Source organism: Ranitomeya variabilis, chromosome 2, assembly GCF_051348905.1.
Source record: "Ranitomeya variabilis isolate aRanVar5 chromosome 2, aRanVar5.hap1, whole genome shotgun sequence".
NCBI lineage: Eukaryota > Metazoa > Chordata > Amphibia > Anura > Dendrobatidae > Ranitomeya > Ranitomeya variabilis.
This window is the reverse complement of record NC_135233.1, coordinates 934,451,828-934,523,916: the sequence shown is the minus strand read 5'-3', so window position 1 is coordinate 934,523,916 and position 72,089 is coordinate 934,451,828. Positions and strand designations below refer to the sequence as shown.

Genomic DNA, 72,089 nt, shown 5'->3' with positions numbered 1-72,089 from the left:
GTTGCTTCTGCTGCTGTGAAACACCTGAAGGGTTAATAAACTTCTTGAATGTGGTTTTGAGCACCTTGAGGGGTGCAGTTTTTAGAATGGTTTCACTTTTGGGTATTTTCAGCCATATAGAACCCTCAAAATGACTTCAAATGTGAGGTGGTCCCTAAAAAAAATGGTTTTGTAAATTTTGTTGTAAAAATGAGAAATCACTGGTCAAATTTTAACCCTTATAACTTCCTAGCAAAAAAAAAATTTGTTTCCAAAATTGTGCTGATGTAAAGTAGACATGTGGGAAACGTTATTTATTAACTATTTTGTGTCAGATAACTCTCTGGTTTAACAGAATAAAAATTCAAAATGTGAAAATTGCAAAATTTTCAAAATTTTCGCCAAATTTCCGTTTTTTTCACAAATAAACTCAGAAATTATCGACCTAAATTTACCACTAACATGAAGCCCAATATGTCACGAAAAAACAATCTCAGAATCGCTAGGATCCGTTGAAGCGTTCCTGAGTTATTACCTCATAAAGGGACACTGGTCAGAATTGCAAAAAACTGCAAGGTCATTAAGGCCAAAATAGGCTGGGTCATGAAGGGGTTAAACATATTGTTTAATGGTTTAATGGAACATTTTAATGTGATTTCAACAAACCATAATTTTCTTTTTTTATAAAATTTTAATTCCTTATTAATAATAAATAATATATATACAGCTCTGGCAAAAATTAGGAGACCACTGTAAAATGTTCAGTTTGTCTGATTTTTCTCTTTATAGGTATATTTTTGAGTAAAATGTAAATTATTCTTTTAGTCTATAAACTTTTGACAACATGTCTCAGAATTTCCAAGCAATAAATTTAGTTTTTTTTCTGAAAAGGAGAAATGGTCAAAATTTAAAAAACAGGGCTTTCAGACCTCAAATAATGCAAAGAAAACAAGTTCATAATGCTGCATATTTCTGTCCAGCCGCTTCACCGATGCCTCCATCTTGTGCCAGTCATTACACTGGCTACCCATTCGCTACAGGGTCCAGTATAAACTCATCTCTCTCACCCACAAAGCTCTCCACAGTTCTGCACCACCTTATATCTCCTCTCTCATCTCTGTCTATCGCCCTACACGTGCCCTCCGTTCTACAAATGACCTAAGTTTAACATCCCCCGTAATCCGAACCTCACACCTCCGTCTCCAAGACTTCTCTCGTGCTGCGCCAGCTCTCTGGAATGCACTTCCTCAGACGATCAGGCTGATACCTAGCCCCGACCTATTCAAGTGCCCTTTGAAAACCCATCTCTTCAAACAAGCCTACCACATCAACTACTCAGAAAACTATCTTTGCCCTGTTCCCTCGTTCCAAATATTGCTCTGAATCTGCACCCTACTATTCATCTGTCTCCACACCCTCCATACACATGATAACTGCACTTGATACTTGACTATTGCACTTAAACACACGGGCTGATGACCGGATCATGCAGCTTTGTATGAAAAGCCCTATTTATTATAATTGCTAGACCTGAAATAACAATCACTTTTCACCTATTGTGTCCCCCCATTTCCTTGTAGATTGTAAGCTTGCGAGCAGGGACCTGACTCCTAATGTCACTGTTTAAATTGTCTTAACTTGTACCGAATTTATTGTTTGTACAAGTCCCCGCTTAATTGTAAAGTGCTGCGGAATATGTTGGCGCTATATAAATAAAAATTATTATTATTCTAATTATTATTTAGAAACAACAATACTATTGTTTTAACTCAGGAAAAGTTTAGAAATCAATATTTTGTGGAATAACCATGATTTTTAATCACAGCTCTCATGCATCTTGGCATGCTTTCCACCAGTCTTTCACATTGCTTCTGGGGCAAAAATGTAAGCTATTCTTCTGTGTGTGATGGTGTGACTATCCATCATTCTCTTGATTACATTCCAGAGATTTTCAATGGGGCTCAGTTCTGGAGATTGGGCTGCCTATGACTGGGTTTTGATATGGTGGTCTCTTAATTTTTGCCATAGCTATTTATATATATTCATCAGCAGCATGCCCAGGCATTGTAGGGAGGTCATACAGGCACCTGGAGGCCACACACAATACTGAGCATTAGAGTTAAGCGACTTTTACTTTTTTCGGATCGAGTCGGGTTTCACGAAACCCGACTTTGTCAAAAGTCGGGTCGTGTGAAATCGGCCGATTATTGCGAAAAGTCGGGGTCTGACTGAAACACGAAACCCAATGCAAGTCAATGGGGAATCAAAGTCGGCAGTGAGTGGAGGACAGGAAAACACCTACAGTGCCCATTTTAATGCCAAAAACATCAATTCTTATTATTTAAGCTTGTCAATCTTAATTTACTTTATAATAATAGTTAGGCATTGAAAACTGGGGGTCATTTGGCTAAAGCTGTGGGGGGGTAGGGCTGGCTCAAGATTTTCGTGGGCCCAGGAAACGCGTAATACGTCATGGCGGTGGAGCAGGGAGAGGTAAGTATTTCAACTTTGCAAGTGCTGTGATCCTGAGCAAGCAGGGAAGGCTCACTCGTTGGCACTGGCACAGGGCCCCTCATAGTACGGCGGTGTGTTTGACGGCGGGTGGCGCCTCCCACTGGCAGAGACACTTTTGCGTACTATGAGGGGCCCTGTGCCAGTGACGTCACCAACGAGTATGCCCCCCACCTGATGAAGGAACCTGCACTTTCATCTGCACCTTCCTCTTTGTCCCCGTGTAAGGTGGTATAGTATGCGGGAAGGGGAACCTGACTTTCAGCAGGGTCAGATTCTGGCTGTGTAGAGTGCAAGGGGAATGTAGTGGTCTGGGTCAATGTACCAGCAGACTCATCTAGCAGTTGCTGGGCAATGGGCATGATGAGGAGGAAACACAGATATAGGCCCAAATAATAAAGTAGGCTAAATGCAGTTCAAAATTGGTAACAGGACTAAACAGGCGGCATTGCTTTGTTTGGTGGAGGAAAACTGTAATGAGTGGCAGACACAGTTAGTAGGCCCAAATAATAAAGTAGGCTAAATGCAGTTCAAATGTGGTAACAGGACTAAACAGGCGGCATTGCTTTGTTCAGTGGAGGAAAGCTGTAATGAGTGGCAGACACAGTTAGTAGGCCCAAATAATAAAGTGGGCTAAATGTCTGCCAAAAATTGTTCATAAATAAACAGGCAACATTGCTTTGCTCAGTGTCGGAAAATTGTAATGAGTAGCAGACTAAGTTAGTAGGCCCAAATAATAAAGTGGGCTAAATGTCTGCCAAAAAATTGTTCATAAATAAACAGGTGGCATAGCTTGGTACAGGGGTCGGCTCTTCTGCTGAGTAGCAGACAGTGGAAGTAGGCGCAAAGTATTAACTGGTCTAAATGGAGGCCAGGGCCCCTGTATATTTTAACTATCATCTATCATTTCAACAAATTTGTATTGGCAGTGCCATTGAAGGATTTAACAGCACAGACTACACAGTGGTGGAGCAGGGAGAGGTAAGTATTGCAAGTGGTAGAGCACTGTTCAAGCTGGGGGGGAACACTCTCTCGTGGGCGGCGGTACTGGCCCAGGGCCCCTCATATTACGACAGTGTGTCTGACGTTAGTTGTGCACCACCACCGTCAGAGACACTTCATTGTACTATGAGGGACCATGTGCCAGTGCCATCGCCCAAGAGTGGGCCCACCCACCTGTCCAGGCAAACGGCACTCGCATGGGTGCTTGCGCCAGGTGGTGTCCACGGCCCTATGGGGGGAGTCAGCCCATTTAGGGAGGTAGAAAAATGGCCTATGGTGGACATTCAGCAGCTGCAAATGGAGGAATTGGAGAAGTCAGTAAGAGGAGGCCAAAAGCAAGACATTTTTCAGGCAAGCTACGTGTCAGCAGGGGAAGGTGGGGCAAAATAATTTGAAATCCATGATTGGTTCATTTTAATGAAGGCTAGATCATCAACATTTGTGAACCAGCAGCACTGAAGACTCTTTCTGATAGCACACTAGCAGCAGGGCAAGCGAGCTCCTGTAATGCATATTCTGCCAATTCAGGCCAGGTGTCTATTTTAGATGCCCAGTAATCAAAGGGGAATGACGTGTGAGGGAGAACATCGATAAGGGAGGAAAAGTAGTTCGTAACCATACTGGACAAATGCTGTCTCCTGTCACTTTGAATCGATGCAGCAGTACCTGTCGTGTCAGCAGTCATTGCGAAATCACTCCACAACCTGGTCATAAAACCCCTCTGTCCAACGCCACTTTGGATTTGTGCACCTCTAACACCTCTGCCATGTTGCCCCCTACGGCTTGTGTGAGAACCATCACCGCCGCTGTGTGCTGGGAATGCCTGAACCAAACGGTCTACAAGAGTTGCTTGTTTGGTAGCCAATATTTGCTCAAGGTTCTCATGTGGCATGATATTTTGTAATTTTCCTTTATATCGTGGATCCAGGAGGCAGGCCAACCAGTAATCATCATCGGTCATCATTTTGATAATGCGGGGGTCCCTTTTTAGGATACGAGGATACGCAAGGCATACTCAGCCATGTGGGCCAATGTTCCAGGTGTCAATTCACTGCTTGTGCTGGGTTGAGGAGCACTTTCTTGCAAATCAACATCACTTGTGTCCCGCAAAAACTCTGTACCTCACCTTGCAACGCCACCAGTGTCTATTGCCCCCTGAGAAACATCCTCCTCCCATAAATATTCATCCCCATCATCCTCCTCCTCCTCCTCTTCGTCCGCCACCTCGTCTAGGAGAGTTCCCTGAGCAGACAATGGCTGACTGTCATGAAGCTTCTCTCCTCCTCGGCTGCAGACGCCTGCTCCTTAATGTGCGTCAAACTTTGCATCAGCAGACGCATTAGTGGGATGCTCATACTTATGATGGCGTCGTCTGCACTTACCAGCCGTGTGCATTCCTCAAAACACTGAAGGACTTGACAGAGGTCTCGTAGCTTCGACCACTGCACACCAGACAACTCCATGTCTGCCATCCAAGTGCCTGCCTGTGTATCCTCCCACAAATTAATTACAGCTCGCCTCTGTTCGCACAGCCTCTGAACCATGTGCAGTGTGGAGTTCCATCTTGTTGCAACGTCGATTATTAGGCGGTGCTGGGGAAGATTCAGCAATCGCTGATGGTTCAGCATACGGCTGGAGTGTACGGGCGACCAGCGGATGTGCGAGCAAAGTCTTCGCACCTTCAGGAGCAGGGCTGGTAACTCCGGATAATTTTTAAGGAAGCACTGCACTACCAGGTTCAAGGTGTGAGCCAGGCAAGGTATGTGTTTCAGTTCTGAAAGGGCTATGGCAGCCATAAAATTCCTTCCGTTATCACTGACTACCTTGCCTGCCTCAAGATGTACACTGCCCAGCCATGACTGAGTTTGTTGCTGCAAGTACTCGGCCAGTACTTCCGCGGTGTGTCTGTTGTTACCCAAACACTTAATTTGTAACGCAGCCTGCTGACGCTTACCACTAGCTGTTCGATAATGGGACACCTCGTGTGCAACACTGGCAGCTGCGGATGGAGTGGTCGTGCGACTGTGCTCTGTGGACGAGCTTTCGCTTCTGAAGGAGGAGGAGGAGGAGGGGTGGCGAACGCCTACAGCCAACTGTTTCCTAGACCGTGGGCTAGGCAGAACTGTCCCACTATGGCTGTCCCCTGTCGACCCTGCATCCACCACATTAACCCAGTGCGCCATGATGGACACGTAACGTCCCTGGCCATGCCTACTGGTCCATGCATCTGTTGTGAGGTGCACCTTTCCACTGACTGATTGCCTCAGTGCATGGACAATGCGATCTTTGACATGCTGGTGGAGGGCTGGGATGGCTTTTCTCGCAAAAAAGTGCCGACTGGGTAGGTCATAGCATGGTACTGCATAGGCCATCGCTTTCAACCAACCGGTAGGGCATCATCTCTAACGAGATTAGTATAGCAATGTGGGCGTTCAAACCCTGTGTATGCAGATGAGAGGATGAGTACTTTCTTTTCTTAACAAGAGTCTCTTGTAAGGTGAGCTGGACTGGAGAGCTGCATATGGGGGAACTAGCGGGGGTGGTGGTGGTGGACATGGCGGATTGAGACAGGGTTGGTGATGGTATTCTTGATGTTGGCCTACATACAGTGTTTCCTACCAATAACCTTGTGATTCCCTGACTGCTTTGGCCTTGCGACGATACCTCCACATTTGCTGCTGGTGGTGTCCTAATCGGTGGGCTTACAGAGAGGGAAGCAATGTAGCATTGCTGACTACCTTCATTCTGAGCAGGTGCACCAACGGTACGGGACATTTGCTAGTTAGTCCAGGCTTGCAAGTGCATGCTGGTTAAATGTCTAACCATGCACGATGTATTTCAATTTTGAAGATTCTTCCCTCTGCTAAAGGTCTTTGAGCATTTCTTACAGATAACTTTTGACTGATCATTCGGATCTTGGTTAAAAAATTGCCACACTACACTCTTCCTACTATGGAATACCTTTTCAGGCATTGCACGCTGTGCTACTTTCACCGGATGGCCACGCTGTCCTAAAACTGTTTTTGTTTTTGACAAACGTTTTTGGCCTGATACGGGCCTGCCAGATAACAGCTGTTGCGATGTAGATGGCTGCTGCGGATCATCCTCCTCCGCTTCTGAGCTACTGGCAGTGGCACCCTCTTTCCCCAATGGCTGCCAATCTGGGTCAACAACTGGGTCATCTATCACCTCCTCTTCAATGTCATGTGCACCTTCCTCTGTGTCACCGTGTAAGGTGCTATAGCGTTCAGGACGGGGCACCATAGTCGCATCAGGGTCAGATTCTGGCTCAGTACACTGCAATGGCAATGTAGTGATCTGAGTCAATGGAACAGCATAATAATCTAGCTGTGGCTGTGCATCAGTGCACTCCATGTCCGATTCATCTTGTAATGGGCAGTTAACAATTTCCCTTTCTAACCCAGGCACGTTATGTGTAAAGAGCTCCATGGAGTAACCTGTAGTGTCGCCTGACGCAGCCTTCACTTTTGGTTTGGGTGAAGGACACAAGGAAACGTCTGACGACTGACGGACGGAGCATCCACTGACGACTCGCTGCTTTTATATTTGGAACTTTCTGAAGAGGAGGTGAAAGAGCTAGAGGCTGAGTCAGCAAGGAAAGCCAAAACTTTTTCCTGCTGCTCCGGCTTTAAAAGCTGTTTTCCTACTCCCAGATAAGGGAGCCTTCGAGGCCTTGTGTAGCCAGACGATGACGCTGGCTCAACACCTCCAGCCTTAGGTGCTATTGTGCTTTTGCCACTACCACCAGATGCACCACCACCACCACCACCATCACTACCAGCTGGCAACCACCGCCCACGGGCTCTTCCACCAGACCTCCTCATTTTTTGGAAAATCTAACCAAAATAACAACCGTTATATGGTACTGTAAAACAAGGTAGAAGGTGTATATAAACTTGTTGAGAATTTAAATATCCCTTTTTTTGGGGAGACTGAAACAAAACTCAGGCCCTGTCTGGACTCTGAACATTTTTCATTACCTTTTGTGCATTACTGCCCTTTTCCAAGATGGCGTCTTTGGTCTCATGTGCACTGTGTCTTCCTGCTATAAAACTCCACCCCAGCCTTCAGTCTGTGCTAGAGTATTCTGCCTTGCATCCAGCTCCAGACCCTGATTACTCCCTGGCTATACACCTGCTCCTGTGAACCTGTGTGGTGATCCTGCTACTCTGCTCTGAGTTCCTGCTGCATACACCAGTTTCCAGTAATCCTCCTTCATCTGCTACTCGTGTTTACTTCCATCTCATTTGCTGGACATGTAAGCTGTTTCTGCTCTGCAAAAACCTGAGACTATTACCCAGGCCTCCCTGGTTGAGCTAAGATATTATTTGAACTGCCTTATAAGCATATCTATCTGTGTTTGGACTAAAACAAGAACTTATTCGTGTCAAGTATCCTTAAGAATAATAGTGCTTCATAGACTTTCTGCGTGATTGCATTTTCCTCTGAAGTTTCCTATAGACTGCTAAGCTGCGTTTAATATTTACACCAAGTGTTGTGGACTTGAGTTTCTCTCTGCACCTGTTTGAATCACCGTGTGATAATATAGACTTTACCACTTATAAAACTGTGTCCTGTAGTTGTCTTGTTCCACGCAAAGAGTCTCCTGAGTTATCCCCTATAATTATTACAGGCCCTGTGCATAAAACAACACAATGTAAGTGGCAGAAAGTGGCTGGCTGATATACGACAAGCTAACAGGACTGAAGTATATCCACTTTGTGAGAATTTGAATCTCACTTTTTTTTTGGGAGACTGAACCAAAACTCAGGCCCAGTGCATATAACAATGCAATCTAAGTGGCAGAAGGTGGCTGGAAGATATATGAAAAAATACAAGGACTGTAGTACAATTTCAATCTCCCTACAATGATCTCAGGACAAGTATGGCAGCAATAAAAAGGACTGCTGCACACAAAAGTGTGGACAAATAAACAAGATAACTGTGCAGAAAGGAGCAACAGGATTTTTGCTTTTAAAAAAGCAGTTGGTTTGCACAGCAGCGTGCAAACAGCAATGCAGCTATCAGGGAGCCTTATAAGGCAGCCTAATAAGCTACAGATCTGATACACAAAAATATAGCCTCCACTGTCCCTGCAAAAAAAAGGTGGTGTTGGACAGTGGAAATCGCTACAGCACAAGCAGTTTGGGGGTTAATCTTCCCTCCCTAACTATATCCCTTCTTCTGATGAAGTGCAGCAACCTCTCCCTATGCTAAGATGGCGGTCGGCGTGCACGCCCCTTTATAGCCCCTGTGACGCCGCAGAAAGCAAGCCAATCACTGTCATGTCCTTCTCTAAGATGGTGGGGACTGAGACCTATGTCATCACGCTGCCCACACTCTGCGTCCTCCTTCATTGGCTGAAAAATGGCGCTGAAAGCGTCATATGAAACGCGAATTTTGCGCGCAGATCGGCGACCTCATGGCCAATCCCACACTAGGATCGGGTTGGGTTTCATGAAACCCGACTTTGCCGAAAGTCGGCGATTTTTGAATTTGTCCGATCCGTTTCGCTCAACCCTACTGAGCATCATTTCCTTGTCTTGAGGCATTTCCACTGAAGTTGGATCAGCGTGTAACTTAATTTTACACTTAGATTTTGAGCATCATTCCAACTCCAGACCTCAATGGGATATTAGTTTTGATTTACGTTGATAATTTTCAGATTTTATTGTTCTCAAAACATTCCACTATGCAATGAATAAAGATTTAGAACTGGAATATTTCATTCAGTGATATCTAGGATGTGGGATTTTAGTATTCCCTTAATTTTTTTGAGCAGTGTAAATATATATACAGTATATATATATATATATATATATATATATATATATATATATATATATATATATATCACCCAATTTTCTAAGTAAGTATATTTCTAGAGAAAATAAAACCACAGATGTCCATAAATTAAGTTATGTGTAATAATGAGAAATGACACAGGGACAAAGTATTGACATGAAGAAAGAGGGGTGCAAAAAACCATGACACCAGTTGAAATCTATCAGTAATTAGAATGCAATCCTGCCACTTAATGAAAAATAATATCAGCTGGTTCAACTAATGGCCTATAAAAAGGTGTTTAATTACCAAGATGCCACACAAGAAACATCTCATAGTGGGTAAAATCAGTGAGCTGTCTCAAGACCTTCACAACCTTATTGTTTCAAAACATACTGATGGCATTGGTTACATAAGAATTTCTCACCTATTGTTGGCTTCAGTGAGCACTGTTGGGGCCATAATCAGGAAGTGTAAAGAAGATCATTTTAGGGAAAACTGGCCACAACCTTGTGCTCTCCACAAGATTATGACAGAGGAGTGAAAATAATTATTATTTGTCCAAGAGCCAAGGACCACTTGTGGAGAGCTACAGAAAGACCTTGAATCAGCAGGTACAATTGTTTCAAAGAAAATAATAAGTAATGCACTCACCCTCCATAGCCTATATGCACGCTCATCATGCAAAACTCCATTGCTGAGCAAAAAAGCATGTTAAAGTGTGTTTAAAGTTTGCTCAGTAACATTTAGACAAGCCTATGAAATGCAGGGAGAGTATACTGTAGTCTAGTCTGATGATACCAAAACTGAACTTTTTAGATGCCATAATGCACACCATGTTTGGACGTTATTAAAAGGCACTGTATATCACCCCAAAAACACCATACTAACAGGAAGTTTGAAGGTGGAAATATCACAGTGTGCTGCGTTTTTTCAGCATACTGCACTAGCAACCTTCACATGATTGAAGGAAGGATGAATGGACAAAGGTACATTCTTGATAAAAATCTGCTTACATCTACCAAGATGATGAAGATGAAAAGCGGGACATTTCAGCAAGGCAATGATCCCAAACACACAGCCGAGGAAATGCTAAATTGGTTTCAGAGAAAGAAAATGAAGCTACTAGAATGGACCAGCCAGTCACCTGACTGGAATCCAATAGAAAATGTATGGAATGAACTAAAGCCCAGAATTCATTGACGGATTCCACAGAACCTTCTGAATTTAAACAGTGTTTGCGTGGAAGAATGGGCCAAAATCGCATCTGAGTAATGCAAGCAACTAGTTTCTCCATACAGGAGGCGTCTTGAAGCTGTCATCATCACCCGCAAAGGCTTTTGTATGAAGTATTAATTAAATTTCAGTAAGCATTTTCAATACTTTTTCCCTGTATCATTTCAACATCTTGTGAGAATTTCATGTCGATGTCGCCTTTAAAAATATATTTAACTAGAAAATTGGTGACATATTCAATGCTTACACTGATAAGCAAAAGGGTAGCAATGTTTTAAACTTTTGACTTTCAGGCTCCATATCTCACAATCCACTACTGCTTCGATAGTGAGACTAGCATAATTTTATAGACAATCATCTTAGCTATCTCATACATAAATTTGACTTGCAACTATTTAGCATATGATTAGATATGTAGATTCTTGTCATGGCACTGTATTGTTACTGTTTTCTCCTAAAATTCTAAATTTAGATTTTTATTATTTGGTTAGCATTTTTGTACATCCACCTTTGGCTTTTAACACTGCCTGAATCCTTCAGGGCATGCTCTCGATCTGATTCAATCATGTTCTATACGTTCCCAAAGTTGGTGAATACTGGTTGGCTTACTTGGGTATGTATACAGCTTTTTCTTCAACTCTACCCACAAATGTTCGATTGGGTTGAGGTCTGTGGGGGCCAGCCCAGCACCTCTACTTCATTGTCATTGAACCATTTCTTCTCCAGTCTCGACGTATGCTTCGGGTCATTGTTCTGCTTTAAAACTATGTCATCCTTTTCATACCCGTAGTACTCGAGTGTACTCAACTTGTAAGATACTCACACATACAGTAGCTCAGCAATGAGACCATCATCGACCCTGGTCAAGTATACAGCACCTTTGGCTGTGAAACAACCCTATATCATCAGGCTTCCTACATGGAACTTGACAGTTCCGTCAATTTCTCGATCATTAGCCCCTTTTTCCCTTATTTCTTCCAGACCCATTTGCACCCATCAGAGCTTAGTCTAATGACTGTCATTTCATCAACAAATCACCCATTTACAGCCTTCTACTGTCCACTTTTTGTACTTTTTTTGCAATCTCGAGCCGACTAGTGGTGAGCAAGAGTTCTCTGCAACGCTCGGGCATAATTCTTGATTGAGCATCGGGGTGCTAGGGCATGTTCGTTACTCGATCAAGTATCACGGGTGCTCAAGCACCTTGCTTGAGTTCCTGACGCACATGTTTCGCGTCTGTTAGACAGACAATAACCATCCGGGGATTGCCTGCCACAGACAGTATTGCCGTAGCCATATTGGCTACTGGCATTACTGTGATTGGCCAGCCGCACCTTACCATCTGGTTTTATATAAGACCCGATGATGTGATGCTCAACACACTCTCCTATGAAAGCAGTTCAGGGAGTGTTGTTGAAGGAGGGAGAGCATATTTTAGAGCAGGGATATAGGAATTTTTCAATATTGCTATTGCAGTACTTGTATACCGCTGCTGCTCCATTAAAACAAAAGTCCTTTTCAGGGCTATATACTGTCCTTTCTTTAGTAAAACCACTGTTACCTGCGTTTAGTGTAGGGCTAGCTGGTGGAGGAGGGATAATTTTGGATTACAGGCATATAGCCAGGGTTTATTACCTTACAGTCCTTTTATAGGTATATTGCAACTGCAAGTTAAAACACAAAAGTCATTTTCAGGGCTACATAATATATTTTTTATATTAATACTGGAAAGTTTGCAGGCATACTATACATACCTAATTTAAAATGTGCAAGGTGTGTAGTAAAGGAAGAGGAAGTGGAAGTGCTAATGATTTTGCACACAGAGGCCAAGGCCGTGGCCTTGGTGAAACTGTGCCTGCTGCGGGAGCACAGCAAATACGCTTATCCATGAGACCTAGCTTCCTGTCCCACATTGCAGGGGGATGTGGGACATCACTCTTGAAGACTGAACAGTGTGAATAGGTGGTTGGCTGGAAAGCAGATAATGCTTCCAGTATGTTCCCCAGCACTTCCCTGTCTTTCATACGGTCCTGTTTTATTAGCCAAGAATCTGGACCACATAATTCTCACCCTGATCCTCCTTCTCCACACCATGGGGAGTCCCAGAAGTCAAGTGATTTCACACTAGACACTCCGAGAAGCTCTTTACATTTATATATAATTATTCCGTACATTCCTCAACCAAGAATCTGCAAAAACCCTAGTCCATGCCCTTATCATCTCTCGCCTTGACTACTGCAACCTCCTGCTCTGTGGCCTCCCCTCTAACACTCTCGCACCCCTCCAATCTATTCTAAACTCTGCTGCCCGACTCATCCACCTGTCCCCCCACTATTCCCCGGCCTCTCCCCTCTGTCAATCCCTTCACTGGCTCCTTATTGCCCAGAGACTCCACTACAAAACCCTAACCATGACGTACAAAGCCATCCACAACCTGTCTCCTCCATACATCTGTGACCTCGTCTCCCAGTACTTACCTACACGCAACCTCCGATCCTCACAAGATCTCCTTCTCTACTCCCCTCTTATCTCCTCTTCCCACAGTCGTATACAAGATTTCTCTCGCTTATCACCTCTACTCTGGAACCCTCTACCACAACACATCAGACTCTCGCCTACCATCGAAACCTTCAAAAAGAGCCTGAAGACCCACCTCTTCCGACAAGCCTACAACCTGCAGTAACCACCGATCGACCAAACCGCTGCATGACCAGCTCTATCCTCACCTACTGTATTCTCACCCATCCCTTGTAGATTGTGAGCCTTCGCGGGCAGGGTCCTCTCTCCTCCGGTACCAGTTATGACTTGTATTGTTTAAGATTATTGTACTTGTTTTTATTATGTATACCCCTCCTCACATGTAAAGCGCCAAGGAATAAATGGCGCTATAACAATAAATAATAATAATAATAATAATAATAATTCTGGTCTCTCGCCCTGCATATTTCAAGAAGGACATGAGGAGCTTGTGTGTAGTGATGACCAAATATTAAAACAGCCATGTTCAGAAGAAGACTAAGTAGGGGAATGGCAGTTAGTGTTTCTAGAGGTAGATTATGATGAGACACAGTTGCCAACAAGTGATGTTGTTAAGTCAAAAAGTCATAAGGACCAGAGTGTGGAAGTGGAAGACAAGGTGGTGGACGATGAAGTCACTGACCCAACCTAGGAAGGTGCCTTGCAAAGCAAGGACAGCAGTGCAGCCGCAGAACTGCGACAGGCAGCAAGAGTCAATGGGGTGGCCAAAGGGAGAAGGCAGGCAACTGGATGGCAGACGTTCTACCGACGACAAAGATTCCAGGCCTTAGTTCGCTCAGGGTTTCCTCCATCTTCAACGCCAGTTCCTGCACCTTCTCATCCTCCATCTCCAAACTGTCATCTCTGAGCTCCTCATCCATATCAGTCGCAAGCTGAAAGCACTGCAGCACTGCCTCTGTGAAGGGGCAACAGGCTTTACTGAAACTAATTTGCTTAGGTGACTAACAGCACACCGAAAGTTGTTGAAAAAACAGGCCAGACAGATCTGTGGCTCTAGCTGCTGAACTTACAACCAGGCATTTTCGTGTGTGATAATGGCCATAACTTGGTGGTGGCTATGAAGCTTGGCAAGCTTACATACATATTGTGCCTGGCCCACGTGCTCAATTTAGTGGTTAAGTGGTTTCTGAAAATCTGCCTAGATTTGCCTGAGCTACTTGTGAAGGTATGCTGGGTGTGTGTCCATTTCTGCAAGTCAGGTACAGGTGCCGCCGGTCTGGCAGTGTTGCAACATTTCTTGCAAGTGCTAGCTCCCCAACTGGTGTGTGACGGGACCACTCGCTGAATCTTCCACATTACACATATAGGCAAGGCTGTGTGAGCAGCAGAGGGAAGTAGTTGAATACCAGCTCCAAAATGCACGTAACAACCGACGAGAGGGCATGGATGTCTGACATCTGTGAGGTTCTACAAAACTTTGAGGAATCAACCAAGATGGTGATTGGCAATCACACCATAATCAGTGCAACAATCCCGCCTCTGTGTCTACTCAAATGCTCACTGCTCACAATTAAAGAGGAAGCTTTGCATGTTGACCAAGTGGAAATGGAGGAAAAAAGTACAAAAGTTGAAACTACCCAGCCCAGCCTCATCTGATCTTCTCAGTGCGGATTGGGTGATAATAAGGGGGAAGAAGAGGCTGAGGAGGAGGAACAGGAGATGGTTGTCTGCACTACAGAGGGTACTACCGACACCAGCTTCCTTCCATCTGTTCAGTGTGGATGGGCTGAAGAGGGGGAGGAGGAGATGGAGAGCCATCCTCATGGTGGGGACAGGAAAGTTTTGTCTGTTGTGAATCCGGCAGACATAGTTGACTTTATGGTTCGCTGCCTTTCTTGTGACCCTCGCGTTATGCGCATTTTGGCCAGTACTGATTACTGGTTGTTCACTCTTCTCAACACACCATACAAAGAGAACTTTACATCTCTCCTTCCTGAAGGGGAGAGGGCTAGTAAAATGGTGCAATACTAGGAGGCCCTATTCAAACAATTAGAACAAAATTCCCATATGACAATGCTGGCTGCAGAGGTTATAGTTCCTAGGGAAACCAAGGAGGAGAGACAAGGGAGACACACACCAGATCCACCAGAGACAGGGAGACATTATCATAGGTGTGGAACAATTTCATTAGACCCTTCTAGCACCCAGGTCCTGATGCGAGGAATAGTCTGACAAGGAAGGAAAGGTTTGGGAAGATGGTGAATTAGTACCTAATTGACCATCAAGCATCCTCCCTGATTCCTCTGTGCCATAGATATAGGGTATCCAAGCTGGACAGGTGGCAGCACTGGAGGTGCTAGCCTGCCCTGCTGCTAGAGTTTTGCCAGAGCGGGTTTTTAATGCTGCTCAGTGTAATGACCCAGTCGGCAGGATCCATCTCCAGGATACTGGGAGATCGGGCCCCGTCTGGCCACAGGCATTCCCCTGTTCCCTGCAATCTTACTTACCCTGTCTGCACTCCTGCTATATTCCCTCGGGCTGCGGTGTCTTCCGGAAGTGTCGCCTCCACCTCCTCTCTTCCGGGTCACGGGGGAGCAAACATAGCGCCCGCGCTGCTGTCAAATTATTTAAAGGGCAAGTGCACCCTTTTCCTGTAATCACTGAGAGGCCTGCCTATACTTAAGGTCCTCACTTCCTTTGGGAGGTGCCTGGGCAACTTTGTGCATTGTTCTAAGTTGCTGTTCTCAGGTACCAGACCGGTGCCTGCTTGTTCAGCCTTGTCTTGCCTTGTTCTAATTCCCAGTGTTTTTCTGTAGTGCTGGTACCCTGCCTGCCTACCTACCATCTACCCGCGGACTGTGGCGGTACCTTCTGGACCTTTCGGTTCACCTTCTCCGATTCTCAGGACCTCTCACTCTGATCCCCTCGGTTACACTGTTCCTCTTGGGTCTGATCCTCTGGTCTTGGAGCTGTTGCATTTGAGCCTCCTTGGTTGTTCCTGGTCAATCCCTGTTAAGGGGTTTGCTCGCTGGAGCTCCTTCGGGGGAATTCGGTGTTTCAGTCCAGGGGGGGTCCTCTTCTCCTGGTTAAGTGTCTAAATAAAGCCTTGCAATTCATCTGATGTCCTTGTCCGGCTGATTCATAGGGTTCAGCGTTCACAGTGACCTCTGTTGTCAAGTGGATTCACTAACCTCACTCTGCCTGCCTTGGCGTGACACTCAGTGCATAATAACTGATAGGCGCATCTGCCTGTCAACTGAAAATGCTGACAGGCTGACTCTTATCAAAATGAACAAGCCCTGGATTGGCCCATAAGTCTCAACCCCTTCGGATGACAACATAGGAACATAAAGTCAATTCAAATGTTCCTGTCACGCCGTTCTGTCTGTATCTGGTTTTTGGCGTGACAATGCATATGTTTGCTTTAACCCTTTACTCTTTTTTCCCCCTAATTTGAGCTGGGATACTGTTGGCTGTTACCTGGATGGAGCCTTCTCAGTTCACTGCTCTGCTGCGCAGCCGTACATGGTGGTTAGGTCTTTTCTCCTGTAGGACCATCCGCATGTGCGGTCCCTGGATGCTGCTGTGAAGCTGTCTGCAGGTTGTGAGGTCATTTGCAGCTGGTGCATGACTTTCCACGTGGGTCAGTGCATGCAGTTTCAGTCAGGTGCCTGAGCCTCAGATCCTGCACTTATGGTGCTGTAATGGTTTCTGTTTGTGCTTAGGGCGTGCGCGGCCACACCTCCCCTGCTTTTATCAGGGTTAGGGTGTGTACTTGAAATGCTGTCCCCTGCCAATTGGTGAGGGGCAGCTCCTATATAAAGTTCCCCTGCCCTATTGGTGGGGCCTGAGCTACTCACAAAGCTCCTGAACTTTGCTATGTGTGTTTATGTTCCTGCACCTCTCCTGTCTATGTTTTGGTACCAAAGTCCTTGCCTTGATTCCTGTTTTGTCCTGTTCTGGTGCCTGTCCTGGAGGCGGTATATCCAGGCCCGAATCCTTGATCCTGTACCTGTCCTGTACCTGAACCTGTCTGAACTGTGTCTGCTGTGATTATGTTCCTGGAATCCCTCTGCATCTGGAGTCTCACTCCCAGTGACTTTGAGTCTCTTGAAACCGGTGTTTTTGCTGAGCATCTACTACTTTGTGCTCTGACTACCATGCGGTGTTAACCCCGTCTGGCTCACGTCCAGTATGGCAGTGCTTGCACCATCATGCTTGAGTTTCTTCCTAGGTCCGATGCCTGGAGCCTGACGACCGCAGTCTGGAACCTGATGACCGCTGCCTGGAGCTTGGAGCCTGATGACTGGTGGTGCCTGTAGGTCGTGTCAGGTGTCTGGAACTGAACGACTCCTGTCTGATGTCTGCCGGTGACCCTGCGTCCAGATGTCCTGATGTCCTGTCTGTACCCTGATGTCCTGCCTGTGTCCTGATGACCTCATGGACCCTGATGTCCTGATGTTCTCGTGTGTCCTGATGTCTTACCTGCATCCCGATGACTTCGTGTTCCCTGATGTCCTGATGTCTTTCCTGTGTTCGATGTCCTGATGTAACTGATGACCTGGGCTGCCACGCCAGTGTCCCAGCTGGTGACCTGGGCTGCCACGCCAGTGTCCCAGATGTCTATACAGTATTCCTGTGTCCTGATGCCCTGCCTATGTCCTGATATCCTGAGGTCTTTCCTGAGTCCAGATGTTCTGATGTCCTGTCTGTATCCTGATGTCTTGCCTGTACCCTGATGCCCTCGTGTATCCTGATGTCCTGCCTGGGTCCCGATGTCCCGTCTATGTGTGCCTCGGTGATTCGTTGGTGCCTTGGGGTCCACTGGGTGGTAACCTTCTGGAGGTGTGGAATCGGGAGCCTGACATCGTCATGTTTCGTTTATGTACTGTGTGACTTTACTTTAGTAAACTTTACTTTCTCTATACCTGAAGTTGTGCGGTGTAATCAAGTCCTACGTGTCTCTTTCTTTGTCCACATGCTCAGCTGCCACAGAACCTCGGTCTCTGCCCCCCCCCCTTGTTCGGGTAGGCACGGGTCCCCCTCTGTGGTTTAAAGGGTCTGTATTTTGTCCCCGGGGGACACACGCCCTATGCCTTCTGAGGTTGGTCGTCTTGGGGGCGTCTATGGGCTGGGCCGTATTGGTGGCCGCAGCTGACCGTGACAGATGTCACGCCGTTCTGTCTGTATCTGGTTTTCGGCGTGATAGTTCTGTTTTTTTCTGGTATATTCCCATGTACCCCTTACCACCCAAAAAAGGGTATATGGGTCATGGTTTCTTCTTTTTCTTGTCCTCTTCCTCCACCATATCAATAGGGTCATCAAGTGGCACTCGCTCCAAATTTTTAGACTATCAACATGCGGCCCTCACTCCAAAGTTTCAGAGGGTCATTATTTGGCACTCTCTCTAAATTTTTAGAGGGTCATTGTGCAGCACTTGCTCCAAATATTTAGAAGTTTATAATGCAACACTCGGTCCAAATTTTTAGAAGGTTACTATGTGGCAAACTCTCCCAATTTTTTCAGGGTGTGTAAAATGCCCCCCTTCATAATTTTTACAGGATGTGTATGAGGCCTACCTCTACAATTCTCTTACATACTGTATATATATGTATACCTGCAAGGGGTAAATATTTTTCAGCTCTGGCACTTAGCGCATAGGCTTTACCAGTCTAGGAGTCCCACTCCTTAATAATGTGAAAAAAAAACATTTTTTGGGCCCTCCTCTATGTGTCTTCCAGGGAATATTGCAGTCCCTGCATCTAGTTTTTGACATCGTTGCACTTAGTGAATCGAGTTTATGAGTCTAGGGCTCATACTCACTTGTGAGCAAAACGGACGAGTGCAATCCTATAAAAAATCGTATTGCACTCGGACCAATGTTATTCAATAGGTGACATCTCATTTGCGATTTTTTTCTCAGCCAAAATCGGACTGAGAAAAAAATCGCAGCATGCGGCAATTTGCTGCAAGTCTCGGACAAGACTCGCCAATGCAAGTCAATGGGTGCGAGAGAAAAATGGACGGAATACGGACCATCCGTTTTCCATCCGTTTTTTACAGATACCTTACCATTCTGTGGCATAGAACACTGTAAATGGTCCTGTAAATGATTGCATAAAAATTGTTGCAGAGAGAAGAAACACATTACATACGGATGTAAAACGGATGGTGCGATTAAAAATCGCATTGAATTCGCATGACAATCGCATGACAATCGCATAGTTTGCATCCAATTTTTTCGGTCCAGATTACAGACCATTTTTTTTCTAGCAAGTGAGTATGAGTCCTAGGAGTCCCACTACCTAACAATTTTAACAGAATGTGTATGAGGCCCTCCTTTATGATTAATACAGGGTGTATCAGACTCCCTCTTCCTTCAAATTGTTTTCAGTTCTTGCATTGTCCACATAGGCTTTGTGAGTTTCAGGGTCGCTTTGTCATTCATTAAACAGGATGTGTCTGACGATATCACACTTAGCACATGGCCAGATAAGGTAGTAAAATATTAAAATTACATTTACCGGTGACTACCGGTGAGTGTAGTTTTATTTCCCCCTCTACTATTTCATCTACTAAACACCACAAAAAAGCAGTTAGTAGATCCCATAAAATATCACTTTTATTTAATTACATAATTAAAACAAAATACATGGAAACAGGTGCAGTGGAAACGATGGGGACAGTGGAGCACTATGTGGCAGTACACATAACACACATAGGGCTAAAAGGTACCACCCACTGCATAAACATACCGTAAAATAGTATACTTGGCTGACAAACCATAAGTATCATGAAATAAGTATGCAGATATAAGTAGAGTCACTAGGAACTAGCCATTACCAAAACAATGTACTAGAGTAACCGAATAGTACCTGGTATGTGCAGCGGTGAGGGACCCAGAGCCCACCCCGACGCGCGTTTCGGAGCACAGAATGGCTCCTTCCTCAGGGGGCGTCAATGGGGAAAAAATGCTGCTCAAATGGTGCGGAAAATTCCGCACGGAATCTGCAGCGGATTAATAAAAGGACCATGTCAATTCTTTGTTCGTTTCTGCATCCATTCCATTATAGAAAAATACAGGGGTAAAAACGCATGAAATCTGCAAATAATCCGCAGTAAATACACAGGAAAAATGCACAAAATCCGCATAAAAAAGCGCAGATTTTGACCTGCGTTTTCTGCCAAGAGATGCAGAATCCACACAGAAAATTCCACAGGCAAATCCGCAATGTGTGCACATAGCCTAAAGGTCTTCTAGAAAAATGCTTGAGTTTCCCATTGACATTATATTCAGTATTTGAGTTGAGCCCATACGAGCATCCAACATGCTTGATTCGAGTACAGAGCACTCAAGCATTTTAGTGCTCAATTATCACTAGAGCCTACGCTTCTTATGACAATATTGAAGTTGAGGCTTCATTACAATTTTTCGGGCCACCATTCCAGACTTGAGTAATGTGGTTCGCACAGTGCTTGCATGGATGTCTGTGATTTCACTATTACAAAGCATACAAGCCACTTCCACTGACATGTTTATCGTATCAGAGATGATAGACCTTGTGATGAGCCAACTTGTTGACTCCGATATTTTGCCTGGATGTCCTTCTCTTGGCTTTTGAATAGCTGGACAGAATTTATTCCGTATTTTTCGAACTGTTAAGGCACTCACATGATGCAATTTGGCAATTTTCTTGGCCAAAAGACCGCTGTCCATAAGCTGCATGAGGTAGTTTCTCTTTTCTTGGGAAATTTTCTTTATGGCTGCTCCTTGATTTGAACGAGTGACTTTTTGCTTGGGAATCAACCTGATAATACACTGAGCTTTTAGGGAATGTGAGAGCAGGTTGTATTTTGTAGTACACAGGAAGAAAAAGATTTTTCAATCACCAGGAGCAAAACAGTAACAATGCGGTGACATGACAAGAATCTGCATAAGTAATCATATGCTAAATAATTGCAAGTCAAGTTTAAGTGTGAGATAGCCAAGATGATTGTCAGTAAAATGATGGTAGTCTCATGTTCGAAGCTGTAGTGGATGGTGAGATATGGAACCTGAAAGTCAAAAGTTCAAAACATTGTTACTCTTTTTCTCGTCAGTGTATTTCACCTGCTGTGTGTGTGTATATGCAGTGCTCAAAAAAATAAAGGGAACACTTAAACAACAGAATATAACTCCAAGTAAATCAAACTTCTGTGAAATCAAACTGTCCACTTAAGAAACAACACTATTTGCCAATCAATTTCACATGCTGTTGTGCAAATGGAACAGACAACAGATGGAAATTATTGGCAATTATCGAGACACACTCAATAAAGGAGTGGTTCTGCAGGTGGGGACCACAGACCACATCTCAGTACCAGTGCATTCTGGCTGATGTGTTGGTCACTTTTGAATGTTGGTTGTGCTTTCACACTCGTGGTAGCATGAGATGAACTCTACAACCCACCCAAGTGGCTCAGGTAGTGCAGCTCATCCAGGATAGCACATGAATGCGAGTTGTGGCAAGGTTTGCTGTGTCTGTCAGCGTAGTGTCCAGAGGCTGGAGGCGCTACCAGGAGACAGGCCAGTACACCAGGAGTCGTGGAGGGGGCTGAAGGAGGGCATTAACCCAGCAGCAGGACTGCTACCTCAGCCTTTGTGCAAGGAGGAACAGGAGGAGCATTGCCAGAGCCCTGCAAAATGACCTCCAGCAGGCCACAAATGTACATGTGTCTGCACAAACGGTTAGAAACCGACCCCATGAGGATGGTCTGAGTGCCTGACGTCCACAGATGGGGGTTGTGCTCACAGCCCAACACCGTCTAGGGAGCTTGGCATTTGCCACAGAACACCAGGATTGGCAAATTTGCCACTGGCGCCCTGTGCTCTTCACAGATGAAAGCAGGTTCACACTGAGCACATGTGACAGGCGTGACAGAGTCTGGAGACGCCATAGAGAGCGATCTGCTGCCTGCAACATCCTTCAGCATGGCCAGTTTGGCAGTGGGTCAGTAATGGTGTGGGGTAGCATTTCTTTGGAGGGCTGCACAGCCCTCCATGTGCTCGCCAGAGGTAGCCTGACTGCCATTAGGTACCAAGATGAGATCCTCAGACCCCTTGTGAGACCATATGCTGGTGCGGTTGGCCCTGGGTTCCTCCTAATACAGGACAATGCCAGACCTCATGTGGCTGGAGTGTGTCAGCAGTTCCTGCAAGATGAAGGCATTGAAGCTATGGACTGGCCCGCCTGTTCCCCAGACCTGAATTTGATTGAACATATCTGGGACATCATGTCTCGCACCATCCACCAACGTCACGTTGCACCACAGACTGTCCAGGAGTTGGCGGATGCTTTGGTCCAGGTCTGGGAGGAGATCCCTCAGTAGACCATCCGCCGCCTCATCAGGAGCATGTCTAGGTGTTGTACGAAGGTCATATAGGCACGTGGAGGCTGCACACACTACTGAGCATCATTTCCTTGTCATGAGGCATTTCCACTGAAGTTGGATCAGCCTGTAACTTCATTTTCCACTTTGATTTTGAGCATCATTCCAACTCCAGACCTCCGTAAAATATGAGTTGTGATTTACGTTGATCATTTTCAGGTTTTATTGTTCTCAACACATTCCACTATGTAATAAATAAAGATTTTCAATTGGAATATTTCATTCAGTGATATCTAGGATGTGGGATTTTAGAGTTCCCTTTATTTTTTTGAGCAGTATATATATATATATATATATATATATATATATATAGATTGAGGAAAAAAGGAACAGCACACTGCTCACCAATAGCGGGTGCCTGGCCTCCTGGATAAAATGGTCCAAACATTTATCCACCATGTATACCAAATAACAAAAATGACGGCAGCACTCCAAAGTTTTCAGGTGAATAAAGGCGAAGTTTAATCGACCCACATCACTGCGTGATGTTTCGGCTCCATGAGCCTTTTTCAAGGCTTGAAAAAGGCTCATGGAGCCGAAACGTCGCGCAGTGATGTGGGTCGATTAAACTTCACCTTTAGTCACCTGAAAACTTTGGAGTGCTGCCTTCATTTTTGTTATTTTGTATATATATATATATATATATATATACACTCACCGGCCACTTTATTAGGTACACCATGCTAGTAACGGGTTGGACCCCCTTTTGCCTTCAGAACTGCCTCAATTCTTCGTGGCATAGATTCAACAAGGTGCTGGAAGCATTCCTCAGAGATTTTGGTCCATATTGACATGATGGCATCACACAGTTGCCGCAGATTTGTCGGCTGCACATCCCAAAGATGCTCCATACAAGGCAGGATGGATCCATGCTTTCATGTTGTTTACGCCAAATTCTGACCCTACCATCCGAATGTCGCAGCAGAAATCGAGACTCATCAGACCAAGCAACGTTTTTCCAATCTTCTACTGTCCAATTTCGATGAGCTTGTACAAATTGTAGCCTCAGTTTCCTGTTCTTAGCTGAAAGGAGTGGTACCCGGTGTGGTCTTCTGCTGCTGTAGCCCATCTGCCTCAAAGTTCGACGCACTGTGCGTTCAGAGATGCTCTTAGGCCTACCTTGGTTGTAACGGGTGGCGATTTGAGTCACTGTTGCCTTTCTATCAGCTCGAACCAGTCTGCCCATTCTCCTCTGACCTCTGGCATCAACAAGGCATTTCCGCCCACAGAACTGCCGCTCACTGGATTTTTTTTCTTTTTCGGACCATTCTCTGTAAACCCTAGAGATGGTTGTGCGTGAAAATCCCAGTAGATCAGCAGTTTCTGAAATACTCAGACCAGCCCTTCTGGCACCAACAACCATGCCACGTTCAAAGGCACTCAAATCACCTTTCTTCCCCATACTGATGCTCGGTTTGAACTGCAGGAGATTGTCTTGACCATGTCTACATGCCTAAATGCACTGAGTTGCCGCCATGTGATTGGCTGATTAGAAATTAAGTGTTAACAAGAAGTTGGACAGGTGTACCTAATAAAGTGGCCGGTGAGTGTATATATATATATATATATATATATATATATATATATATATATATATATATATATATAAACAACTCTAATGACTCATCAAACTCTGTTAAAGCCAAGAAAAATGTACTTATATTCATCTGCAGAGTAATGTCACAGTTGGGAGCATTGCATGTGTAGTGGAAACAGGACTCCTTTTGTTATTTTGCAGCCAAGCAGACTGCACGCAAGTACAGTATGACTTGAAGAAAGCTGCTTTTAAGTTCCTGGACGTTGACCTAAAGACATCAGACTTAAGAAAGATGATTTGAGAATCCCATTCATATACAATAGAAATTCCATTCAACAGTTACACTGAGCCCTGGGCACAGCTATAAAAGAAATATGAAGCGTGTGATCATAACTATACAGGCATGGGGGCAAATAAATATGTCTGATGCAGACTGATTTGACACGCAGTTTTTTTTTTTAAAGGCAAATTTTTCCCTGACTTTAATTTTTCAAAAATTATGGAAACGTGTGATGTCTTTTTGATGTTTTGGAAATAGAAGAGTTTTGTTTCCTTTTCTTTCTTTTTTATATGTCCAGTAGATTTCTTTAAATGCTATAAAAAACACTTCTAAAAAATAACACTAAAGGGTTATTCCAACTGTGCCTCCCTGCCTTTCATGGCCGAGAAGGAAATAACCGAGAGTCATGGAAACAACCTAGCAAAGTGCGTTACATTGCTGGTGAAACTCACAAGTTGGAGAAACAGAGTAATTAGCTGTGCTATGCTGTTTCTGCAGCGCCCCAGAGTCCTGGTCGTTGCAGTACTGTGGCTCCGCCACTATGGGGAGCTATGGTACGTCTGATGGCACTGAAGGAGTTCATCTGACCAGGTATCACAGACACCAATGCATTTCACAGCCGGGCCTCCGGGGGGAGCTAAGGGTTCTATTCACTAGGCCACTCCCCACCATAGTGGGTAAACTGGGGGTCAGGCAGGAAGTTAGATCAGAAGCTGACTGGGTTGGAACCAGGCAACACCTTGTGGCAGAGGGTGTTGTGGGGGAAGATACAGTAGGGTCTCTGTCAGGGGTGGGATCCTGACAGAGGCTTGGCAACTTGAACGAACGTAACGGGACCGTGCCTGCTCAGGATAGCGGCGGTGCCCAAGGAGGGACCAGAAGCGAGATAGATTGTGCTGAGTGAGAAACGAGATCATAGCAATAGGAGAACACCAGTAGGAGTCGTGCTGTAAGACCGAGGCAACATCCTACTGAGGCGCACAACCGGTGGCCGGAACGCCGAGAGAGTATTATAATATCCAGCTTCAAGCAATACTCTAAACAGCGGCAGGACAGTCAGTCTAAGGCGGGCTGTCTAACTTAAATCACCTATGCAGTCTTGGGGGGCAACTTGTGGAGAGGGGCGACTCTAGGGTCCCGGAAGAGCTCCGAGCCTACCCGTCAAACGGGTGCCGTCCCAACCAGAACATCAGGGAGGGACGGAGGATTAGCAGAACATCATCTAATCGAGTTGTGAGGGAACTTAAGAAACAGACACAACAGTTGTGGGGACTTTCCGTAAGCACAGCAGGGAAGGACCACAACACCTAGCGCAAGCAGGAAGGCACAGATTTCCACCTGAGAAGAGAACTCTGGAGGTGCCATTGGACCGGCCGGACTTGCGCAGCCTGGTGAACCGTATTCTGGACTGAGGACCCAGAGATCTTCAGTAAAGAGGTAAAGAGACTGCAACCTGGTGTCCTCGTTATTTACTGCGACTTGCACCCCACAACTGCACCGTTACAGTCACCACCATCTACATCTACCTACCCATTCACTGTGCGCCCCACGTCAGGGTCACGGACCGGGGCCTAGCCACCGTGACAACCCCAGAGCAGAGACTCAGAGGCCCGGTACCGGGTACCCCTCGGCCCTGCGGCGGTGGGGGCGCTACAAATTTGGCGTCACGAACAGGATCTACTTAAGCCTGAAGAATCAGGTCATGTGTGCCTTGGAACTGTGATTTATTGCGCTTGGACTGTACTTTATTGCAAAGACTGTGTGCTGCTATTTACCGCCAAAAGTTCCCGCCAAAAGTCGCCGCCATTGCTGCGCCAAAGGAGAAGGAGGGCGTGTCATGGGAGGAGACTATCGAAGTGGCGCCAGAAACGGCTACCGCCCCCTGCGCCTCTTGCTGCAAAGCGATGACCTGCCTCAACGGAGAGAACCGCCCTCTGACTGGCAACGGCGGGAACGAGGTGAAGGTGGAGCCCGACCCCGGAGACATGGCGGAGTCAGGTGCATGCGTTGCCGCCGAATGCCCGACAGCGATGATGAGCAGCAAGGGCCCGAGCAACGGCGAGGTGATCCCGGCCTGTCCTTACCCATCGGAGACGGACTCGCATCCACCACCGACGGAGGAGCCGAGCCTACCTATCCCGACCACGGGGCTATGGAGGGCGGAGCCACCACAAGGGGTCATTTCGGAGGAGCTGCGGCCCGGGCTGCAGCTGATTCCAGTGTCCTTGTCAGCGGAACGGATCGACACCGGTGGAATCACATCAGGCGCAGGTATGGAAAGCGCCCCTACTCCCCCGGTCGGTTCTGCTCCCCTGACCGGTCCGGTGCCCCTGCTCGATCCCGCTCTCGTGACCGATCCTCATCACAGTAAGAGCCGCCTCCTCTCGGCAGAGCTAGTGGTATTGCCCCCCGACGCAATGGGGAAGCTGGTACCACCGCTGCCGACCCGGATGGGGGAACCCATAGACGTGGGCCCAGACGGGGTGATTCTCCAGTGGGACACCCCCCGGATCGGGCCAGATGGAGCTCGGGAGGAAGGTTCCACCCTTGCTGTGCTTACCTGGGAACAATACAAACAATGTTTGATTCTACATTGGAAAAGACAAAAGGAGGCAGAATTAACTGACCCACCGAGAGTACAACAACCGCCTCTTGCGCGCGGTAGGGGAGACGTGGTAAAGCGGGGAACGGTGTTGGCCTTCCACCCGAAGAGGGGGTGGGGCTCCATACAGGAACCGGGGCTACCAACTGACGTCTTCGTTACCAGCTGCAACGTGAAGACTCCCTGCTGCAGCCGAGATGGTGACCCGTTGCAAAAGGGGGATCAAGTGACCTACACCCGTCATCGGAATGCGTACGGATGGTACGCCCGGAACGTTCGCCGCTGTGAACTTGGAAGAGTGTCATCTGTTGCTTCAACCATGATGGAACCGGACGTGACAGATCTTACCAACGTTGCCGCCGTACGTCTCATTGCAGCGACTGAACTGGCGGCTAGGGTCCGCCTTCAGGTTCAGACATCAGGTGGTCTGACCGCACCAAGGAAATCCACCAGTGACACTGGTGCGACATCAGCCGTGGAGCAAGGATTGAAGCCTGCGCAGTCAGAAGGGGTCCACTTTCGGCTGATGTCTTGTGATCTACTATGAGGATAAACCTCGATACCATGAGTATGTATATAGTTACTGTTTCCTGTTTTGCTTCCTAAACCCGTTCAGGGTTAACTTTTTAAAGGGATCCCTTTGTTGACCCGGGATCCCTATTGTTGTTTTGTTTATTTTTTTTCTGAGTTTTGCACAAGTTTTAAAAACTTATGTGTATTGTAGCGGCGCTAGTGCATGTGCATAGAAGCAGCTGCAAGTAAAATCCCGAACCACATCGGGAGAATGGGGCTACAAGAAAATGTGTGTGATATAATACCCGCGCTAGAATATGCACCAGGTGCATATTCTAGCGCGGGTATTATATCACACACAAGTTTTAAAAACTGCAGCAATCATGAACAGTGCATGATACAAACTTCTTGTACATAGTTTGCACCTTATTAAAGGCACACCCTACTGGTTTTACTTCAAAAAGGACTCTTTGTGAAGACACCACACTGGAACCTTTGCTGAGTAAGGACTGGTAGCTCGAGAAGATACGCTACCTCGTAGAGACTTGATCCCCTCTTAAAGGGGATGTTCATTTGTCGCACTTAAATGATGATATTGCTTTAAGACAGGTAGCAATAATGTTTGACGGAAGAAAGTGATGATAATGTTTACATGAGTAAGTTATATGTATTTAACTGGTTAATTGCGAGAAAATGCTGATGATGTTCCCTGAAAAGAAAAAAATGAAAGATAGCAGAAAGATGCAGTGGGCCCGTAGAGATAGACGTGGTGTCCAGCATGCATGAGAAAGAGAAAGATAATGAGAAGGCTTAATGTTCAATAGAAAATGTTTTGATAATGTTGATAGATAGTTAGGATAGAAGGTAAACCCTGAGTCCTCATAGGAGTCATGTAGAGATGGCTCAGTGCTCTTAAACTGAAAGTAATGTTATGTTCTATACTGTGTATAGTAGTAGAAAAGGCAGTAGGCCCGGGCTGAACGGGGCGGTCCTGCATGGAAAGGAGAGGCAGTAGGTCTGGTGCCGTTGGGACAGGCGGTCCTGCAGATTTAAAGAAGGAGAATGAAAAAGTTAAATTACCTTATAATGTGATTATAGGAAGGTCTTTAGTGGATTCAGAGTGTATGTCCTTAAAGGCAATGTTAAATTATTGTTCAATAATTTTGCACTAAGTAGAATACCCGGTTGGGTAAGAAGAGTTATTTATAGCATGTTGCTATGATATTTAACCATGTTTGTAACGTCAAGTGTCCTTACCTCCCATAAAGGGAAGCCTGTTCACAAAACTGTATGTCTTTTTGCTAACTTGTATTGTTGTTTTCTTCCCAGTCCCGGAGTACTGTGTTTAACCAGGGGGGAGTGCAGCGCCCCAGAGTCCTGGTCGTTGCAGTACTGTGGCTCCGCCACTATGGGGAGCTATGGTACGTCTGATGGCACTGAAGGAGTTCATCTGACCAGGTATCACAGACACCAATGCATTTCACAGCCGGGCCTCCGGGGGGAGCTAAGGGTTCTATTCACTAGGCCACTCCCCACCATAGTGGGTAAACTGGGGGTCAGGCAGGAAGTTAGATCAGAAGCTGACTGGGTTGGAACCAGGCAACACCTTGTGGCAGAGGGTGTTGTGGGGGAAGATACAGTAGGGTCTCTGTCAGGGGTGGGATCCTGACAGAGGCTTGGCAACTTGAACGAACGTAACGGGACCGTGCCTGCTCAGGATAGCGGCGGTGCCCAAGGAGGGACCAGAAGCGAGATAGATTGTGCTGAGTGAGAAACGAGATCATAGCAATAGGAGAATACCAGTAGGAGTCGTGCTGTAAGACCGAGGCAACATCCTACTGAGGCGCACAACCGGTGGCCGGAACGCTGAGAGAGTATTATAATATCCAGCTTCAAGCAATACTCTAAACAGCGGCAGGACAGTCAGTCTAAGGCGGGCTGTCTAACTTAAATCACCTATGCAGTCTTGGGGGGCAACTTGTGGAGAGGGGCGACTCTAGGGTCCCGGAAGAGCTCCGAGCCTACCCGTCAAACGGGTGCCGTCCCAACCAGAACATCAGGGAGGGACGGAGGATTAGCAGAACATCATCTAATCGAGTTGTGAGGGAACTTAAGAAACAGACACAACAGTTGTGGGGACTTTCCGTAAGCACAGCAGGGAAGGACCACAACACCTAGCGCAAGCAGGAAGGCACAGATTTCCACCTGAGAAGAGAACTCTGGAGGTGCCATTGGACCGGCCGGACTTGCGCAGCCTGGTGAACCGTATTCTGGACTGAGGACCCAGAGATCTTCAGTAAAGAGGTAAAGAGACTGCAACCTGGTGTCCTCGTTATTTACTGCAACTTGCACCCCACAACTGCACCGTTACAGTCACCACCATCTACATCTACCTACCCATTCACTGTGCGCCCCACAGCAGGGTCACGGACCGGGGCCTAGCCACCGTGACAACCCCAGAGCAGAGACTCAGAGGCCCGGTACCGGGTACCCCTCGGCCCTGCGGCGGTAGGGGCGCTACATTTCCATTAATCCTTCTCATTTTGATGGTAGTTTGGGAGTTATGCGAACAGCGTAACACAGCTGTGCATGGCTGTTTTCATAACTCCACAACTGGCCAGGACCTAGGAGAAGTCATTCCCATCTTGGCCAGGAAAAGCAGATATATACATATACAGTATATATACACCTGAAAAGAACTATATGAAAACCACTTAAAATCAATGGAATTTTTACAAGTGTTTGAAAATGCAGAATGAAAAAAAGTGCATGAGAAGGAGCCCATCAGTTACACAACTGAGCAGTGCCATCTGAAATATTTCGAAACACTTATTTTTCTATATTTCTTTATTTGGATATATTTCCTTTTTGCAGGTTTATTATTATATCTGTCACCTTTACACTTCACTGGTAATAGATCTTGCCAGTAATAAATTAACAGTAATCTAAAAATCACATTCTCGTATTCAGCTCGTTTCTACAGAGGATTTATTTTTTGGATTCTTGGCAAAACATTTAGTGACTTGTGGCACCTTTTATTTAGCAAATACTGATGCAAACAATGCAGCAAGAGGACCCAACCTCACTACAACATTGTAATTTCACCTTCAGGTTTGTCCGGATGAAGCGGCCCTGCGTGACCTCGAAACGCATAGACTTTTCACCTGTTCCAATACATGTTTTTATCCTAAGGATATTCCAACTCAGCAGTGCATAAGTGATACCTCCGTTCGTGTTTCTCTGATTCCTGTGGTCGTCCTCTCGACCGGTATCTGTGCAGCAGCTGTCACATGCCGTTTGTGTGCTGCTATTCACCAACTCAGCAAGGTGAATGCATCTCCCCTTTTTCCTGACACCCCATTGTCATTGGATAACACCCTATTGCGCTTTTTCTTTCCCAGTTTTTTCGTTTATTCAGCATTAGGGCTCACTCACACTAGCGAGCAGCCAGCGTAAACTTAGATGAGTGCTATCCAATGTTTCATCAGATAGCTCTCGCTCCAATGTTATACTGTAGAGCAGTGCCGATTGGCGTTTTTCTCATGCCAAGTCGACAGGAGAAAAAAATTGCTGCATACTGCGATTGGCCGTGTATATTGGACCCATACAAGTCTATGGGTATGTGCAAAATGTCATCCAAGTGCAGTCCGATATACGCCAATTCACAGAATGGAGAAAATGGAGAAATTAAGTTCTCCACCTTCTCAGCACCTGTGATCCAATCCTCGCATACCAGAGAATCGGATCACAGAGCTCTGACACTCGCATGATGCGTGCAGCAGAGCACCTGCATATGGCCCCGATTCTCTCGCGTGAGTGAATCATCGGATGTTACACGTTAGTGAGAGCGAGCCATTATAGCGACAACATGATGTGACAAAAACCTGCTGACTGGTTCCTTTTAATAGCAGCCTGGATTTGCTATATAACTAAATACTGGCACTGGCGATGGTGTGTGTCCTCAAACATTATAGAGCTGATCTAGGTCGCTCACTTTTGGCCCATATTAGGCATCTGATGAACATATTATTATAAGACATGTAATTAACAATTGTAAGAGCACAGATAATAAAATGCCCTGACTGTGAGTAGAGTTATGTGCCAATAGGGTTCTGAGGAACATGTTGAAACTCTTTTGTCCTGAGGTCTATTATTTGTTTAAAAGGTACCTATCATTTAATATTTTTTTGTTATAGCTGCTGCTATGTATTGCTTTTTGGTGGGGGCCTGGGTTTGGATACCCACCAATCAATCTAAACTCTCTGAAGTCCTCAACTCCTGCACACAGAGTGGTGTGTAGTAAGTGTCAAAAGCACCACCCAATCGCTGCACCTGGACTGTAAGGCCGGGGTCACACTTGCGAGTGCAATGTGACAAAACTCACGTGAGTCTCTCACATCAATACTCGGCGCTGCCGCCGGCACTCGGGACCGGAGCGTTCAGCTGCATAGAAATACATGAAAAATGTAATGTAATTTTTTCATTTTATTATTTTTACCTAACTAAAGGGGTGATAAAGGAGAGTTTGATTTACTATTTTTTTATTTTGATCACTGGATAGGGTCTATCACAGTGATCAAAATGAACCAATAGGAAAAATCTTCTATTGCCGCCAGATGCCGGCTGGCAGATCTTGGTGGGCGCACTGCGCATGCGCCCCCCATTTTCTTCCCGGAAGAAGAAAAACAGAGTCGGAGGATCCAGGAACACTGGAGGTACCAGGGGACTTGGGGAGACCCCATTTCACTCTCCTCTGGTATGCTAGATCATATCAGAGGAGAGAGAAGTAAATGGAAAATCAGATTTTTTTTTTTTGCAACACTAGGGACTGGAAACCGAGACCCCGGATATTTTCTTACTCTGGGGGGCGCTATACCTTTATTTCTCAGTGTCGCTTAAAAGCGGCACTGAGGAATAAGTACCCTTAACTGCCACCAGGCTCCTCGGCATCATGATCCTGTGCAGGCGTACGTATCTGCCCTTATCTTCAGCAAAGTACTGCAGTGCACAGGTGCCGGGAAAGGTCAGAGAGCCTCAGCGCCTGCACACTGCAGGAATTTGCTCTGCCCTCAGCAGGGCAGATAAGTATGCCCACACAGGAGCGCGATGTCGGGGAGCCTGTGAAGCAAGCCCGAAGGTGGCATAGCAAGAAGATGGTAGGCACCGGACCAGGACCTGCGACACCCATTGTACTGGACCGCCCCCAGGTGAGTATAATAAAAGTTATTTTTCTTCTCTTGCAGGTCTGATCGGGGGCTTATACAGTATACAGCATTATAGAATGCTGTCTAAAAGCCCTGAAAGGTGATGGCCGTAACCCGTATCGGCCAAACCTGGCAACAGGTTCCCTTTAAATGATAGTTTTTTTAACCTATACAAGCTAGATTTACAGGTACTCTACGGTAGTAGTTTACAGGTAAATTTCCAGGGGAAATGTATTTGAACTATTTATTAGGGTGCAGTGGCTTGCAAAAGTATTCACCCCTCTCTTCCCTTGGCTTTTTACCAATTTTCTTACATTATGACATGTGTTTGAATAATATTGCAAGCTGATTTGCGTGTAATGCATCAGCAGAAACTCGTCTAAGTAGAAGAAATGAGAAAAATATAGGCATAAAATAAAATTTATGGGATCAAATAACTAAAAATTGGCATGTAAATATACACTCACCGGCCACTTTATTAGGTACACCATGCTAGTAACGGGTTGGACCCCCTTTTGCCTTCAGAACTGCCTCAATTCTTCGTGGCATAGATTCAACAAGGTGCTGGAAGCATTCCTCAGAGATTTTGGTCCATATTGACATGATGGCATCACACAGTTGCCGCAGATTTGTCGGCTGCACATCCCAAAGATGCTCCATACAAGGCAGGATGGATCCATGCTTTCATGTTGTTTACGCCAAATTCTGACCCTACCATCCGAATGTCGCAGCAGAAATCGAGACTCATCAGACCAAGCAACGTTTTTCCAATCTTCTACTGTCCAATTTCGATGAGCTTGTACAAATTGTAGCCTCAGTTTCCTGTTCTTAGCTGAAAGGAGTGGTACCCGGTGTGGTCTTCTGCTGCTGTAGCCCATCTGCCTCAAAGTTCGACGCACTGTGCATTCAGAGATGCTCTTAGGCCTACCTTGGTTGTAACGGGTGGCGATTTGAGTCACTGTTGCCTTTCTATCAGCTCGAACCAGTCTGCCCATTCTCCTCTGACCTCTGGCATCAACAAGGCATTTCCGCCCACAGAACTGCCGCTCACTGGATTTTTTTTCTTTTTCGGACCATTCTCTGTAAACCCTAGAGATGGTTGTGCGTGAAAATCCCAGTAGATCAGCAGTTTCTGAAATACTCAGACCAGCCCTTCTGGCACCAACAACCATGCCACGTTCAAAGGCACTCAAATCACCTTTCTTCCCCATACTGATGCTCGGTTTGAACTGCAGGAGATTGTCTTGACCATGTCTACATGCCTAAATGCACTGAGTTGCCGCCATGTGATTGGCTGATTAGAAATTAAGTGTTAACAAGAAGTTGGACAGGTGTACCTAATAAAGTGGCCAGTGAGTGTATATTCACCCTTTTTGCGATGAAGCCCCTAAAAATTGCTGGTGCAAGCAATTATCTTCATAAGTCACATGCTTAGTGACGGGACGTCCACCTGTGTGCAATCTAAGTGTCACATGGCCTGTCAGTATATACACACCTTTTCTGAAAGGCCACAGAGGCTTCAAAACCATTAAGCAAGAGGTTCCACTAACCAAACAACACCATGAAGACCAAGGAGATCTCTAAACAAGTCAGGGACAAAGTTGTTGAGAAGTACAAGTCAGGATTGGGTTATAAAAAAAAAAATTCCCAATCTCTGATGATCCTCCAGAGCACCCTCAAAATCTATTATCAACTGGAAAGATGATCATGATACTGTAACAAACCAGCCAAGAGAGAGACGTGCCCCACAACTCACAGCCCGGGCAAGGACAGCATTAACCAGAGAGGGAGCCCAGAAACAAAAGGTATCTCTGAAGGAGATGCAGAGTTCCCAAACTGAGACTGGAGTATCTGTCCATACGACCACAATAAGCCGTGTACTCCATAGAGGTAGCCTTTATGGAACAGTAGGCAGAAAAAAAGCCTTTACTTACACACAAAAATTGTAAGGCTCATTTCGAGTTTGCCAAAACACACACACATGTATGGAAGAAATGACCTTTTTGGCCGCTAAGAGAAATTCTATGTCTAATGCAAAATCAACATAGCTTATCACCCCAAAAACACCATCCCCATAGTGAAACATATTGGTAGCAGCATCATGCTGTGGGGATGTTTTTCAGCAGCAGCAATAGGGAAAATGGTCCGAGTTGAGGGGAAGATGGATGGTGCGAATACAGGGCTATTCTTGAGTAAAACCTGTTTCAGTCTGTCACTGATTTGAGACTGGGATGGATGTTTATCTTCCAACAAAAAAATGACCCAAAATATACTGCTAAAGCAACACTCGAGTAGTTTAAGGGGAAACGTGTAAATGTTTTGGAGTGGCCTAGTCAAAGCCCAGACCTTAATCCAATTGAGAATCTGTGGACAGACTTAAAGATTGCTATTGACCATAGGAAACCATCTAACTTGATGGAGCTGGAGAAGTTTTGCCTTGAGGAATGGGCAAAAATCCCAGTGGCAAAATGTGGAAAGTTCATAGAGACTTATCCAAAGTGACTTGCAGCTGTAATTGCTGTACAAGGAGGCTCAACATAGTACTGACTTTAGGGTGGTGTATAGTTATGAGCACAGAAGTTTTCAATAATAAAAAAAAACAGTGAAATTCCAGGATGTGGGGTAGCAAAACATTAAAATGATAAAAGATCATGCTGTATGGTATGAATAATTCAGATTCATTATTTTCTGTATATTTAATAAATGCATTTTGTATAGGCACAGTATTGTCAAAATTAGAGTCTGAGTTGCCCTGATATCAATTGTTTTCTTATTGTATTCTTATTTTATTGATGAAGTTAATTGCCACATACAGATAGTCGCATGTTGCAGACTATAATGATTCAATGGAATATACTTCAGGTCAATATTGTGTTTCGAATCTCTCTTAACTGTTTCATTGGGAAGTATGCTTCTAGTAAAATAGGATTTTGTGGCACTTTTGCTTTTTGTAATTCCTAAATTTGTGAGATTGATGACAGTGGAAGTGAAGGAGTTAAAGAGAAGTTGGTTCAGCATGCTAAATGAAGAAAGGAATGTGTTATGTGGGTTTGTGCGTTCACTTTGGACTTCGCATTCCAGGAACATTATTCTGCATGATGGGGTGCGTGACTGGACAGGTGTGGACAAAAAAGTGAGTGAGGCTGAGTCAGAAGGGATCCAGCGTACAGCTAAATGGAAATGAATGTACGTGAGACAGCAGTTTCATTCCCCAATCACACCCTTTTACAGTAAGGAAAGAGAAGGACCCGGTCCACACTGTAAAGTAAAACAGATTATTAGAACTTCCTGATAGTGTGAAGAGTGGAGAAACAGATGCATTGTAGAGGAAGTAAGTCTAGCCACAGCAATTCTGGACTTGTTTTCTAAGGGAGACTGGGAAGAATGAATATTTGCCCTGTGGCATCAATTTCCTGTTTAATCTTCTCCAAAGGCAGCTGGAAAATGCCCAGAAAAACACAGATGCCTGTCCATGCCATATGCATCTGACCTTCGAGTGCGGGAAGGAAGGCCTGTGTATATTGTTCATCCCCTGCAATGTTCTCTTGTGTCACACTACCTTCCCCTCAGCACACGCTATTACCCTGTAATCCCGCAGTGATTCAGCCCTTTCCGTGTACAGTGACGTGAGCTGTCATGCAGAGTCGTGAGCTGTCATGCAGAGTATTATGGCCTAAGGTCTAACGTGAAACCAACTGACTTGTGAGCAAAACTTTAAGATAAGCTATATGCAATTACTGGACTGAACAGGAGAGAGAAACTTTATTACAGGCCATTACCTTGTTATAGCGTACAGACTTGTGATATAATTCATCTACATTCACCACTTATCAGTATGTCATAGTGCATTACCAGCATGCAATCAAAAGTCTTGTAGGTGAGGTCAATGTTCACCAGAATACAATGTATCTGCTCCTCAAACTATTCAGTGTTATCACATTAACTATATATGACGTGCACAATATACTGTATATATACTGTATATACATGTTCCGCAACTCCAAACAGAATGAAGTACCAGCGGCAGTCACTTCAATATGTACACATTCCAAAGAGTGCAGCACAGTGTGTGCACTTCACTTGGATATATGCAAATGCTGAATATAGGATTTTTAAACTACGTAAAGACTAAACTTAGTCTAAGGGCTCGCTCACACGACTGTCGATCTTCTCATGCGGGAGAGTCGGGCCAATTATGTAAATGACACTTGTCAGTGCACTGTGCTCCGATTTTCTTCCATGGAGATGGAGAAAGTAACTAAAGCCCCATAGCATCACATTGACCCAATGTTTGCATATATCTTGGGGTACACAGTTTAATGCTGCACTCTTTGGTTGGCAGTATATATATATTGTGGTAGATCGGCTCACTCGGTTGCACATGGAGGTAGACACCAGAACACTGTTTCTTAAAATCATCTACCACTGGTTCATTTAAAGAGGCTGCATAAGCCAGTGCAGAGTTTAGCAAAAATAAACATGATGATTGCATAATAGTGTACGGACTGGCTGGTGGCTCTCCTGAGCCGAGAGGGACAGCTGCATAAAAATGCATCCTGATATGCTGTGGTCAGGAGAGCCTCCAGCCAGTCCGAGCATTGCATTACAATGGTCACCCGTGTTATACAGCTGCCTGACTGCACCCCTAGGCTGGGGTTACATGACGTGTTAAACTCGCATCAATACCCGGCACTTCAGCCGGCACTCGGGAACGGAGTGTGTAGCTGCATGTATTTCTATGCAGCTGAACGGTCCGTTCCAAACCACCGGCGGCAGTGCCGTGTATTGAGGCGAAAGACTGGTGCGAGTTTCTCACATTGCACACCCTAGTGTGACCCCAGCCTTAGTCATATACTCCACAAATCTGGTCTTTATAGAAGAAAGGCATTTTTGAAACTAGCTATAGGAAGTCTGATTTTCAGTTTACAAAAAGCCATGTAGGTGATAGAGCTAGCATGTGGAAGAAGGTGCTTTGGTCAGATGAGACCAAATTAGAGCTTTTGGGGATAAATGCAAAACAATAAGTGTGGCAGAAAACTAACATTTTGGAGTCAAGGATATATAATATTTTGGTTTATTTTTTCTTTCAACGAAAGGAACAGTTTGGATATTTTTTTTCTTCCTGGTGTTTCTTGTTTTCACTTGTGTGTAAAATAATGAGCAGATTCCAAGTGGAAGCTGCGTGCAGAATTGCCATGTCACTCGGTTTGCAGCTTTGGAAGGCTGGAGTAGTTAATGGAAGCTCAAAACACTGAACACATGAACAGGAAGTCATTTTTACATTGCAGTTCATATGTTTATTGTTTTTAGAATTTCTGTAGTTCTTGTTCAGGTGGGTTATTGTTGTGAAATTGGATTTTGGGCTCCCCCGGTGGCCACTGGGGGAATTGAACTGGTGTGCATCATCCTCTCTGTTCACCTGTTTCCATCAGGATGTGGGAGTCGCTATTTAGCCTTGCTCCTCTGTCACTTCCATGCCGGTCAACATTGTAATCAGAAGCCTTTCTGTGCATGTTCCTGCTGCTAGACAACTCCCAGCTAAGTTGGACTTAGTCCTTGTTTGTTTTTGCATTTTGTTCCAGTTCACAGCTGTAGTTTCGTTTCTGTGTCTAGAAAGCTCTTGTGATCTGAAATTGCCACTCTGATGTTATGAGTTAATACTAGAGTCTTAAAGTAATTTCAGGATGGTATTTTGATAGGGTTTTCAGCTGACCATGAAAGTGCCCTTTCTGTCTTCCTGCTATCTAGTAAGCGGACCTCAATTTTGCTAAACCTATTTTCATACTACGTTTGTCATTTCATCTAAATCACCGCCAATATTTGTGGGGGCCTCTGTCTGCCTTTCGGGGAAATTTCTCTAGAGGTGAGCCAGGACTATATTTTCCTCTGCCAGGATTAGTTAGTCCTCCGGCCGGCGCTGGGCGTCTAGGGATAAAACGCAGGCTACGCTACCCGGCTACTGTTAGTTGTGCGGCAGGTTTAGTTCATGGTCAGTTTAGTTTCCATCCTTCCAAGAGCTAGTTCTTATGTTTGCTGGGCTATGTTCTCTTGCCATTGAGAACCATAACAGTTTGACCGGCCTAAAAGGGTTAAATTAATTGACAGAGAAAGGAGAGAAAAGAGAAGTCTGCTGAAGATTTTTTTTTTTTTTTTCTCAGTTCAGAGTGTGCTTGTAATTGAATCTCTTGCAAGTCTGCCTATATTGCAGCCTTTCTCTCTCTCTCTCCTTCTAATCCTGGAATGGCTCTGTGTTCACCTGTTTAAAATGGATATTCAGAGTTTAGCTGCAGGTTTGAATAATCTCACCACGAAAGTTCAAAACTTACAAGATTTTGTTGTTCATGTTCCTATATCTGAACCTAGAATTCCTTTGCCTGAATTTTTCTCGGGGAATAGATCTTGCTTTCAAAATTTCAAAAATAATTGCAAGTTGTTTTTGTCCCTGAAATCTCGCTCTGCTGGAGATCCTGCTCAGCAGGTCAGGATTGTGATTTCCTTGCTCCGGGGCGACCCTCAGGATTGGGCTTTTGCATTGGCTCCAGGGGATCCTGCGTTGCTCAATGTGGATGCGTTTTTTCTGGCCTTGGGGTTGCTTTATGAGGAACCTCAGTTAGAACTTCAGGCGGAAAAGGCCTTGATGTCCCTATCTCAGGGGCAAGACGAAGCTGAAATATACTGCCAGAAATTCCGTAAATGGGCTGTGCTTACTCAGTGGAATGAGTGCGCCCTGGCGGCGAATTTCAGAGAGGGTCTCTCTGATGCCATTAAGGATGTTATGGTGGGGTTCCCTGTGCCTGCGGGTCTGAATGAGTCCATGACAATGGCTATCCAGATCGATAGGCGTCTGCGGGAGCGCAAACCTGTGCACCATTTGGCGGTGTCTACTGAGAAGACGCCAGAGAATATGCAATGTGATAGAATTCTGTCCAGAAGTGAACGGCAGAATTTTAGACGAAAAAATGGGTTGTGCTTCTATTGCGGTGATTCAACTCATGTTATATCAGCATGCTCTAAGCGTACTAAGAAGCTTGATAAGTCTGTTTCAATTGGCACTTTACAGTCTAAGTTTATTCTATCTGTGACCCTGATTTGTTCTTTATCATCTATTACCGCGGATGCCTATGTCGACTCTGGCGCCGCTTTGAGTCTTATGGATTGGTCCTTTGCCAAACGCTGTGGGTATGATTTGGAGCCTCTTGAAACTCCTATACCCCTGAAGGGGATTGACTCCACCCCATTGGCTAGCAATAAACCACAATACTGGACACAAGTAACTATGCGGATTAATCCGGATCACCAGGAGATTATTCGCTTTCTTGTGCTGTATAACCTACATGATGTGTTGGTGCTTGGATTGCCATGGCTGCAATCTCATAACCCAGTCCTTGACTGGAAAGCTATGTCTGTGTTAAGCTGGGGATGTAAGGGGACGCATGGGGATGTACCTGTGGTTTCCATTTCATCATCTATTCCCTCTGAGATTCCTGAATTCTTGACTGAATATCGTGACGTTTTTGAAGAACCTAAGCTTGGTTCATTACCTCCGCACCGGGAGTGCGATTGTGCCATAGATTTGATTCCGGGTAGTAAATACCCTAAGGGTCGTTTATTTAATCTGTCTGTGCCTGAACATGCTGCTATGCGAGAATATATAAAGGAGTCCTTGGAAAAGGGACATATTCGTCCTTCGTCATCTCCCTTAGGAGCCGGTTTTTTCTTTGTGGCTAAGAAAGATGGCTCTTTGAGGCCGTGCATTGATTATCGGCTTTTGAATAAAATCACGGTTAAATATCAATATCCGTTGCCACTGCTGACTGATTTGTTTGCTCGCATAAAGGGGGCCAAGTGGTTCTCTAAGATAGATCTTCGTGGGGCGTATAATTTGGTGCGAATTAAGCAGGGGGATGAGTGGAAAACCGCATTTAATACGCCCGAGGGCCACTTTGAGTATTTGGTGATGCCTTTTGGTCTTTCAAATGCCCCTTCAGTCTTTCAGTCCTTTATGCATGACATTTTCCGTGATTATTTGGATAAATTTATGATTGTGTATCTGGATGATATTTTGATTTTTTCGGATGACTGGGACTCTCATGTCCAGCAGGTCAGGAGGGTTTTTCAGGTTTTGCGGTCTAATTCCTTGTGTGTGAAGGGTTCTAAGTGCGTTTTTGGGGTTCAAAAGATTTCCTTTTTGGGATATATTTTTTCCCCCTCTTCCATCGAGATGGATCCTGTCAAGGTTCAGGCTATTTGTGATTGGACGCAACCCTCTTCTCTTAAGAGTCTTCAGAAATTTTTGGGCTTTGCTAACTTTTATCGTCGATTTATTGCTGGTTTTTCTGATGTTGTTAAACCATTGACTGATTTGACTAAGAAGGGTGCTGATGTTGCTGATTGGTCCCCTGCTGCTGTGGAGGCCTTTCGGGAGCTTAAGCGCCGCTTTTCTTCCGCCCCTGTGTTGCGTCAGCCTGATGTTGCTCTTCCTTTTCAGGTTGAGGTCGACGCTTCTGAAATCGGAGCTGGGGCGGTTTTGTCGCAGAGAAGTTCCGATTGCTCCGTGATGAGACCTTGTGCTTTTTTCTCGCGTAAATTTTCGCCCGCCGAGCGGAATTATGATGTTGGAAATCGGGAGCTTTTGGCCATGAAGTGGGCTTTTGAGGAGTGGCGTCATTGGCTTGAGGGGGCTAGACATCAGGTGGTGGTATTGACGGACCACAAAAATCTAATTTATCTTGAGTCCGCCAGACGCCTGAATCCTAGACAGGCGCGCTGGTCGTTGTTTTTCTCTCGGTTTAATTTTGTGGTGTCCTACCTGCCGGGTTCTAAGAATGTTAAGGCGGATGCCCTTTCTAGGAGTTTTGAGCCTGACTCCCCTGGTAATTCTGAACCTACAGGTATCCTTAAGGATGGAGTGATATTGTCTGCCGTTTCTCCAGACCTGCGGCGGGCCTTGCAGGAGTTTCAGGCGGATAGACCTGATCGTTGCCCACCTGGTAGACTGTTTGTTCCTGATGATTGGACCAGTAAAGTCATTTCTGAGGTTCATTCTTCTGCGTTGGCAGGTCATCCTGGAATCTTTGGTACCAGGGATTTGGTGGCAAGGTCCTTCTGGTGGCCTTCCCTGTCTCGAGATGTGCGAGGCTTCGTGCAGTCTTGTGACGTTTGTGCTCGGGCCAAGCCTTGTTGTTCTCGGGCTAGTGGATTGTTGTTGCCCTTGCCTATCCCGAAGAGGCCCTGGACGCACATCTCGATGGATTTTATTTCGGATCTTCCTGTTTCTCAGAAGATGTCTGTCATCTGGGTGGTGTGTGATCGTTTCTCTAAGATGGTCCATTTGGTTCCCCTGCCTAAGTTGCCTTCTTCTTGCGAGTTGGTTCCTCTGTTTTTTCAAAATGTGGTCCGTTTGCATGGTATTCCGGAGAATATCGTTTCTGACAGAGGTACCCAATTCGTGTCTAGATTTTGGCGAGCATTCTGTGCTAGGATGGGCATAGATTTGTCTTTCTCGTCTGCTTTCCATCCTCAGACTAATGGCCAGACCGAGCGGACGAATCAGACCTTGGAGACATATTTGAGGTGTTTTGTGTCTGCAGATCAGGATGATTGGGTTGCTTTTTTGCCTTTAGCGGAGTTTGCCCTCAATAATCGGGCCAGTTCTGCCACCTTGGTGTCTCCCTTTTTCTGTAATTCGGGGTTTCATCCTCGATTTTCTTCTGGTCAGGTGGAATCTTCGGATTGTCCTGGAGTGGATGCTGTGGTGGAGAGGTTGCATCAGATTTGGGGGCAGGTAGTGGACAATTTGAAGTTGTCCCAGGAGAAGACTCAGCTTTTTGCCAACCGCCGGCGTCGGGTTGGTCCTCGGCTTTGTGTTGGGGACTTGGTGTGGTTGTCTTCTCGTTTTGTCCCTATGAGGGTTTCTTCTCCCAAGTTTAAGCCTCGGTTCATCGGCCCGTACAAGATATTGGAGATTCTTAACCCTGTGTCCTTCCGTTTGGACCTCCCTGCATCTTTTTCTATTCATAATGTTTTTCATCGGTCATTATTGCGCAGGTATGAGGTACCGGTTGTGCCTTCCGTTGAGCCTCCTGCTCCGGTGTTGGTTGAGGGCGAGTTGGAGTACGTTGTGGAAAAAATCTTGGACTCCCGTGTTTCCAGACGGAAACTCCAGTATCTGGTCAAATGGAAGGGATACGGTCAGGAGGATAATTCTTGGGTGACTGCCTCTGATGTTCATGCCTCCGATTTGGTCCGTGCCTTTCATAGGGCTCATCCTGATCGCCCTGGTGGTTCTGGTGAGGGTTCGGTGCCCCCTCCTTGAGGGGGGTGTACTGTTGTGAAATTGGATTTTGGGCTCCCCCGGTGGCCACTGGGGGAATTGAACTGGTGTGCATCATCCTCTCTGTTCACCTGTTTCCATCAGGATGTGGGAGTCGCTATTTAGCCTTGCTCCTCTGTCACTTCCATGCCGGTCAACATTGTAATCAGAAGCCTTTCTGTGCATGTTCCTGCTGCTAGACAACTCCCAGCTAAGTTGGACTTAGTCCTTGTTTGTTTTTGCATTTTGTTCCAGTTCACAGCTGTAGTTTCGTTTCTGTGTCTAGAAAGCTCTTGTGATCTGAAATTGCCACTCTGATGTTATGAGTTAATACTAGAGTCTTAAAGTAATTTCAGGATGGTATTTTGATAGGGTTTTCAGCTGACCATGAAAGTGCCCTTTCTGTCTTCCTGCTATCTAGTAAGCGGACCTCAATTTTGCTAAACCTATTTTCATACTACGTTTGTCATTTCATCTAAATCACCGCCAATATTTGTGGGGGCCTCTGTCTGCCTTTCGGGGAAATTTCTCTAGAGGTGAGCCAGGACTATATTTTCCTCTGCCAGGATTAGTTAGTCCTCCGGCCGGCGCTGGGCGTCTAGGGATAAAACGCAGGCTACGCTACCCGGCTACTGTTAGTTGTGCGGCAGGTTTAGTTCATGGTCAGTTTAGTTTCCATCCTTCCAAGAGCTAGTTCTTATGTTTGCTGGGCTATGTTCTCTTGCCATTGAGAACCATAACAGGTTATGGTGCGGATCTACCTGAAAAAGACACTGTGCACGTACCCTCAGGTTTTATGCCTGACCAGTGTATACTGTATATTATGTATAGTTAGGAAGTACGGAACTCCTAGAAATGGTTCGTGCTAGGATCGAGTCCCAACCCTTAAATATATAGAAAAGAATCTGGCACTCAAAATGACATGTGAAGAAGTTCCTTTTAATAATGTTGTCTAAAATCAGTGCAGAGAACGGTCGCACCTTCTCCTGCGCTCTTTACTCACTCCTCCTGCCGTTGCTACGCACTCCAGTGTATGTTTGATAAAGATCTGCTTGTCCGAAACGTTACTGATTGTTACACTGATTTCGGACTACTTTATTAAAAAGAACTTCTCCACATCATGCTATTCTGAGTGCCGGATTCTTTTCTATATACTGTACATTATTCAGGGACATACATAGAAATCATGGGGCCCCATAGCAAAAGTCTGAATGGGCCCCCCCAAAAAAAATTCACCGCCTAGCCCAGCTCCTGGTCTTGCATCTCCACACAGCCTCAGCACCTCACGCTCCACCTCCAACAGCTGGTAGCTGCCCTCACATGTGCAACTACTTCAGGCCGGGCCCAGCATACACTGCTCTCTCTGGCTGGAAAGCTACGTCGGCCAGCAGGCGTGGCGTCCTTATTCAAATCGAGCCAGAGAGTTCAGCCAGGAGCAGTGCAGGACTAGAAAGGAGGAGTTAGGAGTAGCCAGGTACAGAGTGACGGCGGCGCGCACATTTAGTTAAAGGCACACGGCACAGCACAGCCCAGGGGCGGACTCTGACATCTTGGGGCCCCTGTGCAAGAAACGTGTCTAGGCACCCTCCTTTTATGGTGACAAAGCTACGTATATATAAATATACTGTATATGTTAGGAGTCGAGTTCCCGCCGCTTCACAGGGGTAATCTTGAGCCATGTCTGCTGTGGTCTCTCATTCTGCTTCAGCTGCAGTGGAGTCTGCTCAGCGGAGATGTCGGTCCCAGCATCTCGCTCAGCCTGATACTGTGCAAAGGGTTACTGCTGCCTTTCCAGGTTCTGCTTTTGTAGCCAGCACTGGTCAGCGGTGTGTAGGCTTTTCTGGGACTAAGTCCTGCTTTGCACACACTGAGCATGCCCACAGGAGGACCTCTCATTGGAGGTCAGGGGTCACACGCTCAGGCCCTGTAGCAGCTCCTATTGGACCACTTGGAAGGTCCTTGTCTGCTACAGCTATAAAAGGTTTGGATGGCCGCACGGCCATGCGCTAGTATCAAACCAAAGTCTATGAGCTCAGCGCCAGTGTGGTCATGTCGGGATGTGGTTAGGGTTTGGCTGAAATAAGCCCCTAGAATACCGGCACCTCCGGTGGGGAGTTTGTATGTGTGTATTCAGGGCCTTGGCTGAAATAAGCCACTAGAATACCAGCACCTCCGGTGAGGAGTTGTTTTCCTGTTTCTCTTACTGCATAACCACAATTTTGCTCTGTTTGGTAGCTGTGTACCTCTGTGAGGTTAACAGGGCACAACATCTTGTTTCTAGCAAATCTGTGAAGTTAACAGAGTTTGCTTATACCGCCATATAGCGCCGCCATTTGCCAGCATCAGGTTCTTCTCCTGCATGGTGGACCACGGGTTGCAAACGCACCTATTAATACATATATATATATATACTCGGTGCGTTCCGCCAACCCTAACATATATATTTATATCCATGCACATACATGTATATATTACATATTGGATTATATAGAGTCCTGTTTTTTATTACATACCGTCATCTCTTGGTAGATATATAATGCAATGATAGCTGATGGAGCATGGGTAAGCTTCTTTTCTAATGGAGGAGATGATGGACTGGTGGTCTGGTCACCGGCTCCTCCATCAGCAGTCATTTTATATCTAACAAGAGAGTGGACTATGTAATAAAAGAGGGAGCTGTGAATAACAAAAATAAAAAGAAAACACTATGTAAGAGACAATACTGTGCATAACAGCAGAGGAAGCTATATAATAAGGGACGGCATCATATATAACTAGAGGGGATGGTACATAATAAGGGACGGTGTTATACATAATAAAAGAGGATGTATGTAACCAAGGATGGTGTTATACATAATAAGTGAGTACACTATATACTAAGGTACTGTGTTAGACATAATAAGTGAGTACACTATATACTAAGGGACTGTGCTATACATAAAAAGTGACTACACTATATACTGAGAGGTGGCGCTATACATAATAAGCGAGTACACTATATACTAAGGGACTGTGCTATACATAATAAGTGGGTACACTATATACTAAGGTGCTGTGCTATGTATAATGAGTGAGTACACTATATACTAAGGGACTGTGCTAAACATAATAAGTGATAATAACGTCTTCCTCCACCTCCCCATTCCTAAATCCATTATAAATCCCCCTTCCTCCATTCCCAATCCCCCACACCTCTCATTGTCCTTCTCCCCCTGCATCCCATTATTGTCCTCTCCCCCAACACCCCTATCATTGCCCTTTCCCCCACCTCTATCATTGCCTTTCCCACCACCCCATCATTGCCCATTCCACCACCTCCATCATTTCCTCCTCCCCTAATACCCCCATCATTGCCCTTTCCATCACCCCCATCATTGCCTTCTCCCCCATCACCCCCATCATTGCCCTTTCCTCCACCTACACACACACAAAGGCACACACAGCACCATTCACCTCTCTGCACGTTCCCCCGCAGCGCTATGCATGCATGCACACACACACACCACGACTCATCTCTGCACACACACATACGTACGTACTTACACACACAGCAGACAGCATCTCTCACCTCTCCGCACGCTCTCCCACAGCCACAGCATCGCCGACAGCTTCCTCTCACTGGCACAGCGGCCACGGTGCTGCATGATGATGCAATCCAGATGCGCTGCTGACTGCTGTGTGAGACAGGAAGCGTGGGCAGGAAGCAGGATGGATTGCTGCAGCTCCGCTGCCATTTTCTCTTGTAGGCAGCGCAGCGGAGCTACAGAGATCTCTCCCTGCCTGCCGCACATGAGGGCAATCTGGCCAGGGCCCCCCGAAGCCTATGGTGGGATAAACAGGCCAGATTGCCCTCATTATTAGGCACCCTGCAGGGCCCCCCAGAGCCTCTGTGTCCCGGTTTGTATGTCCGCCCCTAGCACAGCCTTTGCGGTCTGACTCCGGCGTGCCCCTCACTCCTCGAGGCACCATAGCAGTCGCATGGCCAGATGCCATTTGCGGTTCGCCACTGATATTATTCAGGCTTTTGTGGGAAAGGTAAGGGAAAAGTGCAACCTTATTCATATGGACAGATATGGACAGTTATTTACAGTGCTGAAAAACATAGGCTTTTAATTGGAAAATATTGGGAAAAAATACAATTGGTAACTTAGTAAAGCAACCAGTATTGTAAAGTAACCACACTATTTTTTCCTTACAGTGAATGCTGTAGAGAGAAAAGTACCATGCACACATCTTCATGAAAACTCATCCAATCTCTGCAAAGAAACAACCTCTCATAAAGGTAAGTTAGCGCAAACATGAAAAAATGATGGCCCTTGGAAAGAGAAAAGACAAGAAACAACTTTTTTAAATTTTTTTTCATTGTGAAATCTGTTGATCAAATCTTCTATTCTCTTCCTGTATATACAGCCGTATGTAATATATGTCATATAATGTGTATAATCTGCTTGGTAAACATTTATTGTTGGGAAGCTAGGAATAATCACTACTCATAGTTACTTGCAGCAGGAACTCGATATGATGAGCTATCTTCATATTGGCAGACACTTATAAATTACAATATATTTCTTACTTTTCCGAATAAAATGTCAGTGAATAAACTTTGTCTGGAGAAAGCTCTGTAACCGAACAGCAGATGCCGGCAGCTGTTTAGTTTCACAATGAATGACTGTGATGAACATTGAACGTGAGCTCTTAGCTTTCGTTTCTGATGAGAAGGGTTTGTGAGTTTATAGAAATATCTGAGAAACGGAAAGCTGTAGATTCTTACTTGGATGCCTATATGACGCTACATTTGTTTCACGTCACACAATATTGGTGATTTGGGAAACACGCGGGGAGATTGGGACATTGTAGATAAATGGAACCGATATTAACGTGATCACTTTCTTTTTCTCCACATAAACAACCGTATTTTTATTTTTTGGCCTTATGTGATAGAAAGCAATTCCTTATTTCAACACATTGGCAATTAAAGTAAATCATTGTACTGAGTAAAAATGAGGAACAATTACCAGGGACACAAACTGCTTTTCATTCTGTGCAAAAAGTTTTGCACAGGTAAACTGATATAGATATTCACAGTGGGCTTCAAAATCCACCGTCGATCGTAAGACTGTATACGATTGACTATTGTCTGCAGAACCCGCCAATATTAATGGATTTGGCTGTCGTGGCAGTGGACAATAGATTGTTGGGGAGATATTGATCTGGCATGTCTGATTTCATGCTCATTGTTTACTTCTGGAGATAAGCACAGGGTACTGTCACACTAAACGATTTACCAACGATCACGACCAGCGATACGACCTGGCCGTGATCGTTGGTAAGTGGTTGTGTGGTCGCTGGGGAGCTGTCACACAGACAGCTCTCCAGCGACCAACGATGCCGAAGTCCCCGGGTAACCAGGGTAAACATCGGGTTACTAAGCGCAGGGCCGCGCTTAGTAACCCGATGTTTACCGTGGTTACCAGCGTAAACGTAAAAAAAACAAACAGTACATACTTACATTCCGGTGTCTGTCCCCCGGCGCTGTGCTTCTCTCCACTGTGTCTGTGCCAGCCGGAAAGCAGAGCGGTGACGTCACCGCTGTGCTAGCTTTCCGGCTGGCCGGTGCTCACAGTGCAGAGAAGCAGAACGCCGGGGGACAGACACCGGAATGTAAGTATGTACTGTTTGGTTTTTTTACGTTTACGCTGGTAACCACGGTAAACATCGGGTTACTAAGCGCGGCCCTGCGCTTAGTAACCCGATGTTTACCCTGGTTACAAGCTAACGCATCGCTGGATCGCTGTCACACACAATGATCCAGCGATGACAGCGGGAGATCCAGTGACGAAAGAAAGTTCCAAACGATCTGTTACGACGTACGATTCTCAGCAGGATCACTGATCGCTGCTGCGTGTCAGACACAGCGATATCGTATGGATATCGCTGGAACGTCACAGATCGTACCGTCGTAGCGATCAAAGTGCCAATGTGTGACAGTACCCTTAGGGCTCACCTTGCTAGGTGCATCCTCTAAGCCCCATGGCTGGGTGGGCACACAGATCCCAGGCATTGATGCAGCAGCAAGAATGCAGGTATGGAGGGATGACTTGGAGCACTGGAGGCGGCAGGCAGACAGGACACAGGAAAGTCCAAAACAATGCAGACAGGCAGGCCACGAGCTGGTAGTGGGGCACTGTAAAACAGATAGAACCAAGAGTCAGGGTATGTTCCCACGGTCAGTAAACGCTGCGGTTTGGACGCTGCATAAATCCACAGCATCCAACCCGCAGCGGCCAGATGTTACAGCATAGTGGATGGGATTTAAAGAAATCCTATCTCCACTATGCGTGCAGGGACACCTCCGGCGTCCCTGCGGAGACGGACATGCGGCGCATCTTTCGAGACCGTAGCATGTCAATTCATCTTGCGGAGATGCTCAGTCTCTGCAAGATAAATTTCCAGTCCAATCTATTGGGCGCGGTGATTCCGCATGGTTCAATGAACACATGTGGAATCACATGCGTTCAAAAGCCGGCAGCGCTTTTGACGGAGCGGACATGTGCTGCTTCCTAAGCACTGCCGGTTCCTGACAGTGGGAACATACACTTAATAACAATACACAAATGTGTGTCTTAGTGGGCCTTACATAAGCCTAGGCAGATGATGACATGGGAGTACTCCAGGCCACTTGTAAAACCCAGCATGGTGCTCAGTAGAGGGCAGTGGACATAGGGGAACGTGATGAAGCTCTGCTGAGCTGGAGCAGATGCATGACACTTTCTCATAGAGAATACAGGAGCATTCGGCAGACCGAGCACTCCTGTGCATGGGAGAGTCAGCCAAGATGACTGCCAGCTAAACGATTGGCAGAAGCATCTCATAGGTATGGCGGGCTCAACTGCTACTTACATACTACCAGAATGCACTACAGGGCTAATTCATTAAAACTAGTATTAAGTGCTCACTGGAGAAAGAAGCGGCAAATTCATTATGAGGCGTGCACCTCAATGATTTTGGTTCATGTTTCAGCTGCCATGCACCTGTATAAGAAACATACTGAAGTCAAGGACTAGAGTACATTTCTGTCATGATTTGCACCTCATCTGTGACCTAAATTATGATGAAATTGTTTTGCCACACTCAGCCTTGACCTTCATCTAGGCTCTACCCCAGTTTTCAAAAAGTTGATATTATGCTGGGATAGCAATTCTAAAAGCTGCAAAATTTGTGACATTTCCAACTATTTTATGCCCTAATTCTGGCAGAAGCTCTTTATTGAATCAGCCCCAACGTGTTCACACTTGGGCAGCACAATATCAAAAAGGAACAGAATGTCAAAGAACAAGAATGCATTCCGATCCCCTCTTCTACAGCCTGGGATCATTCCTATTTTCATTTCAAGGGACTCTGTCACCTGAATTTGGAGGGAACAATTTTCAGTCATATGGGCGGGGTTTTCGGGTGTTTGATTCACCCTTTCCTTACCCGCTGGCTGCATGCTGGCTGCAATATTGGATTGAAATTCATTCTCTGTCCTCCGTAGGACATGCCTGCACAAGGCAATCTTGCCTTACGCAGGCATGTACTATGGAGGACAGAGAATGAATTTCAATCCAATATTGCAGCCAGCATGCAGCCAGCGGGTAAGGAAAGGGTGAATCAAACACCTGAAAACCCCGCCCATATGACTGAAAATTGTTCCCTCCAAATTCAGGTGACAGAGTCCCTTTAAGTAAAACAGAACAGAAGACGGATTCTGCTGATTTGCGAGCTTGACATTTAGGGCTCATGCACACTTGATGTTATATCTACTATATAATTGTCTAAGGGTCACTTCCGTCTTTCTGTCTGTCTGTCTGTCTTTCTGTCTGTCTTTTTGTCTGTCTGTCACGGAAATCCCAAGTCGCTGATTGGTTGCAGCAAAACAGCCACGACCAATCAGCGACAGGCACAGTCCGGCAGCAAAATGGCCGCTCCTTCCTCCCCGCAGTCAGTGCCCGCTCCATAATCCCCTCCAGCCAACGCTCACACAGGGTTAATGGCAGCGTTAACAGACCGCGTTATGCCGCGGTGTAACGCACTCACTCCGTTAACGCTGCTATTAACCCTGTGTGACCAACTTTTTACTATTGATGCTGCCTATGCAGCATCAATAGTAAAAAGATTTAATGTTAAAAATAATAAAAAAATAAAAAATAGTTATATACTCACCGTCCGTCGGCCCCTCGGATCCAGAACAGGCCTTTCCCGCTCCTCGCGACGCCCTGGTGACCGCTCCATGCATTGCGGTCTCGCGAGATGATGACGTAGTGGTCTCGCGAGACCGCTATGTCATCATCTCGCGAGACCGCAATGCACTCTTGGGACCGGAGCGTGCGAGGAGCATTGGTAAGCGCTTCGCCTGGGCCAACGGAAGGTGAGTATATCACTATTTTTTATTTTAATCCTTTTTTTAACAGGGATATAATGCCCACATTGCTATATACTGCATGGGCTGTGCAATATACTCTGTGGGCTGTGCTATATACTCCGTGGGCTGTGCAATATACTACGTGGCTGTGCAATATACTACGTGGCTGTGCTATATACTACGTAGGCTGTGCTATATACTATGTGGGCTGTGCTATATACTACGTGGGCTGTGCTATATACTACGTGGGCTGTGCTATATACTACATGGGCTGTGCAATATACTACGCGGGCTGTGCAATATACTACATGGCTGTGCTATATACTACGTGGGCTGTGCTATATACTACGCAGCTGTGCAATATACTATGTGGCTGTGTTATACACTACATGGGCTGTTATATACTACGTGGGCTGTGCTATATACTATGTGGGCTGTGCTATATACTACATGGGCTGTGCAATATACTACGCGGGCTGTGCAATATACTACGTGGATGTGCAATATACTACGTGGCTGTGCAATATACTACGTGGCTGTGCTATATACTACGTAGGTTGTGCTATATACTATGTGGGCTGTGCTATATACTACGTGGGCTGTGCTATATACTACGTGGGCTGTGCTATATACTACATGGGCTGTGCAATATACTATGCGGGCTGTGCAATATACTACGTGGCTGTGCAATATACTACATGGCTGTGCTATATACTACGTGGGCTGTGCTATATACTACGCAGCTGTGCAATATACTATGTGGCTGTGTTATACACTACATGGGCTGTTATATACTACGTGGGCTGTGCTATATACTATGTGGGCTGTGCTATATACTACGTGGGCTGTGCTATATACTACATGGGCTGTGCAATATAATACGCGGGCTGTGCAATATACTACGTGGATGTGCAATATACTACGTGGCTGTGCAATATACTATGTGGCTGTGCTATATACTACGTAGGCTGTGCTATATACTATGTGGGCTGTGCTATATACTATGTGGGCTGTGTTATACACTACGTGGGCTGTTATATACTACGTGGGCTGTGTTATACACTACGTGGGCTGTGTTATACACTACGTGGGCTGTGTTATACACTTCATGGGCTGTGTTATACACTATGTGGGCTGTGTTATATACTGCGTGCGCGGGCTGTTATATACTACGTGAGCTGTGTTATATGCTATGTGGGCTGTTATACACTCCGTGGGCTGTGCTATATACTATGTGGGATGTTATATACTATGTGGCTGTGCAATATACTACGTGGCTGTGCTATGTACTACGTGGCTGTGCTATTTACTACGTGGGCTGTTATATACTACATTTATCCCCTTCATGACAAGCCTGTTTAGCACTTACTAGAGCACTCTTTGACTAACATGATGTCACGACTCTGTTGTTGTGTGTCCTGCCACCAGGGGCTCTTTCCCTGTCCCTAATGCTATGGGGCACCCGAGCTTGCCCTGTTCCCCAGATTACTTCTGATGGTGAAGACGCCTGGGCCATATACTTTGCCTTAGCTCCTGAATCCCTCAGTCTGTATCCTTCCTCCACCCAGGGAAGAGGGGAGTAATAGTATACCGTAATTCACCAACCAGACTAACAAGATAATACAAACAGGGGTAACAAAAACACCAATCATACAAATATACACACACAAATAGCAGAGGGATGCTCCAGGGAATGGAGGATGGGGTAAAACCAAAATAAAAGAAAGGGAATTACCACACACTCAAAACCTAGCAACAGTCACAGATAAATCTGAATGCCTTTTCTAATAACCACCAACAACAACCTCCAGCCATGCAGCAATGCTAACTCTGACAATGAGGGCTAGCCATGGCCTAGTTTATATAGGAGATGGGAGTGGCTAACAGTGCGCAGCTGAGCCTTAATGCAGGAAAGCTTCCAGGAGCTCTCAACTGAGCAGATTAACCCCTGCACTGTCAAAAGAAATTTACACCATTTAATACGAGTGCAGGAATAGGAGAAATCAGACCCTGCGGTCTTCTGGTTCCTCTATGTCGCGGTAAACCCGTGACACATGACTTGTTATAACCTTCTTCAAATGTGATGCATAGCCAGAATCCAGAGGGATTTTAGCCCATTCCTCATGGTCAATGGCCTACTTTTACTATGTTTTGATATGTAAAAACCATATAATTTACAGAGAGTTTGGCTCAGTGGTTAACACTGTTTCTTTGTAGTGCTGGTGTCCTGGGTTCAAATCCCACCAAGGACAACATCTGCAAGGAGTTTTTATGTTTTCCCTATGTTTGTGTGGGTTTCCTCCTGGTACCCACACAAACATGGGGAGAATATACAAACTCCGGTTTCCTCCAACACTCCAAAGACATACTGATAGGGAATTTAGATTGTGAGCCCCATTGGGTAAATCGATGATTATGATGTCTACAAAGCGCTGTAGAATATGATGGCGCTATATAAGGCATAATAATAATGACTATCGGCAGCATTGACTTCTAAAAGACTACCTACCGTTTTTGGAAATAACTTTACACCGATACATCTTCATTTTTTGGCCACATCACTGCAGTCATGTTAATAATAGTGATCGCTTTTTACACCACCAAAATTCTTCCAGAATTTCTGATCTCATGGACACTTTACACACTTTGATTATTGACCTCACTGTCTCCATCAGTAAATAGAGCATGTTAACCATGAGCTGAAATTCAGCAGCCTTTTCTCGTGCATGCTTTCACAAATACTGTATTTTCCAACTTCCCCCTTACTCATCAGGGTTCCTGATGTTGCATTGTGGATGTCATTTCTTGGAGCTAGCACATTTTAACCATATTTGTGGTGGGAATATGTGTGCTTTCCAGTAACATTTTGAGCTATAATGTAGTGCAGTACAAGGCATGTCTCTTTAACAATCCAGTAACACTGATTGTAATTGCATTTGATTTTATCTACTGTATTTATAAAGCGCCAACATATTCTGCAGCACTTTACAGTTGAGCGGAGACATGTACAAACAATAAAAACATCATGAAGAACAAGATTCAGAAGTGTCTTAGGGGACAGTCTCAAAAATGTCTCAACCACTTGATAAATTTGATGAAAAAGTGCAGTGATAGTAAAGCCATCCAAAGCCTGGTGGCAATGCAGCGGTTTATGGTTTTCCAATGTGTTTCTATTTTTACTTTTTTGCAGGTAAACATTGTTTTTTTGAGGACTCATGTTTGCTGGAACATACATGAAAAACCTAATAATCATATCACTAGATTTCCATAATCAACAAGCCAAAGATAGTACACGAGCCTCGATTCATCAATTGTGTTTTTTGTCTTGTGGTATTTGTTGCTGTTTTTGTGCCTGTTGTACGACCTTCAAGTGTAAAAAGTCTCATTTTTGGCAAAATGGTGCAAAATTTGTGCCATGACTGTCTGATGTATGTAAAATCAGTCCTTGGGGGAGTGACTGGAGTACAAAGGTGTCAAATTTTGTGACTTTTAACCCCTTAACGACCAGAGGTATTTTTGGTTTTGCATTTTCATTTTTTGCTCCACGTCTTCCCAGAGCCATAACTTTTTTATTTTTTGATCAAAATGGCCATGTAAGGGCTTGTTTTTTGTGTGATGAATTGTACTTTTGAACTACACCATTGGTTTTACCATGTCATGTACTAGAAAATGGGAAAAAAATTCCAAGTGGTGTGAAATTGCAAAAAAAGTGCAATCCTACACTTGTTTTTTTATTTGCTTTTTTACTAGGTTCACTAAATGCTTAAACTGACCTGTCATTATGATTCTCCAGGTCATTACAAGTTAATAGACACCAAACATGTCTAGGTTCCTTTTTATCAAAGTGGTGAAAAAAATTCCAAACTTTGTTAAAAAAAACAGTTGTGCCATTTTCCGATACCCGTAGCGTCTCCATTTTTCTCGATCTCGGTTTGGGTGAGGGCTTAATTTTTGTGCACCGTGCTGACGTTTTTAATGATACCATTTTGGTGCAGATACAATCTTTTGATCGCCCATTATTGCATTTTAATGCAATGTCGTGGCACCCAAAAAAAAAGTAATTCTGGCGTGTTGACTTTTTTTATCGCTACGCCATTTAGCGGTCAGGTTAATCCTTTCTTTTATTGATAGATCGGGCAATTCTGAATGCGGTGATACCAAATATGTGAAGGTTTGAATTTTTTTATTGTTTTATTTTGAATGGGGTGAAAGGGAGGTGATTTTAACTTTTGTATATATATATATATATATATATATATATATATATATATATATACTGTAAATATATATATATATATTTTTTATAAAAAACATTCTTTTTACCTTTGGCATGCTTCAATAGTCTCCATGGGAGACTAGAAGCTGCCATAACCTGATTGGCTCTGCAACATACAGTCGATGATCAGTTCGCCTGTATGTAACTGAATTACTCACTTGCTATGAATGCCACCACCGGGCAGCGCTCACAGCAAGCTGACAGTGACAACCATAGAGGACTCCAGGAGACCTCTGGTTGCCATCCCATCCCATCTGTGTCCCGTGATCACATGACGGAGGTCACCGGTGGGTGGATTTTCAGCACGATTGCCGGAAATATATGTTAAATGACGCTGACGGCGTTTGACAGCAGCATTTAACTGGTTAATAGCCGCGGGTGGATTGCGATTCCACCCATGGCTGTTCCGAGCACATGTCAGCTGTTCAAAACAGCTGATGTGCTGGGAAAGATGTGGACTCAGCGCCGGAGCCCACATCAAATGGAGGATGTCCGACATCGGAGTACTATTATTCCTGATGTCGGAAAGGGGTTAAAGAAGTTGTAATTTATGAATCATGAAAACATGTGAACCCTCAAACTTTGTCCACAATAACAATAGTAAAAAAAAACAGTCAAATACATATAAAATTGGCCTGGGCTTGTTGAAGCGTCTGATCAACGCGAAACGGCCGTTGTTCCTCACTGCACCTATTCCCCTGCATCCATATACTACTTGTATTGAATAAAGAAAAGTTTGTTTTACTGTATCACGGAGTGCCACCTATTTTTTTCCTTTTTGACCTGGACATATAAAATTTACTTTAAAAATAGGTGCAACATAAAAGAAGAATTAAGTGCAAATGAAAAACATCAAAAACTAGACAAAAGGGAAACATTCAATAATTAATTTTGCCCATTGTGTTTCCACTGATGGTAAAAAAAAAAAAAATGTTGCCTGTGTCTGGCAAACTTCTTGCAATTATTTGGGCATGGGTATGGTGTGTGCCATGGTAAATGCTCTCATAAAAGTCTCATGTTTACATCATCAGGGCTGTTCCGGGTACTTAGGCTCTGTTCACATCATGTCTGTCATGAGTTCATCATATACACTATGTCAGGAGCACTTATGCAGAAAACAAGCAACTTTTTTGTTCCTTATTTTTAGGAGAACGTATTACAATATCTTACATTTATTATGCAGTCATGTATCCGCTTAGACATGTCGTTTTCCATAGTTTATTGTGTAAGTTCCGCCCGTTCTGCAGCTATAAATATTGGTGTAATAAATAATTTGTATAGAGCGCCTGTTGGACGTCTGCGTTTGTGTGAGCAGTAACTGTTGTACAGAGCTTGGAGCTGAAAATAGCATAATTATGAGCAGACATCCATTACTCAGGGCATTTCTCTCCACAGAGATTACAGTCACACAGGATTCCTAATCGTAGCGAGGGAAACTTGTGAAAGCCCGTTTGTACTAAATGAGACTGCAAACTCTTGTGGTTTTGACTTACGTGCAAAGAGAAAACGTGAAATAAGAAGCCACATTACTACAAGTCACTGTTATTGCCATGCAGAACTTGTTATAAACCAGTAACTGAGAGGTTTAAGATATAACTAGAGGCCGTTACGCTGTTGCCTCAATGAATTAGCAGATCATATGGGTTCATTCTGCTGCCGTGAGACCTCCAGTGATGGCAGGCACAGCACTGATTAAGAATGGTGCCTCTGACTGCGGTGCCCCTTTCCTTCCTGGTTGCCATGGCCACGTTAGGTGTCCCTCCACACTTATGAATATGTAAAAGGGGCGGTGTGTAACAAGTTGGGAGTCAATCAATATGTATGGTTTATCCCCCCCCCTCTTCTGAGGTTATAAAGGCTGTCATCTCCTCCTCTCCCTCTCCTTCCCCTCTTTGTGAACGGGTCCCAGAGGTGCTTTAGGTGCTGTCCGGTAGGAGCATGGCAGACCCTCTGTTGGAGGCCCTGCAGTCTAGGATTGAGAGAGAAGGTGAGCAATGGCTGACTGCCCTGGTTGCTGGGCTCAGAGCTCACCCCCTCAGCTCATTGAGAGCGCTTTCAGCGCAACTCCCAATGGCAGCCATTTCCCACATCACATCCACGGTCGAGTCCCCTGTCCCGCCGGTAGATACTGACAAGGTAGCAACGTTGGGTGTCAGGCAAGGAGGCAGGCGGTCCATGCGGTGTTCCCGCCCTCCTGCACGCCTCAGGGAGAGCTCTCCTGTTCTGTCAGAAAGCTCGCGCCGGCGCCATGACCAAGAAAAAAGGCCCACCCACGAAGCTGCTGCCCTCACATCAGTTCTCTGCAGCAGTCGCGTGGCTCAGCGGCAGGAACACTTCTCCTTTGGCACCATTAACCCCTCCTGCTCTCCCCTGGCAGCTTCAACAGGAATGCAGGAACCCTGATAACACAGCGGTCATAGCGGCTGCACAAATGGAGGGTCCGTCCTGCAGCTCAGTGCCTGCGGTAGCTGCCATGGGGGGCAGGAATAGCGCCCACTCATCAGGCTCCTCAGGAGAGCCGAGTTTCCCCTTGCCCAAATTAAATAAAAACGCTCCATCAGGTATCTCACAGAAAGATATAACCCCTGCACAGGACATGGTAGCTGCAACAGGAGTTATACAGCACTTTATTGCCCCTACACAAGTTGGTCAGCATTACGAGGCTATAATCCCATCTGCCCCATTTTTATTTGACAGCCAGTCTCAGACACAGATTTTACCCACTGTTGTCACTACTCCTATAGGTTCAAAACCGCCTCCTGACAGTACCTCAGTGACTCATGCTCATGTCACACACTCGCATGGAGGAAGGCAGGACAGGCGTAGGCGCCGTTGGTCGTACTCATCATCTTCCCCGTCCCCACATTCATGCCGTAGCCACCGTGAGATGTCCAGCGTGTCTGCGAGCCCCGATCGAGAGTCTGGCCTTCCTCGAGACAGAAGGGAGTCAAGGGTAAAATCAAGGGCTTACAGCCTGGTTGAGCCGAGTGCACCTCCTGGGGCTTCAAGCCAATGTCTCAACTTTTCATCTGCATACTCTGGAGCCGGAGTTCCTCCATCTATGGGAGTCCCTCCTCCAGCTGCTGGTTTCGGTGAGTGTACAACGTCAAGTGGTAATTATAACGATGGTACTACATTAATAGCTGTTCTTAAAGCAATGTTGGATCAGCTACCAAAGGCGAATTGTTCGGCAAAAGACAATTCAAAAATTAATTTGTTGGCCAGTGTGCATAAAGATGCTTTTTATTGTGGGGTTAGCGCGCTTGGTTCTCATGTAGATGAAGATACAAAAATTAAGATCTGGAAAAATGAATATATCGATATTTGGACCTTGATATCCTTGATAGCAAGGACCCCAGTGAGCGTAATCGCTATGGGCCCGTGGTTAAATCGGTACCATAAAAAAGATGCGGCTGGGCAAATACGTTTTGGTTTCACGCACGGTTTTTTCATTCCATTTAAACTTCAATGTGCAATATCCCTTTCCAATCATTTGAAATCTGCAGCTGTTCATCACAAAATTCTTCGAGAAAAGATTGCAAAAGAAGTAGCATTAGGTAGAATGGCTGGGCCTTTTTTAACTCCGCCTTTTCCGAATTTTAGGGTTTCTCCGTTGGGTGTCCTCCCGAAAAAAGAACCCGGCACGTTTCAAATGATTCACCACCTGTCCTACCCTAGAGGCAACTCTGTCAATGATGGTATCTTGCTGGAGGATGCTTCCGTATCATACGCATCATTTGACAGAGCAGTAGCCATGGTATGGGATGCAGGCCATAGGGCCTGGCTAGCACAAGTGGATATTGACTCCGCTTTTCACTTATTACCGGTACATCCTGATTGTTTTCACCTTTTAGGCTGTCGAGTAGATGACAATTACTACTATAATATGTGCCTCCCTATGGAGCTCGTGCTACTATTTTGAACTTTTTAGTTCTTTTTTTGGATTGGGTAGTGTGGTATGAGACAGGCTGTAACGCTGTTACGCACTACCTAGATGATTTTCTTTTTGTGGGCCCCGAAAATTCTGACCAATGCAAAATATTAATTAACAAATTTAAAATTATAGCGAACGATTTCGGTATACCTTTATCTGCAGATAAAACAATCGGTCCCGTGCAAACGTTGACATTTTTGGGCATAGAAATTGACACAGTTGCTATGGTGTTTCGCTTACCTGAAAAAATTCAAAAAAACTTGAGTTTAATTGAAGGTCTGAGCTCAGCGCGGAAGGTAACATTGGAACGAATGCAATCGCTATTGGGTTTTTAGTTTTTGCCTGCACAGTTATGCCTGTCTTCAGAGTTTTTTCATGGAGGTTGTCTTTGGCAACAAGAGGGGTTTCACAACCGAGTCATAGACTGCGTGTCACTAGGTCCATGCGGTTGGATCTTGAGGTTTGGAAGTACTTCCTGCAGATGTACAATTGTCACACGTGCTTCATGCCAAAAGAGATTTCGAGCCAGGATTTGGAGTTATTCACAAACGCAGAAGTATTTTCTGGTTTTTTTTAGCAGTTTTTGGTAATCAATGGTATAAAGACAGCTGGCCAGCATCCTAGCAAATGCTAGGCGTTTGCCGTGATCCTGTCTTCTGTGAACTATTTCCAATTGTTGTGTCGGTCGAGCTCTGGTTTGATAGCTTAGCTACAAAAAGATCGTTTTTTAGACTAAACACCCCAAAACCACACTTTGCATAAATTTCATGTCATCTATGTCCCTTTCAGTTTTATGCCTGCTCCGCCGTCTGGCTCTGCTATGCCTGAATTATAATATATGGCCCCGGGCTCAACAGATGACGGATTGTGATAACATGCTGGCTGACATGCTACCACATTTTGATTGGCAGGTCTTCAAGAACAGTTTTCCCAATGCACAGCTGGTGGGCTTGCCTTGCCCTCTTTCTCTCTGGGACGTGGTGGCGAACAGCTAATGCTGCTGGTCCATTCTTCGGTTGCCCTATCGACCTGGCAGTCTTATGGTAAGGCATGGGAGGAGTGGTGCTTATTGATAGGAGGAAGGCCAGTACACGCGTCTGACCAATGCAGATTGGAAGTTACGGTCGAATTTATTGGTCAGCTTTGAGACAAGGGTATATCGGGTTCATCAGCGCAGCAGCGTCTATCTGGCAGAGCATTTTATTTTCAATTATTAGGATGGGTCGATGTGACAAAAACATTTCTTATCAGACAGGCGATGAAAGAGTGGAAGTGGGTGCAACCAAGTCACGAATGCCTGCGCCCCATTTTCTTAGCCCTCCTTCATAGCATTATGAGCATCTCAAATTTTATATGCACTTCCCAATTTGAGTCACTGTTAGTATCTGCTGCATTTGGTTTAGCTTTAATTGGGGCGCTTCGTATTAGCGAGCTTGTCCCCCAGTCGAAGAGTAGTCTAAATGGGGGGGTTATTATTCGATGACATGGTATTAGTTAAGGAGGCAATACGCCTTCGCCTTCGTAAGTCAAAAACAGATCCAGACGGGAGAGGTACAGGTTGCTGATCTATATGTATGAAGGGCAAGTTTGTCCTGTTCGATTAATTAAGGCTTACTTGGAAGTTAGACGAAGTGGGAGGTTCTAGACGGCTCGCCGTTGACGAGGTATCAATTTCAAGCATTATTTGGTAAGTGTTTGACGGCATCAGGAGTATCAGTTCGGGATTACAGGACTCACTCATTTCAAATTGGTGCTGCAACCGAGGCAGCCAAAGCAGGTTTGCCCGACTCTGAGGTGCAGGGGATCGGTAGATGGAGCTCAGTTTGTTTTTCTAGGTATATCCGGCCAGATTTATTAAATTAACGCTGTCATTTTTATTTGCAGGTGCTGGCAGTCCAACCGTGTGGCTGTTAGGCCACTCCCACATATTTGGGGCTGGTCAAAGGGCTGAGTGTCGCCCAGGTGGGAGGAACCTGGGATTTCGAGGCCTGAATTTTTCTTGGCGGGGGATAAGAGGTTTGCTATGGCCACAAGTTTTACCCAAAGTAGTGGACATTGAAAGAGAAGCCAGGGGTCCGGTGATGCTGGTACTGCATGCTGGTGGTAATGACCTGTGCACTTACAAAATTGCCGAATTGATAACAATGATGAGGTCAGATATAGCCCTTTCCACAGTTTCTTACAAGAACTTATATTTGTCTGGTCCGAAATTGTTCCCCGGGCAATCTGGCATGGAGCCAGAGATGGCATGGCTGTAGAACGCACCAGGAGGACAATCAATGCCCGGATATTGAAATTTGTAAGAGAAAGGCTTGGTGTGGTTATAAGGCACAAGCAGTTAGAAGGGGACAATAGATCATTGTTGAGGCCAGATGGCTGTCAGGACTCTGAACATTTTGATTACCTTTTGTGCATTACTGCCCTTTTCCAAGATGGCGTCTTTGGTCTCATGGGCACTGTGTCTTCCTGCTATATAACTCCACCCCAGCCTTTAGTCTGTGCTAGAGTATTCTGCCTTGCATCCAGCTCCTGATGACTCCCTGGCTTTGCACCTGCACCTGCACCTGCTCCTGTGAACCTGTGTGGAGATCCTGCTACTCAGCTCTGAGTTTCTGCTGCATTCATCGGTTTCCAGTAATCCTCCATCTGGCTGCTTGTGTTTGTTTCCATCTGCATTTTCTGGACATGTAAGCTGTTGCTGCTCTGCTTAAACCTGAGACTTTTACCCAGACCTCCCTGGTTGTGCTAAGATATTATTTGAACGGCCTTATAAGCATATCTATCTGTGTTTGGACTACCAAGGACTTATTCGTGTCAAGTATCCTCAAGAATAATTGTGCTTCATAGACTTTCTGCGTGATTGCATTTTCCTCTGAAGTTTCCTATAGACTGTTTAAGCTGCGTTTAATATTTACACCAAGTGTTGTGGACTTGAGTTTCTCTCTGCACCTGTTTGAATCACTGTGTGATAATATAGACTTTACCACTTATAAAACTGTGTCCTGTAGTTGTCTTGTTCCATGCAAAGAGTCTCCTGAGTTATCCCTTATAATCTTTACAGGATACTCTAGCCTCAAAAGAGGAGACTGCTGGAACAATGACTCAGAAAGCAGACTAGAGCAGGTGTTCTCCATAATTAGATCACTGCAGAAAGATGTGGAAGGTCTGCAAAAGAAGTTTGGAAGCTTTGAACACAATCAACAAGTGTTTGGACAAACTTTGCAGGACTTAAGCACCTGCATGGCAGCCCAGTAAAACAAACTTGCTGGTATAGAGTCCCAGTATGGACGGGCTTTTCAGGACATAAGCACACAAATGGCTGCACAAGCGACTTTACCATCTGGGAAACCGCCACCAGCTAGCCCACCTAAGTTGCCCCCATTCAGATTTAATGGTGATCGCGACAAATTTCGTGGCTTTGTGAATCAATGTATGCTATATTTTGATGTGCATGCTGACCATTTTCCTAATGATAGATCCAAAGTATTGTGTGTAATAATGCTGCTGACCGCACGAGCGCTCGCCTGGGTGAATCCGATGATTGAGTCTCGTGATCCGCGGTTAAATAATTTGGACGATTTTTTGGCCACTATGGCATTAATGTTTGATGACCCTAATCGCCGTGTAACCGCTGAATCTGCTTTATTGTCTTTACGCCAGGCTAAACGTTCTGTTATTGAGTATGCTACTGAATTCAGGAGATTAGCGGTAGATACTAATTGGGACAGTTATGCACAATTACCTATTTTTAAAAGGGGTCTGTCTAGCATTGTAAAGGATGAATTAGCTCGCTCTGAATCACCACAAGAGCTAGAAACATTTATACAGCATTGTGTGCGCATTGACATTCGCCTTACTGAGCGTAGGCAGGAGAAGTTTGCTGCATATAACCGTATTTCTAACTTTTCCCTTCCTTCCAAAGAGCCTGCAGATAAAACATCTCGAGAGGTAGAGGAGGTGCCCATGCAAATTGATTCTGTTCAGAGGCGCGAAAGTAATGAGCGCCGGGAGCATCGCCTTCGAGAAAGTCTATGTTTCTACTGCAGCCAGTCTGACCACTTTCTAATCAACTGTCCCAAGTGTCTCAAGTGGCCTAACAAGTTGCTAGCAGCAGTAGGGGAGTATGACAACTATGATGATGAATCTGACATCTCTGAATGTAGCCTGAATTTAAATGCTGTATTCCATTCACCTTCTATGACTTCACCAGCCAAGGTGCTAAATGAAAAGAACTCTCACTGTTCTCTCCCAATTAAGATCCTGTGTACAGGACAGTGGATTTCCAGTGCAGCTATAATTGACTCTGGTGCAGGTGGCAATTTTATGGATATCGCATTTGCCAAGGAACATGGATGGTATTGAAATTCAGCAAAGAGCCTCTCCAATTACCATGGAAACAGTGGATGGGTCACCTTTAATCTCCAGGCCTGTGGATCAGGAGACCGCACTCCTTGAGATTTTGTTGGAGCCTAATCATCAAGAGCAACTCTCTTTCTTGTTAATTTTTTCTCCTCATTTTCCTGTGATTTTAGGCATCCCTTGGCTGCATTCTCAGAATCCAACTATCAACTGGGAGACCAAGGAGATTATCTTTCCAACAAGGAGCAACTCAGCATTAACTGAAGCTGTCCCCGAGTCCACAGCTACGGAACCACCGGTACAGGTATTTTCTTTACCTCCAGCATATAAAGAGTTCTCTGACATCTGTGACAAGAAGAATGCAGATCAGCTTCCTCCACACAGGCATTATGACTGTCCCATTGAGTTGCTTCCTGGGGCAGCTATTCCTTTTGGTAACGTATATCCTTTGGCGGCACCTGAGCTTCAAGTCTTAAAGGAGTATATTGATGAAAATCTGGCCAAAGGCTTCATACGTCCTTCTTCTTCACCAGCAGGGGCACCTATATTTTTTGTAAAGAAGAAGGATGGGTCCCTGAGACCCTGTGTGGACTATCGAGAGCTCAATAAGATAACCGTACGGAATCGTTACCCTTTGCCTCTGATTCCCGAATTACTGGAAAGAGTCCGCCATGCTAAGGTGTTCACTAAACTGGATCTTCGTGGGGCTTATAATTTGGTGCGTATTCGTCCAGGGAATGAGTGGAAGACAGCATTCCGATGCCGGTATGGACACTTTGAATATCTCGTGATGCCCTTCGGGCTTTGTAATGCCCCTGCAACGTTTCAACACCTTGCTAATGACATTTTCAGAGATTTGTTGGACCAGTTTGTGGTGATCTATATGGATGATATTCTAATCTTTTCTGACTCTCTACAGGAACATGAAGAACACGTCAAGGCTGTTTTAAGACGTCTGAAAGAGAACCATCTGTATATCAAGCCGGAGAAATGTGAGTTCCATTTTTCTGAGATACAGTTCTTAGGTTATATCATCTCTCCCCAGGGGCTGAACATGGAATCTGGTAAGATTCAGGCTATCCTTGACTGGCCGGTAACCAAGAACATTAAGGAGGTCCAACGTGTTATTGGTTTTGCAAGTTTCTACAGACGTTTTATTCAAAATTTTTCTAATATTGTCCGTCCCATTACTTCCTTGACAAAGAAGGAAAAGCCCTTTAAGTGGTCATCACAGGCTCAAGAAGCTTTTGATCGGCTTAAGATCTGTTTCACCTCAGCACCGCTGTTGATACACCCAGATCCAACACTTTCTTTCATTGTAGAGGTGGATGCTTCTGATAATGCTTTGGGGGCTATTCTCTCCCAAAGAACTGGAGAGAAGGGTCTGCTACACCCTTGTGCTTTCTTTTCCCGTAGACTAACCTCAGCAGAGAAGAATTACAATGTGGGAGACAAGGAATTGCTGGCTATTATTGCGGCTTTCAAGGAATGGAGGCATCATCTGCAAGGAGCTGCACAACAGATCGTAGTGCTTACTGACCATCGCAATTTAGAGTTCCTCAGATCCGCTAGATGTCTATCTCCTCGTCAGGCTCGTTGGAATTTATTTTTAAATCAATTTAATTTTGTTATCTCGTACCGTCCAGGTTCTCGTAATGGGAAGGCTGATGCTTTATCCCGAATCCATGCTGCGGATTCCGTACCTGGAGCCCCGTCCAAGACCATTCTATCTGATGCCAATTTCATCGGAGTTATCCACGATCAGGACTTGTGGAAGAAGTGCAGGGAGGTTTATGACGGTGATGTATTTCTGGCCAACCCACCTGTTGATATTAATCTTGTCTTTAAGGGTGGCATGTGGTTCAGAGATCGATGTATCTACGTCCCTGAGACCGTCCGTCTGCAGATCCTCAAGTTGGTACATGACTCCAAGTTGGCTGGTCAAAGGAGGGTACAGAAGACACAAGAGTTCCTAAGCTGATTTTTCTGGTGGCCAACTTGCCTGAAGGATACTAAGGACTATGTTCTCTCTTGTGAGGTATGTGCTCGTTACAAGACTCCTCGTGTGGCACCTACGGGTCTCCTGCAACCGTTACCTGTTCCTTCCCGACCTTGGGGGTCTATATCAATGGACTTTATTGTGGAGCTGCCTACATCAGGGGGCATGAATACGATCATGGTAGTAGTTGATCGCCTGACTAAAGCCGCTCATTTTGTTCCATGCACCGGCCTCCCCTCAGCTAAGGATACAGTGAACTTGGTTATTCAGAATGTCTTCCGGCTGCATGGGGTCCCGGATGAGATCATCTCTGACCGTGGCGTACAGTTCACTTCAAGATTCTGGAAGGGGTTTTGCTCTGCACTCAATATTAATGTCTGTCTCTCTTCCGCTTACCATCCCCAGACAAATGGTCAAACTGAGCGTACCAACCAGACGTTGGAACAATATCTAAGATGATATGTTAGCCATCTCCAAGATGATTGGTTGGAATTACTTCCGTTAGCCAAATTTTCATACAACAATTCTCAGAGCGCCTCCACTAAGTTCACTCCTTTCTTTGCCAATCTGGGTTATCATCCATGTATCTTACCTAGGTCTCCGATTAATTCTCTGGTTCCAGCAGTTGAGGAAAGGCTGACTGAGATGAGGCAAAATCTGGAGGTTCTGAAGGAATCCCTTACCACGGCTCAAGAACGTTATAAGAGATTGGCTGATACTGTAGATTCCGTAAACCTGCACCCATGTTCAAGGTAGGAGATTTCGTGTGGTTATCAACTAAGAATCTGAAGTTAAATGTTCCTTCACAAAAACTTGGACAGAAATTCATTGGCCCTTTCAAGATCAAGGGTATTGTGAGCTCTGTGGCCTGCTGTCTGAAGCTGCCTAGGACTATGAAGGTACACCCAGTTTTTCATGTATCTTTACTAAAGCCTGTATCTCCTAATACCTTCCAGGGACGTGTTGTGCTACCTCCGCAGCCTGTGGTGATTGATGGGCAAGAACAATTTGTGGTGGAGGAAATTATTGATTCCAGGATTCGCAGGAAACGGCTCCAATATCTGATAAGATGGCAGGGATATTTCCCTGAGGAAGACTCTTGGGAACCTGTGGAAAACATCAATGCCCAACAGAAGATCTCTTGTTTTCATCAAAGATTCCCTGAGAAACCAGGTCCAGGATCGTCCTGAGGCCGCTTCTAAGGAGGGAGTAATGTCAGGACTCTGAACATTTTGATTACCTTTTGTGCATTACTGCCCTTTTCCAAGATGGCGTCTTTGGTCTCATGTGCACCGTGTCTTCCTGCTATATAACTCCACCCCAGCCTTTAGTCTGTGCTAGAGTATTCTGCCTTGCATCCATCTCCTGATGACTCCCTGGCTTGCACTTGCACCTGCACCTGCTCCTGTGAACCTGTGTGGAGATCCTGCTACTCAGCTCTGAGTTTCTGCTGTATACATCGGTTTCCAGTAATCATCCATCTGGCTGCTTGTGTTTGTTTCCATCTGCATTTGCTGGACATGTAAGCTGTTGCTGCTCTGCTTAAACCTGAGACTTTTACCCAGGCCTCCCTGGTTGTGCTATGATATTATTTGAACTGCCTTATAAGCATATCTATCTGTGTTTGGACTACCAAGGACTTATTCGTGTCAAGTATCCTCAAGAATAATTGTGCTTCATAGACTTTCTGCGTGATTGCATTTTCCTCTGAAGTTTCCTATAGACTGTTTAAGCTGCGTTTAATATTTACACCAAGTGTTGTGGACTTGAGTTTCTCTCTGCACCTGTTTGAATCACTGTGTGATAATATAGACTTTACCACTTATAAAACTGTGTCCTGTAGTTGTCTTGTTCCATGCAAAGAGTCTCCTGAGTTATCCCTTATAATCTTTACAATGGCTTGCATCTTACAGATATTGGGCTTGATATCTTTCTAACAGGCCTATAAGATGGAATCAAGCAAGCCTTGTTGTTGATGGGTGGGGGTCGGAGTCATGTGTAAGGACACATGATTAGTGTTGAGCGATACCTTCCGATATTTGAAAGTATCGGTATCGGATTGAATCGGCCGATAACCAAAAAATATCGGATATCACCGATACCGATACCCGATACCAATACAAGTCAATGGGACACAAATATCGGAACGTAATAGGGAGCGATCCTGGATGGTTCCCAGGGTCTGAAGGAGAGGAAACTCTCATTCAGGCCCTGGGATCCATATTCATTTAAAAAATAAAGAATAAAAATAAAAAATATGGATATACTCACCCTCGGACGGCCCCTGGCTCTCAGGGGTGCAACCGGCAGCCTCCGTTCCTAAGAATGCAGTGAGTGAAGGACCTTCGATGACGTCGCGGTCACATGAGCGGTCACATGAGCGGTCACGTGACCAATCACAAGACCGCGACGCCATCGCAGGTCCTACACTCACTGCATTCTTAGGAACGGAGGCTGCCGATTGTACCGCTGAGAGCCAGGGGCTGTCGGTGGGTGAGTATATCCATATTTTTTATTTTTATTCTTTATTTTTTACATGAATATGGATCCCGATTCTGATTTCCGATATCCCAAAAATATCGGAACTCGGTATCGGAATTCCGATACAGCGAATATCGGCCGATACCCGATATTTGCAGTATCGGAATGCTCAACACTACACATGATCCTTCCGTGGTGGGAATTAAAGAAAGGACTCATGAGTATCGGTCGTCGGATGACTTGCCTGTGAATAGACAACAGGGCATTTGGCGGCAAGCGTGGTTTAGTAATTTATGTGCCTTTCTAAGTGGTCAAAAAATATGTTGACCGTTATAAAAAATACTTTAATAAAGCTGCGACCGACCTTCACCCATCAATCTAGTGTTCTGGTTTTATTAGTATGTCTAAGGGTTACGTGTGGGAGGGATCATGGTGAATGTTGGTTGGGGTCTCCGCAGTTTGGCAGGCACGGCACTGATTAAGAATGGTGCCTCTGACTGCAGTGCCCCTTTCCTTCCTGGTTGCCATGGCCACATTAGGTGTCCCTCCACACTTATGAATATGAAAAGTGGGCGGTGTGTAACAAGATGGGAGCCAATCAATATGTATGGTTTATTCCCCCCCTCTTCTGAGGTTATAAAGGTTGTCATCTCCTCCTCTCCCTCTCCTTCCCCTCTTTATGAACGGGTCACGGAGGTGCTTGTCCCACCCTCCCTCCCCTTTTAATGTTTGTATTGTAATGTTGGCATTTTGTTTATTCTTTTAGATACAAGTCACAGAGGGAATTAAAGAAAGGACACATGGATACGGCTCGTCGGCTGACCTGCCTGTGAATAGACAACAGGGCATTTGGTGGCGAGCGTGGTTTAGTAATTTATGTGCCTTTCTAAGTGGTTAAAAAATATGTTGACAGTTATAAAAAATGCTTTAATAAAGCTGTGACTGACCTTCACCCATCAATCTAGTGTTCTGGTTTTATTAGTATGCCTAAGGGTTACGTGTGGGAGGGATCATGGTGAATGTTGGTTGGGGTCTCCGCAGTCTTCTCCTGTAAGCTATGACCTACTACAAGACACATTTTCTTTTAGTACAGGGTGGGCCATTTATATGGATACACCTGGGTGGGCCATTTATAAAGTTGGATCCAAAATGTCCGACTTCAAAATGGCCGCCATGGTCACCACCCATCTTGAAAAGTTTTCCAATATACTATTGTGCCATAAACAGGAAGTTGATATCACCAACTATTCCCATTTTATTTATTTGTATCCATATACATGGCCCACCTTGTAGTTTGAAGCATGATACATTCCCAATGAGTTTTTTTGCCACACTTTTCCAAAAATCTAGTAAAATTAGTGCGTTTTTACTGAATTTTCCGAAAATCATTGCATAAAAAGCATTGTGTGACTACAGCCTAATGTCTACCTTTAGCTTTTTTATACATCTTCTAAAACTTTACTTTGGGTCTGATAAAGTAGGGTGTCACTTCTTCCTGCCTTTTTTAAGGTCAATTACAGTTGTAAGAAAACGTAAGTGAATAATTTGGACTTAGGGCGGATGCAGACAAACGGTTATGCAAGTCACACTCTGATCCAAATTTAATCAGAGGATGATCATAATGTGATCCGATTCTTTTAAATTAGAGAATCAAAGCACCCTGTGAGGAAAAAAATTTAGAAAAAAAAATTCTCCATTTTCTCCATTGTGCAATCCGATGTTTTCCACAGGCTCATTGACTTGCATGACCAAGTGCGATCCAAATATCAGATGCAAATGTGCATGACCCTCAAAAATAACATTGGTCTGAGTGTGATTTGATGTTTTGTCGGATCTCACTCTGAGCGATAATATAGTCGCCTGCAGGAGCCCTTACCTTCATTTCAGCAATGATTATAGCATAATGTCACAATGATAAAAAAACACACAATCTAACTAAACACCTAATAACACTCAAAGGCTATGTGCATTTTGATGAGTTTTTGCGGCGCAAGCTTATTCACTGACAATCCTGAAGTGTTGTGCACATGATCAGTAATTTTTTTTTTAATGTTTGCAGATTTGCTGAGTTTTTGTTTAGCATTTTCCTATGTACCGTCTTCCTATGGTGTTTCCCACACTGTCATCTGTGTGACAGCGTGGGAAACACTGGCGCGGTGGTTCTTACCACTGGTAAGCCCACGCAATTTTTTTTTTCTTTTTTTCTTCAAAATTAACAGTTGCTGTCTGGTTATGTAGGTTCGCTCTGTTAACTAACGCTCCTACATAGGCTGGTGACAATGTGTGTGTTTGTGTTTACTTATCGGCTTAGTAATGAGGGTGTCGGGCTGACACATTTTCATTACTAAGGGTACCGTCACACAGTGCAATTTTGATCGCTACGACGGCACGATTCGTGACGTTCCAGCGATGCATTTACGATATCGCTGTGTCTGACACGCTACTGCGATCCGGATCCCCGCTGAGAATCGTACGTCGTAGCAGATCGTTTGAAACTTTCTTTCGTCGTCTAGTGTCCCGCTGTGGCGGCATGATTGCATTGTGTGACACAGGTTGTATACGATGTGCGCACAGTAACCAACGGCTTCTACATCGCAAATACGTCATGAAATTATCGCTCCAGCGCCGTGTATTGCAACGTGTGACCGCAGTATACGACTGGAGCGATACTTATACGACGCTGCAACGTCACGAATCGTGCCGTCGTAGCGATGAAAATGGCACTGTGTGACGGTACCCTAAGCCTAGAGCTAGGTGTCATTGACAGCTGCTGACACCAAGCCCTAATCCCATTACCCTGATGCCACTGCATCAGCATGAAAAAGGTGGCGTTGAACCAAGAAATTACATCACAAAACTTTTTTAAAATATCTTTATTTAGCTCAAAAAAGCCTTCATTGCTATACAAAAATGCAAATTTTTTTGTCAGCGTTTTTCCTGCCAAGAGATGCAGAAACCTTGCAGAAATTTCTGAAAGCAAATACCCTACATGCACACATAGCCAAACTGAACTGGTCATATCATTTAATAAGTACATTAAGGAAACAACCACAGTGCAGAGAGAAAAAGTAAGTGAAACTGTGTTAATGACTCTTCCAAGTGCTATTTCACAAAAGATATTTCTATTAAATAAATTTTGGCAGAGGTTATCAGAAGATATGTTATGGAGAAGCATGAAACTGGAAAGTCTACAAAAGCATCGCTAAAGACCTTGCTTACAGAATAATATAAACTTCAAAAACGTTGCTGTCCAAAAACAAAACATTTCAGTCCGTCTCTGGTTTGCGGTAGATCACTTACAGTACAGACCAAGAGACCAAGATCACTTACAGTACAGACCAAGAGAATTCCAAGAATGTGCAAAGCTGTCATCACAGCAAAAGGTGGCTACTTTGAAGAACCTAGAATATAAGACATAATTTCAGTTGTTTCACACTTTTTTGTTAAGTATATAATTCCACATGTGTTAATTCATAGTTTTGATGCCTTCAGTGTGAATGTACAATTTTCATAGTCATGGAAATACATAAAAATCTTTAAATGAGAAGGTGTGTCTAAACTTTTGGTCTGTACTGTATATGTATAATGATACTGGAACAATGTCCGATGGACAGATTACTCAAAAGTGTGACTTTTAGTGAAAAGGAACAAGTATATGTTTAGAGAAAAAAGAACGCTGCACACTAGCAAAGCTTCATCCCAACTGTGAAGCATGGTGGAGCGAGCAACATGGTTTGGGGCCATTTGCTGC

General features: G+C 45.0%; 1 protein-coding gene across 1 annotated transcript; it reads left to right on the top strand.

Moving 5' to 3' along the window:
- The first annotated feature begins 47,090 nt into the window (after nt 1-47,090).
- Nucleotides 47,091-69,171, top strand: LOC143804002 (uncharacterized). The gene is made up of 5 exons (XM_077281749.1): nt 47,091-47,170; nt 58,310-58,657; nt 60,411-60,542; nt 61,384-61,651; nt 69,105-69,171. The coding sequence occupies exons 2-5, from the start codon at nt 58,453-58,455 to the stop codon at nt 69,169-69,171; spliced, it is 672 nt and encodes a 223-aa protein (XP_077137864.1). The 5' UTR covers nt 47,091-47,170; nt 58,310-58,452.
- Nucleotides 69,172-72,089: the final 2,918 nt, after the last annotated feature.

Excerpts from the sequence above, each read along its gene's own strand:
- LOC143804002 (XM_077281749.1), top strand. The coding sequence starts at position 58,453 with ATGTCCAGCGTGTCTGCGAGCCCCGATCGAGAGTCTGGCCTTCCTCGA. Across the intron at positions 58,658-60,410 it reads TCCTCCAGCTGCTGGTTTCG|GTCTTCAAGAACAGTTTTCC; the intron begins GTGAGTGTACAA and ends TTTGATTGGCAG. Across the intron at positions 60,543-61,383 it reads ATCGACCTGGCAGTCTTATG|GTGCTGGCAGTCCAACCGTG; the intron begins GTAAGGCATGGG and ends TTTTATTTGCAG.